This window comes from Neomonachus schauinslandi, chromosome 11 (genome assembly GCF_002201575.2).
Source record: "Neomonachus schauinslandi chromosome 11, ASM220157v2, whole genome shotgun sequence".
NCBI classification, from domain to species: Eukaryota; Metazoa; Chordata; class Mammalia; order Carnivora; family Phocidae; genus Neomonachus; species Neomonachus schauinslandi.
This window is the reverse complement of record NC_058413.1, coordinates 10933085-11005173: the sequence shown is the minus strand read 5'-3', so window position 1 is coordinate 11005173 and position 72089 is coordinate 10933085. Positions and strand designations below refer to the sequence as shown.

Here is a 72089-nt window from a genome sequence, read left to right as displayed (position 1 = left end):
AACAAGTAAATGTCACAGCCTTTAATGGATTCCTCAGCTTAATATCAGTTTTTTACAGCCTAGAAAACCTTACCAGCTGAAGTCCCTGGGGGAGAAGCCAAAACCCCTGGTGGGAGGGGTGCCGGTTTTTTCCTTGGTTGTACTGGGGAAGAAAACCTTGACTGTTTCTCTCCAGCTCCTCTTCCCATGTCTTTCCTCAAGAACAGCTTGGTTTCCTCTCCTCATTTTCTATCCTTCATTTCTAGGGTCTGGAATAAAGGATTTAGATAATTTATCCACCTGAACTAAAATCTGAATTGGAGAGACGGTGGTTTTTGTGACAGTAAACAAATCATTTTTGTGTTTCTAAAAGCAAAGCAGAGGGACTACACTAGTTATCATATAAAAAAAGCTTCATACACACCCTATAAGGCAGAATATTTAATTAAACTATTCTAGATCCAATGGAATACGGGTATCTCCCATGTTTCAAAAGTTTGCATTACGACACTTTGCTTTTATGAAAGACCTCCATTAGTACCTGTTTTCACTAACTAAAAGAAATTCAAAGAGGGATTTTGCCTTTGCGGAGGGCTCTGTGGCTCTTAGCCTTGTGAGGTTTTTGTTTTAGTGGCTACAGGAGGACCTCTCAGCCCGTTTCCCTGGTGCCACACACAAATGAGTGAAGGAAGCAAAAAATGATAGTCTGTATTCCTGACTGATCACACCCTAGACATTCGGATTTTATACCAAGGGTTCTTATTTTTAAACATTTGTTTTGGCCTGAAGTTTCAAAACAAGACTACTGAGAATCATTCGGATTGGACCATGCTGGGTCCCATGCCCATGCTGAACCGACCACTGTGGTGGGAGGGACCAAAGGCGCTGACTGACAGCCCGGAACCAGAGCACTCTGGAGAGAGCGGTGGTCAGTGCCTCCAAACCGCAGGGGTCTCCAAGCACAATCATCGGCTCTTGGGAAGCCCAAAGTGGAAAATGGATCTGAGGAGACAGTATGCAGCCCCGTTTTCATCCTGCCGCATTTTCTGATCTCACCAGCTCTCACCCAGAGATGCTTCCCTCAGAGTCTGTATGGAGTTGGAGATCTTTTAGCAGCATTCCAACTTTCCTCAGCTCCACATTCACAAAACTGAGAAAACAAGCGCGAAGCCAGCCTTTTGAACAGCTATCCCATGAAGAGAACCCCATAGTTAACCTAGAGCTATGACGCTGTTTCCCAGCACCAAAGTAATAGCTCGGAAGGAAGGAGGGTGGACGGACGAAAAGAAACCTCGACTTTCACCCTCAAGGATGCCAATCAATTCCAGTTTTTCAGAAATGATGATGGCTGAATTTAAAATAACTTAAAATCGACTTTGGGCACCTTTAAATGCTGTGTGCAGTGGGGTGTGGGGGGGTGCACTGCTTTCTCTTCCAGAGGGTGGACTTTGAGACACTGGTGCCCTATTAGAGTTCTTTAGAGAAACAGACCCAATAGGAGAGGGAAGAAGAGGAGGAGGACGGAAAGGGGGAGGGCAGGGAGAGAAGAGAAGATCTATCACAGCAATTGGCTCACGTGGCTATGGAGGCAAGGAAGTCCCTCAGTCCTGCCTGCAAGCTGGAGAACAGGAAACCTGGTAGTGTAATTCCGTCTGAATCCAAAGGCCTGAGAATATTAATCAAGCAACAAATTTCGTCTCAAAAACCTGAAAATAGTTGAAAGACAAGTCTCATAAAAACATACCAAGTTTCCATTTCCCAGCAGGTACACACAACTGTGCTTTCCTTTCCTTCCTCACCCCACGCTGAGGCACCATTGAATGTTTTTGCAAACTCAGGAGGCCAAGACCCAAGTATCAGACTCAAGCAGTGACTAGGAAGCGACATTCTACCATGACCTCCAGGGTGAGTGCTAATGGCAGAGTCGCAGCTGCCTTGGAAGATTTATTTTTATTTTCAAAGGCAGAAGCAAAGGAAACCCCCTTCCTCATGCCCTGGCAGAAAAGAGAAACTGCCCATCTGCATTTGTTTCTGCGGGAGCCACAGCAGGGAGGCTGCTGGTGGGGCAAGTCCTCTCCTGGAGCTGAGGGCCACTGACCCGGGCACTGCCATGAGTCCCTTTGCTAAGGGTCTGCGTGCAGAGCTCACTCAGGGTCAGGATGGCCTCAGAGAGGACACAGCACACATACCTAACCCTCCAGATCAGATGCCTGAGAACCTTCCCTCTAGAAGCCTCTCCACTTACTTCCTCAAAAAATATGATCTTGAGTGAGTTCCTTCACTCCTCAGTGTCCTCCTCTCTCTGTGCAATAGGAAGACTGAAACACAGGATACTAGGCCTCTGTACTCTCAGGGTGAGAAATAATGAGCCAATACTTAGAACAGTGCCTGACATCATCCCTTCCTCAGTACTCATGGGTTTCCTTCTCCTCCTCTTCCTTTCTTTCCCTGCTTTGCCTTGCTAGACAATAAAGCTAGTCCACCCGTCCACAGCCTGACTCCTTCACTTTCTCCAGAGAGCCCAACCTCCTCCTTCCCCACTTCCCACCACACGCTTATCCAGAGGCCCACCCAAGTGACTTTCTGATACAATTCCTGTTAGCCCAAACAAAAAAGAAAAGCAATGTGTGGTGGAAAATTTGCACTGAATTCTTTATATATTAGATAGGGCTAAATGTTCCATCTGCTTTCTGAAGTTGCATGTACATACATGCACACATGCACATTCCACCACATATGAGTGTGCAGGTGGAACACAAATCTAAGAGGCTCTTCACTTTTGCAACCATCATGGATTTATGTACTTTTTACAGCAGCTTCCGAGTGAATAAGGAAAGGGCTAAGGTATAGACAGGGAGAGATAGGAGGCCCCTGGCTGGACTCTAACACTATTTCTGGCAGGCAGAGGCACTAAGACAGAGTGAACAAAAGATAAGGAAACAGACCACCTGGCCCCGGATGTTAGGGAGTACTTTTCTTTGGTGGCTACAGTGTAATCATAGAAAGTGACCAAACCTCAAAGAATTAAGTCATTAGGGTGTTATCAATAGTCCTTGCTCAAACCAAGATGGCCCAAGAATCTCAAGGCCACAAGCTTCCCAGTCAGTTCTCAGTAAAAGACCACCACCAAAAGCCCTCAGTGGCAACCCATTCGGGACCCCTTCACTCAAGAGAGCTTTTTCTGTATCCTTGCTTAATAAAACTCTATCACTTTGATCACTCTCCTTTGCCCCCAAGATTCATTCTTCCATTCCGTGAGACAAGAACCCTATGATCCTGTAACCACCAGCACATGGCAGCAAAGTGTCCCGAGGAAGGGCAGAAGGCACTGCAAAGGCTAGAAACTAAGCTGTCCATCTGGATGTTAACAGGACTCACACAGCCGGAGATTGCGCTCTGTCTTATCTGAGGCCCAAAGACAATAGATAACACAGTGTCGTGCAAAGGGCAGGGCAATGGGAGAGATCTGCCCCAGGAAGAGGCCACTTTTATATTAGAATTTTTATCAATGGAAGATTTTTTCTCAGAGAGTATTTTATTATCAATATTGTTTAGAATGCTTGCATGTGGATGACAGAAGGCAGTTGGCAATTTTGTAATTATTTTAAAATTTTCTACAGACAATTCTTCCCCCTATTGCCTGCCCTTGGAGGGACTACGCCCCGCACCACCCCCACCCCAATGGAGTTGATAATTGCCCCCAATCTACAGAATGAAATGCCATTCACCCAAGCAGAAATTGCAAAAGAAATAGCCAAAAATAGTTTCTCAACCAGCCTATAAAAGAAATTTAAATACTGAGTTGGAACTCAGAGAATTTCATTAGCCACAGAATATCACTTGAAAACTTTACTGAGAATTTCATTGGAAGAAACTTGTTAAGGTTCTGTGGGGTTTTCCCCCCTCTTCCCACTGTAGGAGAAGGAAGGAGGACTTCTCCCTCATCTCTAGGCTCAGAAACAGATGCTGCAATGGGACCACATGGGGAACTTAATGTGGAAACTCACAATTTGGGGAAGATGGTAGACTTGAGTCTAACACACTCCGAGGAACCAAAAGAGACTAAGGTTTGGGCTTTTGACTCTGATGGCTGGTGTATTATCTATCACTGCATACCAAATGACCACAACCTTACAGGTTTAGTACAACACACCTTTATTATCTCACAGTTTCTACAGGTCAGGGCTGGGCATGGCTTAACTGGGCTCTTCACTTCAGGGTCTCACAAGGCTACAGTCAAGGTGTTGGCAGGGCTTTGGTCTCAGATGAAGCTTATCTGGGGAAGGATCCACTTTCAAGCTTCCATAGTGATGACAGAATCCAATTCCTTGCAGCTGTAGGACAAAAGGCTCTACTTTTTTTTTTTTGGCTGGGTGTTGCCTGGAAGTCTTTGTAGGTTGTTGGTTAGAGTCTACTCTAAGTTCCTAATGGCTGCCCACAGTCTCTGGCCACGTGGAACTCCACAACATGGCTGCCTGCTTTCTCAAAGCTAGCAAGAAAGACAATGAGACACCGGTAAGACATTCTACAATCTCCTGCCATGTGATCATGCAATCACGTGCACATAGTCACGTACCTTCTGTCACCTTGCTATATTCTATTTATTCAAAGCAAGTCATAGGTCTCACCTCTACTCAAGGAGAAGTAATCACAAAGGGCATGAACACCAGGAGGCAGGAAGTATTAGAGCACCCTAGAGTCTGTCTGTCACAGTGAAGCAGGAGAGGGTTGTATTGGGATGGCCTGTCCTTCCACAAGTCAGCCATGTGAAAGAAACCCAACCTGTGGTCTTAGACCTTGCTCCAAAAGGATACCAGGAGAAGCAAGGAGACCTTGAAGAGAATGAGGCTGGAGATTTTCGATGGACACCCAGGGGTGGGACGCAGGAGGAATCATGAGCCACTGGCTGAGTAAGTGCATTAGAGTACTGAGAGGGCCAAGCCAAGGAATCCCAGTGATGGAGCCCTGGTGCACTCAGCCCCTAGCAGGCTGACATCAAGGTGGGAAAGTACCAATTGATGTTCTCTGCCTCTCAGCACTCCTCATTCCTGCCCCTGACTGCAAGGAACAGAAATCCCTGTCAGCAAGCCGGGGAGGACTGTCAGAGAGAAAAAAAGAGTACTCTTTCCTCTTTCCCACAATAGACATCCTGTCTAGAGCAGACTGAAACTGAGAGAGAAGCTTTCACAATAAATGACAGAAATTTGATTCTTATGTAAAACAGTACATTTTAAATATTTAAGTGGCTAGAATTCTCTACTCCCTGAAAGGAACTTACTTGAGATTTTAAATAAGAAGCTGGGGACATCTAATCCTACTGAGGATGTCTGTCTGGATAGGATAGTTGTGAGGAAAGAATGAGGTTGTTTTCTTTGAATTCTATGAGTCCTGCTTATTCAAGTACAAGTAACAAAGATTTTGAAAACCCAAAAAGAGAAAGTGCTATATTATTATTATTATTTTTAAAGATTTTCTTTAGTTATGAGAGAGAGAGAGAGAGAGAGAGAGAGTGCGTGAGAGAGGACAAGCAGAGGGAGCTGCAGAGGGAGAGGGAGAAGCTCAGCTCCCGCTGAGCAGGGAGCTGGTTGTGGGGCTCAATCCCACAGCCCGGGATCATGACCTGAGCCAAAGGCAGACGCTTAATCAACTGAGTCACCCAGGTTCCCCAGTGCTATATTATTTTTGTGCTCTCCATGTTGCATACACTCATGCTTGAGAAGTTGAACCATTAAATTCCTTAACACCATGGGATGCTTAGAGAAGAATTGGGATTTTTTTTTTTTTTTTATTCTTATGTTAATCCCCATACATTACATCATTAGTTTTAGATGAAGTGTTCCATGATTCATTGTTTGTGCATAACACCCAGTGCTCCATGCAGAACGTGCCCTCCTCAGTACCCACCACCAGGCTAACCCATTCTCCCACCCCCCTCCCCTCTAGAACCCTGTTTGTTTTTCAGAGTCCATCGTCTCTCATGGTTCGTCTACCCCTCCGATTTCCCCCGCTTCAGAATTGGGATTTTTTTAAGTGCCCATCTTAGAAAAGTGTTCTATCCCCAAATTCTAATTAAAGAACCATGACTGTAAACTAGTTTTTATTTAGCTATTTTAACTAACTCCCTTTTTCTACTTAAATAAATGCATTAAAAAAAATGTCATCACTGTACATTTTTGTGCAGAATTATTTGTTACAATAAAAATAACCACAAGTAAATGTAATTTTACATGAAAGTCATTGCATATTAAATAAATAAGAAATATCTGTAGCAATAAATCTAGTTGACTATTTAATGGCAAGAATTAGTATGATTATAACTGGTTAAGTGGTGAAGGGATTTTGTCCGAGTACCACTTACTTAAAATGAAGGCAACATTTCATATCAATAAGGTAGCTTTTTCAAAATTTAACCAATATTAAGAATCTCAAGTCACAAAAGGTTCATAAGATTTTATCTGATAATATTTGACATGTGTCAGAGTAAAAAAAAAAAATCATCAGAGCTACCAAACATAGGAAAGAAAGGAAGGAAGGAAGGAAGGAGGGAAGGAAGGAAGGAAGGAAGGAAGGAAGGAAGGAAGAAGGAGGGAGGGAGGGAAGGGAGGAAGAGAGGGAGGGAGGGAGGAAAGCTGAGTTTATCTGTTTATACATGTGCCTCGTAAGGAAGCACCCGAAAGAGGAAATTCATTAAGAAATCACTGAGTAGGGAAAGTAAGGATTTTTCCACCTATAATAAGGACATTTCATGGTGGTTATGTAAACTGAAGACTGAAACCTAGCACTCTGGATGGGGAAAACGAGTTGCTTAGAATAAGTCCCACTGTTTAAAGTTTATAATCATTTATCAGCTTCAGTTGGTTGAATCAGTTGTTATGAGACACAATATTCAGTTTAATTTCCTTCCTAGAAATATTTGCCTTTCACACTTAAAATTATTTGCTAGCCAAAATTATAGGAAAAAACTGATGAAGAAATTTTGGTCTTCAAAATGCCATTAAAATTTGATATAATGGAGAGGTGTGCGTGTGTTAAGAGTTTAAAAATGAAATATAAAATTCTTCCAAATGCATTTTAATAATATCTGCAAATCAATGGTAAAATGGTTTCATATCCTTATGCTGCTACTATCTGGTTTAAGAAAATAGGAAGAAATCTTCTCAAGCCTTAAATGTGTCATTTCATAATTTTTCAAATATTTTCAGCTATATCTTCAAATGAGTTCATAACCAGCTTATGTGAACTATGCAAAGAATCCAGCTCACCAAGATGAATACACACACCTCAACAGAAATTATCTTGCAAATTCAACACTAATTGTAGCAAGATAATTTGCTTCTTCATTATAGGGTCTCCCTATCTTTCTTACAAAATCATGATGACTTTATTCAGGAATGGTGTAGTGCACAACTGAAAAAAATGATATTTTCTAGCTTTTCTTATGGATGGAAATGGCAATGTGACATGGTTCTGGCCAATGAGACTTAAGAAGAATTTTGCTGGAGATTCTTGGGAATGTGTCAATTTCTACCTTCCTCTTTGTTATCTTTCTTCTGCCTCCTGATGGTGGAGCCCCAACTTGCTACTACCATACAGCTCCCGTGAGGATGAAAGCCTAGGTAGTTATGGATAGCTGAGCAGAAAGATGGAAAGGAGGAGCTCAAATGTCAAAGAGGACAATGAACCATGCTCTGGGGAACCTCTCCTGGGTAGTCTGCATCCCCTGTTTCTGGAGAAAAGAAATCTCAGTCATCTCTGTTCCAGATCATAGATCTGAGATGCACTTCCACGTTTACTAACTTCAGGGTCAGCCTGGGCTGGGGAGGGTGAGAAACTGGGAAATTCCTGGACTTCACCCTTGAAGCAAGCTTAGTACCAAAAGTCATTTGCCGTCTAGAGCACTAGGACTCTGAAAAGGGCTGAGGATATTCCAGTCAATACACAGGAGCATGGATTTAGAATACATGTAGAAAAACTACACATAGAGCCCAGAGATCAATCTAGACATGAAATATATTTTTCTATAAAGAGGGTGGGAGAAGATGTTGGGCAAAGAACACAGATTTTTATGAATTCTAATATATGTGAGACTTTATGCTGGGCACATTATATAGACTTATATACATGACTTAATATATGACTAAATCCTCACAGAAATTCTGAAAACCTCTTTATTATCATTTTATATATGAGAAACTGGTTATTTTAACTGATTTTCCCACAAATTCCTTCTCAGACTCAGAAGAGGTATGAGAGAAGTCCAATGGCCAACATCCTTCTTTGACTATTTGTTCAAAGCAGGTCACAGACCCAGAGGAAGGGCTGGACCACGAGGGTTTTCCTCAGTGATGATGACGTTGGCCGTGGGGATGGAGATGATGACAAAGTGACAGGCAGTGGCCCTGATGCACACCTGACCCAGATGCCAAGAGACTTGGATTCTAGTCCTACTTCTTCTGCTGACATGACGAGTGATCTGTGGTAGGCTCCTTCAGTAGTATCACCTCATTTGGAGAATAAAAGGATTGGACTAAAATTCTCTCCAAGTATTTTATGAGTTTCTTAAATACCCCTGGCTTAGATTTGCTCCTCTCTCAGGGGACAGCCTTGCGACCTTCAGGAAACTGAGAAAGCATGGAGCACATCATGCAGCCAGCTGTTGCTGCAGGCCACACTTCCCAGAGCCATCTTAATCCCTGCCCTTCTGAGCAGAGGCTGTTCTCTAAGCAGTCTTAAAAGGAATGCTAAAGGGGCAACAATGTCCCCTCAATACCCAGCACTTCCCAGCATGTGAGCTTGTATGCAGCCTTGATGGCTCTGCTTCTGCTTGTATTCTTCCCAAGGTGTGCCTGGACTTGCCTGAGCATGAAGTTATTTAGGAAGATATGAAGCCAGAGGCAGAGAAGAAAGAGGCACCCAAAGAAGTGACAGTTGGGCAGCAAGTCCCCATAGGTTGCTTTCAGTTTGCCAAGAGCCTGGGAAATGGGAAAATAAATAAATTCTCCCAAATCCAAAATGTACATCACTGTTATCACTAGTTACTGAGTACCTACTTTTTGTAAGCTCTTTGCATCCCTTCTCTTTAGTCCTCCCAACAGCTAATGGTGGAATCATTTTTATCCATCCCTACTTAGTAGACAGAAAACTCAGGCTAAGATAAACTAGTTGACTTAACTACAGGAATGGGGGAAATGAATTCTAACCGGGATCATGCAAGTCACTAGTCTTCACAAGCTATTTATTCTTATGTGTTACTTGTGTTTTGTGTCAGTTTCCAATCCTTGAAATTTAGAAAAAGGAAGCAGAGGTACTTTTTATGGCATTGGCTGTAAGTACAGCAAAGCTCATATCTTGTGTAATCATAACTACTGCTCTGAGAAAGGGGCAGGAAGTCTCAGGGGCAGCAAGTCTCAGAGGCTGGAGAGCAGAGGAGGAAGGGCCAGTAGGAGGTTCTGCCTGAGGGCTCCCCAGCAGAGAGCTGGCCCACCAGCCACCACTTACAGGACTGGGCTACAAGAACAGGTGGGCACCTTGGTTTGAATCCTGAATTTGGGGGGTAGGGGGAGATGGCTGTCCTTGGAATAGCCAGCCAGGAATCAGATTTTTATTCTTTCTTCTGAGTAACTGCATGACTGGTGAGTTAATTCCCTGTTCTGATCATTAGTTTACCCACTTTCCAAACAAAAGAGTTGGGTGAAACAATCCTTAGGTTTCCTTCAAGATTTGAGGTGATGATTTTCTACAATTCTCTGCATTTCTTCATATGTCACTCAGTCTTAAACAGAATATGCTCTCAGAAAATACCGTGTAATTAGACTGAATCCTGCATTAGGACCCTAAGGTTCCATTCTATTTCTGTCATAGAGAAAATTGCTTCATGCAGAGCAGTTGTCTTCTAAGCTATGATTTGTCTCCAAAGTGCGGGTTTTAGAACTGTCTGGAAAAGTTGTGGGGTACCCCAAGTTTGCCTCCACTTGATGAATGTGGAGGGACCAAGCAGTCCCTCTCACCTGACTGTGGAGTCTGGGGATGATGGCATCAGTCTGGAGACTTCCTGAGAACCCTAAAGAATGCTGGCTCTATAGAATTCCCCCTAAAAAGTAGCCAATACATGTATCATAGCCTTAAACTTCATAAATCCACTTCTAAATGTGACTCTAAGGAAATAATTGAATAGGTGAGGCACCACAGAAGTGCAAAGATGTTCACTATAGCATTGTTCATAATGGTAAAGAGAGAGAGAGAGAGAAACAACCTAAATAACCTTCACTGGTTAAGTGAACCTTGAAACATCTATTCATTTGGATACACTGGTTTTTTTATTGTGGTAATATATATATATTTATAACACAAGATTTAGCATTTTAACCATTTTTAAGTGTATCGTTCAGTGGTATTTAGTACATCCTTATTCTTGTGCACCATCCCCACAACTGAACTCCAGAACCTTTTCATCTTCCCAGACTGAAACTCCATGCCCATTAAGCACTAACTCCACATTTCCCTCTCCAACCACCCATGGTATCCATCATTCTACTTTCTGTCTTGATGAACTTGAGTACTCTGGCTGCCTCCCAGAAGTGCCATCGTACAATATCTGTCCTTCTGTGACTGGCTTATTTCACTCAGCATATTGTCTTCAAGTTTCATCCACATGGTATCATGTGTCAGAATGTACCATTTGGCTTTTAAATTTAGGATTTTTATTGCTTACATTCATTAGTGTCAGAGATGTTCACAGAATAATGTTGAGTGCAAAAAGATTTCTAACCGGCGTGGATAGAATGATTCAGTTTATGTAGAACGATGAATGCATGTAAACACATATAAAGAAAGAGGAGGGAGAAAATGCGAGAATGAAAAGGATATGTATGAAACACCAGTTATTGTGTAGAAGTTGAGATTTAAGGAACTTCATTTTCTTCTTCAAAATGTATTTCCTGTTTCATTGTATTTGGTATGTTATACACTCTTTTAAACAAAACAATAAAAAAATAATAAAAGAAAATAAATGTACATGGTATCCAGAGTATGGTAAGTGTACCAACAAGGCTTCCAGGTCCTAGCCTCAGGACTAGAATCAAGTATATCTTGTAGTCCTTAGGTATGAGGACTGAAAAATATAGGAAGGAGTCCTATAGAAATCCTATAGGAAAGGATCCAGATCTAGAGACTTTTGTTTTTAAATCCTTAAGTTGGGATTTTATTTTTTTAGTTTTTTATTGTGGTAAGAACACTTAACATGAGATCTACTCTCTAACAGACTTTTAAATGTACAATACCGTAGGTCTACCTATAAACCCAGCGCTGTGGAGCAGATCTCTAGAACTTATCTTGCACAACTGAAATTTTATACACATTGTACAGCAACTCCCCATTTCTTCCTCCCCGAGAGCCTAGCAACCACCATTCTAGTCTTTGCCTCAGTGAGTCTATTTTAGATAGCTTATGTAAGTTCAGTCACTCAGTATCTGTCCTTCTGTGACCAGCTTGTTCACTTAGCACAGTGTCCTCATGGTCAGCCTTACAAAGGAAGAAATCCTGCAATTTGTGACAATGTGAATGAACCCCAAGAGACTGGGGATTAAGACTAGAAAGAGGAAGGGGTCTACTTAGCACATTTGGGCTAGTAAACCACAGGAATGCAGCAGAAACCAATTTACCAGAATATGGGAACAAATGTCCAAGGTCAGAAATGCAAAGCAGGAGGCATCACAATTCCGGACTTCAAGTTATATTACAAAGCTATAATGATCAAGACAGTATGATACTGGGCACAAAAAGAGACACACAGATCAATAGAACAGAATAGAAAACCCAGAAATGAACCCACAACTATATGGTTGACTAATCTTTGACAAAGCAGGGAAGAATATCCAATGGAAAAAAGACAGCTTCAACAAATGGTGTTGGGAAAACTGGACAGCCACATGCAGAAGAATGAAACTGGACCCCTTTCTTACATCATACACAAAAATAAATTCAAAATGGATGACAGACCTAAATATGAGATAGGAAACCATTAAAATCCTAGAGGAGAACACAGGCAGTAACCTCTTTGACATTGGCCGCAACAACTTCTTACTAGATACGTCACCTGAGGCAAGGGAAACAAAAGCAAAAATAAACTATTGGGACTTCATCAAAATAAAAGGCTTCTGCACAGTAAAGGAAACCATCAACTAAACTAAAAGGAAACCTATGGAATGGGAGAAGATATTTGCAAATGACATATCAGATAAAGGGTTGGTATCCAAAATATGTAAAGAACTTATAAAACGCAACACCCAAAAAACAAACAATCCAGTTAAAAATGGGCAGAAGACATGAACAGATATTTTTCCAAAAAATACATACAGATGGCCAACAGACACATGAAAAAATGCTCAACATCACTCATGATCAGGGAAATACAAATCAAAACTATGATGAGATATCGCCTCGCTCCAATCAGAATGGCTGGAGAGTGGTAGCCAATGGACTTTGGCTATGAGAGAGGGAGGATAGAGGGGCTGAGGATTATGTGGGGCAAGATGTGCAGGCCCATACCTACTGGGGATATAGAAGAGCCTAGGCATTACATTGCCTGTGTTCAAATCTTGCTCCATTATATAGATATACAATCTTATGAAAACCATTTACCCTCTCTGAGCCTCATTTTCTTTTCTCTTTTTTTTAATTTAAATTCTTTTTTTTTTTTAAGATTTTATTTATTTGACAGAGAGAGACACATCGAGAGAGGGAACACAAGCAGGGGGAGTGGGAGAGGGAGAAGCAGGCTTCCCGTGGAGCAGGGAGCCCGATACAGGGCTCGATTCCAGGACCCTGGGACCATGATCTGAGCCGAAGGCAGATGCTTAAAGACTGAGCCACCCAGGCGCCCCTAATTTAAATTCTTCTTAATTAACATACTGTGTAATATTAGTTTCAGGGTATAATTTAGTGATTCAGCACTTCCATACAACACTGGGAGCTCATCACAAATGCCCCCCTTAATCCCCATCACCTATTAAACCCACCTCCCCCACCTCCCTTCTGGTAACCATCAATTTGTTCTCTATAGTTAGGAGTCTGTTTCTTGATTTTGCTCTCTTTTCCCCCGCCCATGTTCGTTTGTTTTGTTTCTTCAATTCCACAGATGAGTGAAATCATATGGTATTTGTCTTTTTCTTACTGATTTATTTCGCTTAGCATAATACTCTCTAGCTCCATCCACATTGTTGCAAATGGCAAGATTTCATTCTTTTTGATGGCTGAGTAATATTCCATTGCATGCATGTATTTGTGTGTGTATGTGTATACACATCTTCTTTATCCATTTATCACTTGATGGACATTTGGGCTCTTTCCATAATTTGGCTATTGTAGATAATACTGCCATAAACATTGGGGTGCATGTATCCCTTTGAATTAGTATTTTTGTATCCTTTGGTTATATACTTAATGGTGCAATTGCTGCGTCATAGGGTAGCTCTATTTTTTTAACTTTTTGAGGAACCTCCACACTGTTTTCCAGAGCAGCTGTGCCAGTTTGCATTCCCACTAACAGTGTAAGAGGGTTCTTTCTCTGCATCCTCACCAACATCTGTTGTTTCCTGTTGTTAATTTAGCCATGCTTTTCTTTTTCAAGATTGCTTTGGCTATTTAGGGTCTTTTGTGGTTCCATATAAATTTTAAGATTGTTTGTTCTAGCTCTGTGAAAAATGCTGTTGGTATTTAGATAGGGATTGCATTCAATGTGTAAATTGCTTTGGGTAATATAGACATTTTAACATTTGTTCATCCAATCCATGAGCATGGGATGTGTTTCCATTTTTTTGTGTCATCTTCAATTTCTTTCATCAGTGTTTTATAGTTTTCAGAGTACAGATCTTTTACCTCTTTGGTTAGGTTTATTCCTATGTATCTTACAGTTTTTGGTGCAATTAAAAATGGGATCGATTCTTTGATTTCTCTTTCTGCTGCCTCATTATTGGTATATAGAAATGCAACAAATTTCTGTACATTGATTTTTTATCCTCAACTTTACTGAATTCATGTATCAATCCTAGCAATTTTTTGATGGAGTCTCTCAGGTTTTCTATATAGAGTATCAGTCATATGCAAATAGTGAAAGTTAGATTTCTTCCTTGCTGATTTGGATACCTTTTATTTCTTTTTGTTGTCTGACTGCTGTGGCAGGGACTTCTGGTATTACGTTAAATAATAGTGGTGAGAGTGGACATCCCTGTCTTGTTCCTGACCACAGAGGAAAATATAAGCCTCTTTTTCTTATCTGTAGAATTCAAGTAACAATAGCACCTATCTCTGAGAGTTGTTGTGTAGACTAAATGAGACTTTACACAAAGCTCTTATCAGAGTGCTAGACTCACAGTGGGTGCCGAGTAAATGTTAGCAATTATTATCATTTTATCAGGAACTACTGTTTGATTTTGAAACCCAGAATCTTTCCAAACCTGATACCTTTTCTACCACTCTGGTTTTAAAGATGTGTTAGAATGCTCACCCATGGCCTCTTTGCCCCAGTTCTACTGCAAAGGATTCAGTGTCAACCCTATTCCCCTCCTTATTCATGTTACCTCGACCATACTTCTGTTCAGATTCCAAAATCCCCAAAAAAGAAAATTAACTCCTTAAACAAGGAGAACTGTATTTTTAGTAACTTTTCAAAGGTATCTGATGCCCAGAGAGCGTAAGAAATGACCAGGGCATGGCTCTATGAGTGGAAATGGGGTGGAGTTACCAATCTTTTATTGAGTAATATGGAGCACTTGATAAAGAAAAATCACAGGGACACAACAAAGGGCACTCATCTAAATCACCTCATTCAAATCCTCACAAGAGTGCTTCATGATAGCATTATTATTCCTATTTTATACATAATGAAACAGGATAAATGAGGGGAAATAACCTGCCTGTGGCCAACTAATAAATATCTGAGCTGGAATTCCAATGAGTTTAGATATAACTAATATGTATTGAGAGTATATCATGTGCCCCTGGCCCCTGTTCTATGTTGAACCCATTACATGCATCATCTCCTCTCCCTCACGATGAACCTATGAAGTGGCTAAAACAACGTGCTTATGGTGAGTTTAGTAATAACTGTTGTGTATAGAATATAAGCATAGGACTGGACTCTAAGACATATGCTCAAATGTGCAAACTGACGCTAAGGCATTGTACTTCCAGCTCAATGTCCTTTCCCATCTCCCTCACTAGTAATGAGATTGTAGATGCCAGTTCCAGTCTTTATATGTTATGCATTCCCTCCAAGAGAACCTGGACATTGAGAAGGACTGGGGAACAGAACTGTGGCACCATCAGATTATCACAAGACTTTATCCAAACTACGGCCTTCAAGGGGGAGAATGTTGTGCTGAGAACAGATCTAGGGAGCATCCCAGTGGCTGGACTCTGCTGCTCATACCACAGAGGCTCAGCAACACTGCTGATTTGGGCTCTTGAGTCTACATTGGAACTGTTAATGTTAGGAAAGAAGGAAAGATGAGGAGAATTAGTGTGGTATTGAGAAAACTATCACAAGCTTCTGAGCCAGATCGATTTGGTTCAGACCGTGACGCAAATACAGGATAATAATAATTATATTGGCTACCATGTATTAAATACTCTCAATGTGCCAGGCTAAGTACTTTGTGTATTTCATATAATGAAAATCACTTGAACTTATCAGTCCTGAATTTCTAATGCATAAAGTGGAGTTAATAACACCTATGTTGTTACAGAGTTTAGAGCTACTATGGCCTAGTGCCTAGAATTTAGCAGGAGTTAAATAAATGTTCATATTAACAATCATTGAGCTAATATAGACACGGGGCTCATTCCATGTGGGACAGGACCTACACAAGAAAGAGATGTGGACTAGGATTAATCAACATCTGAGGGAAAGAAAACCAGACTATGATGGAAGAATGAGCAGTATAGATGCAGCATAAAAGTACAATATCGGGACATGTGGCGTGGGAATGTGGGTGAAGCAGAGGTACACGGGTATGAGAGGGAGGCTGGAAGCAGGGCTTGTTGGAAGGACAGTAAGGTGGATAACCTCAAGGCTGCAAGCCAAGTTCTATCTGAATTGTTCACCTCTCAAATGTGGGACTCCTCGAAATGTTTAATTTTCTCCCAGTGATATGCCTTCTGTCCATAATGGATGGACTGTACCAAGCATGCTGGTCTTCCAATGCTTCTACTGCTCCCCACATTCAGTTTTGTTCCTAAAGGACAGGTCACCCCTTGGACAATGGAGAAAAATCTTAAATGGTTTCACATCTTCAGGTTGAACCTGAGGTCCTAACTGAGTTCACTGCCTCTTCCAGCATCATCAGCATCATGCCTATCACAGCCCAAGACCAAGGGAGCCTTTGACTCCTTTACTCCAAATGGCATTATCATCCTCAAAAGAGAAAAACCTAAACACAGCTACCAAAAAGAAGATAACCCACAGAACAGTCTGCAGGAAGAAGCTACAGTCCTTGGAGTAAGTTGATGTCATTGTAAGGGGAACACTGGAAAATGTGGTGAATGTCTTCAGACTACAGATCTACAGTGGATCTGGGAGAGTCTTTCATTTTTTTTCTGTCTGACTCCGGGCTAATTGGGATATGAAATGGGGCTTTATGGGAAGACTCTATCCAACTCAGGCCTCTCTGTAAACTAAAACCACTAGGTGTCTACTTGAAAGCTGTACAAGAAAGTCTCTTGCAATTTGTCTTTAACATAGTAGATTTGGGATTTAACCACATGATTTTACTCAATAGGATTAAATTAGTCTGTTTTGAGCTCATTTCTTAACCATTTTGAGATGAGACAGTCTGGACTAACCTCACTGTACATTTTTTCCCTGTTTGCCTAACTATAACCATGTGTCCCCGGTCATCAACCTTCATATCCAGGACTTTAATTCCCACCTGACTCTGAATATCCTCTTTTAAGACCTGACTCCTATTCATTTCCAACTTTGGAAACCTGCCTAGTTGGGGTCTCTGGAATTCAGGATCAGTTAACTGCATAATCCTCTTCATTCCCCAGTTTGTTTCTCAAAGGCCTCCTCATCTATTGTACAAACAGAAACCTAGCTCCCAAGGGCACTGTTTCCACTGCAACCCTCACTTCTGGGCCTGGAAGTGAAGGCAGTCTCTTTGCTTCTCAAGGACACTTCAAGATCAATCTTCTCCTCTCAATCTCTAAAAGCTCCTACTTCAGAATCTCATGTCATCCAAATAACTAATTCACTCCCACTTTTTAAAAAAAGATTTTATTTATTTATTTGACAGAGAGAGAGAGAGAGCGTGAACAGGGAGGAGGAGGACAGGGAGAAGCAGGCTCCCCCCTGAGCAGGCAGCCCCAATGTGGGGTTCAATCCCAGGACTCTGGAATCATGACCTGAACCGAAGGCAGACACGTAACCGACTGAATCACCCAGGCGCCCCTCACTCCCACTTTAAAAAAGAAAACAAACCATAATAACCCTTTTTATGTATTATTTTTAAAAATCCTAATTAAGTCTTCCACCCCTAAAAAAGGTATTTTTAAAAAGTTATCTATATTTTGAGCAAGGGAAAGAATAATTATCCCCAGCAATTTAAACAGTCATGAACTTCAAAACTTTCTATTAGGTAATTCTAGTATTAGGAATAATGGAGAATTGATAGGCGAATTAAAATTTCAGAAGACTGAGTTTAGTTTAAAAACGTAAAAATAATCAGTGTTTTAGAAAATAACATTAAATGATGTACTGGCAAATTTGAAAAGTGATCATCCTTAGAAAAATCGTTTGATGAACATGTTGCTTGAAAATAAAACCAATTAATGCTTGTCTTCCTGCTATCATTTACGAGTACTCACTCCTCAATTTACTTCTTCCAAACAACAGTTTCCTTGCAGGCTTACCCTGTTCCCTACAATCTAGCCTACATGTGGCCTAGAATCACAAACACGTTTTACTGTGTTTATTCATTCATACATTCAGCTGCCATTTTTGAACACTTTCAATGCCCCCTCCACTATTTTACACACTTAGGATAATAGATGAAATATACAGTTAAAAGAAAAAAGAAACAGAGCCCCATTCTCAAAGTCCTCTTGCTATACAGGAGGACTCCAGGTCATTGCCACTTTTTTTACTCTCCTGGGTAATTTGCCTTTTCTTTTCAAGATACTGTCCTCAATCACTGTCACTCCTTCCAGGAGAGGTCCTATCATAAGCCTTGACTGTTTCAATCTTCATGTTTATGATCCCTCCAGTATCACGTCCTCTCTGTTCCTTGACCTCTTCTCCACAGTTATCTTGCCCATCCTTCCTTAGACAAACATTCCGCGAGTCATACCCTGGGCCTTATCAATACTGAAAGCAATAAAGCCACCATTACTTACATTTCAAGCATCCCATACTCCACCAACTCTGATCTTTCCAGGTCACTCCCTCTGACTCTATGTTGACTCTCTTTAACCTCACTGAGACTTATTGATAATATTCCTATTTCACAGAGCCTTTCTCACCTAGCCAAGATCCATAGTTCACTCTCTCTTGTTAACACCCTCAACAGCCTTGTGCTCCTCAACTTAAGGCATAATCTTCAGGAAAAACTGCAACATTGGTTTAATTCTAGCTCTGCCCATTTGCTTATTCTACACCTGAACCCATGCAACTAACCTTGGCTGAAAACACACACATGGACTCCACTTTTGATTATGACCATAACCTCAAAAGGACTGTAAAAGCTGTCTAAAAAGAACATGATCTTTCCTTCATCCATTCACTTTCCTACTACCCCAGAAAACTATTTCATACATTCTATCCCCTGAAACCTCTGAGGTTTCTTCCTTCTCCACTGATTACCTTGCTTCCTAAAATACTACAAAAATTGAGGCAATCTGGAGAGAATGTCCACAAGCTGCTACACATCTGAAATTATTCATATCTGTGCCATATATTCTCTCTCCTCTCCCCATTACCAATAGGACGTCCATCTTCTAACTGATGATAACCTTCCCTTTGTGCAGTAGATCCCAACCCTTATCACTTGTTCCAGTAATTCTTCCTATTCTCTCTGCAAATCTTTTTATCATTTCCATGAGCACAGAATCTTACTGTAATTTCTCCCATCTTGAGAACAAAAAAGCAGAAACAAATAGTTATAACTTCACACCCCCTTCAGCTACTGCCCGCTGGTCACTTGCCTTCCCAGCAACACTCCTCTAAGGGGTAGAAAGTCAGTGTTTCCAGTTCCTCTGGAATGATATTCTCTCTTGAATCACACCCAATGTCATTTGTCCCCATTGCTCCACATTAGTAACCTAATTTCTAAGTCTTAGTTATTAATGTTCTTGAACTAGTAGAAGTGTTTAATGCAGCTGACTACTCTTGCCTACTTGAAACATTTTAATCACTTGGCTTCTTGGACACCACATTCTTCTGGTTTTCCTCTTTCCCTCTTTGCTGCTCCTTTTATACTCCTTTACTGTTTCTATTTATTTCTCGGATCCTACATTTGGAGTATTTGATAGCTCAGTCCTTGATTCCATTTTGTTTCTGTATCTGTTGCAATGGTGATCCCATCCAGTAATATAGTTTTAAATATTATCTTCACTTATGACTTGGGGGAAAAAGACTATATCCCTTACCTGGTTCTCTCCTCTAAACTTAAGACTCATGTATCTAACAACCTATATACATTTCCACTTGGATATCTACTAGACATCTCTCCCCTAACCTGTTCCAGACTGAAATCCTCATCTTTGTCCCCAAACCCACCCCTCATACAACATTCCCCAGCTCGGATCAATGTCAATTCCATCATTTCAGATGCTCAAGCCAAAACCCTTGGAGGCAACCTTCATTCCTATGTTTTATAATCCACAAGCTCTCAGCAAATCCTACAGGTTTCATCTTCATTTTGCATCTAGAATCCAACTACATCTTACTATCTCCACCGTCAACATCTTCTTTCAAGTCAACATCATCTCACATGTGAATTACTGCAATGCCCTCTTTATTGATCTCCCTGCTCTGTTTCCTTATAATCTGTTCTCAACACAGCAGGTAGAATGATCCTTTAAAAATATAAATTGGATCATGTAATCTCTTCATTCAAAATTATCCACTTCACTTCCCTTTTTACTCAGAATGAAAGGCAGTGAAAGGTAAAATAGCCAACAAAGCCCTACATGGTTTGCACCCTGCCCCCAGTACTTCTCGGACCTCATTTCCTACTACTTTGCTCTTAACCCATTCTATACTTTCCAAGGAACATATCTGTAAAGCACATTATACATGGTCAGTGGCAGTGATTTTCATTTGTTTCATTTCCCTGGTGCTGGCCCACAATAGATATTTCATACGTATTAATTATATGAATGGTTGAATTCTCTTGACTTCAGGTTATTTCTCCTATGTTTGTATCATCTTTCAATTGCATGTGCATTAAACAGTGGGTTAGAGTGTGGGTTCTAGATCAAAGTAATGGGTAAATCCTAGTTCTTTTACTCGGCCATTTGTGTGGGCTTATACAAACTATTTTTATCCTGGTGCCTCATTTTTCTCATCCATAAAAAAGATGAGATGAATAATCAGAGTATAGAAGTGTTCAACAAATATAGATTATTATTATTATCACTGGTGTCATGAAAATAGTAATTATTATTAAAATCCAATGATGAATAAGATGGATTATGCACTAGAGACTTTCTGCTCTATTTTATTTCAAACGAAATTGAGTCCTTTATTCACTCTTCTTTGATAAGTTTTCTTTCTACACCCATCTAACCGAACTAGTGTCCAGAAAAATTTTCTCCATTTGCTTTTCCTAGAACAACAACAACAAATTATCAACTATCTTTTTCAAAATAAAGTTAAAATGTACATAGGATCACTTCCTGACTTGCTAGTTTAATAATCCTATCAGAAGAGAAGAGGTTAGTTATACATGACTTTCTTTGTCTTAGAGAATGCCTACTGGCTCCTTGTAACACCTTTTTTTCCTTTTTATTAAATTGTGTGTGTGTGAGAGAGAGATTGAGCACACATGAGCGGAGCAGGGGGAACAGAAAGAAAGGGAGAGAGAGAATCTTAAGCAGGCTTAACTGACTGAGCCACCCAGGTGCCCCTTTTTCTCCTTTTTAACATGGCCAATTATAGCATATTTTATACTCTTTATAAACACAACTTACATTCAAACAATCACTTTCATCTGTTCAAAGTGTGTTCCTAGAATTTTCCTTCTTGTCTCTTGTAGATTATCCAGATCCTGTGTTGCCTGTTGATTTCAAGTTTGGGCGCCATTTTGGTTTCTGCTCCCCACTCTTCCCACTTCAAGCCAACAATATCCACCATTTTGATGTCTGGGTACCCATTTGTAGGAGCTCTATGTGTGAGTAGAGTGGGGTCTCCAAGAGAGGATATGCTTTCTAAATGCTAAGTAGGTGCTAAGTCACTCCATGACTCCCAAGAGGTAGGGATAGAGGAGAAGGCAGCCAAGCCCTCTGACTTTCCCTCTGTCATTGTCCCATGTCACGTTTCTCTAATTCAGGAAGAGCAGCAGAGGGGCTTAATCCCTCCTCCTGTGTCAGCATCCCAGGGAGTGGCTGGTTGGGGCAGGAGGCAAGAGGCTAATACAGTGGGCATACCAGTACATTATTTCTTACCTGGCCTCACAGCCTATCTCTGGAAAAATGTAAAATTTTTCACATTCTTCTTTGGGCCTTTGATGAGGTCATTGGATTTCCTCCAGTTTAAGAATCACCCACCTGCCAGGTAGAGAGTGAAAAGATCATTTTTAAAACAGAATGAGCACCGCTGGTAGATGCCACGGGTTGCAGAGAATTAAACTGGTAATAAAATTCATGGGAGGCAAGGACACTTGTTATGTGTTCAGAAGTAATCCTGAGAATTTGGAAAACGTTTTTGCTGGCTTCCATCTAATTACTCATGGAGAAAGGCCTAGTCAATCCTTTTCTTTGGAGATAGCCAGGGCCTAGTCATGCCTCCCACAAAGGGCCACTTATGTTCCACGTAGTATCTTGTACAAAGGGAAAAAAAAAAAAGCACACATTCTGGGCATATGAATTCTATGAAGGCACCACCACTGTATGGATATAGCCTTTGTGTAAACACAAACTATGCAGCCCTTCTCTTGCCCCCAGAGCATAATTTGCCCGTATATCTCTATCTGATCAGTAGTTGTGGCTCCCACATTCCCTTATGAAAGGTATAAATAGGTCATGCTGGACCCTCTTTGTCTGTGACTACCAATTCCTAAAAGCCACAAGCTTAACCAATGTTTCAGCTTTTCAGAATATTCCCCTCCACCAGCTGGATCCTTACCACCACTGGGCTCAAATACTGACTTCTGGGGCTTCAGTCTGAAAGACTCTTCACATCTATCCTTGTGCTTCCCACCTTCCTCAGCTCCCAGTCTAACTCAGGCCCCCCACACCAATACTTGAAGCCCACATGCTTCTGTACCTTGTGCCATCAGAGCCCCTTTCCTAAGTGTTTCTGTTGGCTGCTCCCACCTTCCTATACCTTCAGGTCATTGGTCTTTCTCAACCTCTTCTCTTCCCACCTTGTAATTCAGCACTACTCTCCTCCCTCTGTGTACACCTTCTCTCCAGGCCACCTCAGCTCACAGTGATTTTTGCTAACATAAACCCAGATCCTATGTGCATCTGCCTATTTTTCAAAGTCAATGTAAGCATCCTAAGAGTGGAAATCAGGACTTTATCAATATGGACCCACACCATTCCTACAGTGTTATCTCCCTAAAAGTTTTACATTACTTATTGATTAATAGTAACATGGTGGCCTCATTTCCACAAGACAACTAAACTGATTATTTCTCTCTTTTCTGAGCAGTTTGCCATTACTGGATCCCTCTCAATTATTTCTGGGAAAAAGTCAACTAAGCCCTTTGTAAGTATGAGAACTATCAAATCTCAGCCCATTGGAATAAAGGGAACTTGAGGATTAACTACTCTAGTTTAAAGTTCCCATTCACAACTTACGAAAATAGGACTCTGAGCAGGGAGAGAACCCAAGTTCTCACTGCTGGTCCACTGGTGAACTGGGTGTAAACACCAAATTCCCTGCCTTCTAGACCAGTGCTCTTCCCCTACATAATGTAGGCCTGGATCATATTCCAAGCTTGGAGATTTACCTCAGTTGCTTAAACAGTAGAAATTTTTAAATATACCATGGAGTCTTTGTAGTTTATTATCTTGGCCCTGAATAGGGTAGATGACCATCCCAGCTAGACCCTAGAGATCCTTTTCCTGGAAAAACCGGTCTCATAATGAGTCAATTTCCCTAAATGGCAAGGTCAGAGGCACAGGTGTGTGGGCTTAGATCCTGTGGTTAGCTCCTCCACCCCCTCAGAAACAAGGAATTATCAGACTGTAGCCACTTTCCTGACAAAAGTCAGGAATGTGTGGGTGGGGTCTTTGATGTTCTCCATAGCAACCTTTCCCTTTTTTCCCCTGCCACACACTCACAAAGATAACTTAGGGAAAAGCCACATCCTCACTCAGGAAGATCCAGGGTGTAGTTAGCTATGGATGAAGGCACCTAAGATGGTGTATGAGGCTGGTATATGTTCCTGATACTTAAAGCTAGAATCTAAACCCCAGAACGAGTGGACAGAATTTTGAAATGTTCACCCCACTGGATGGAGTCAGAGTTCTGGACTTGGAACCAGGAAACCTATACTCTCATCCCAGCTCTGTCACTGACCCATCTGTGTGCTCAAAAAAGTTCCTTCCTTCTCTGGGCTTCAGTTTTCTCATTTATAAAATGTGGAAGATGAACATGTGAATCTCACAGGTGGCTTCCCAAGTGTCCTGAACACCCTAAAAGGGAAAACAATACTTGGGATGACCCGGTATGATATGGGCTCCACATATAGGACATAAGACAATATGTGGGCTCCATTGCCTCTGTGGCAGCTCTGGGCAAACACACTGCCCATTCCGTCTGCTCTTCCTTTGGTAACTCAGCACTTGAAGCCACATAGCTACCAGGTTCAGGGAGTAGGGGGCAGAGCAACCATCCTCCCAACCCACAGTATCCTACAATGATGTTCAAATAGAAAAGAGCATATGCTGGGAACCTGGCACAGAATCTAGCACATCAGTGTCTTTGCAGAGGAACCAGATTCTGTGAGAACCCTTTACCCTGAAATGTAGAATATGACCCAGGAGAGAGTGTGGTGCATGTGGTTCTCAGGCTTCATCCACCTATAGGTAGGTATTTCAGCTTCTCCAGTTTTCTCTTTTATGGAAAGAAAAGCCATAGATTGGTCTAGGAGGGACCAAAGGCCATATTCTAGAAGATCTTAAAGCAACAGAATGATTCTAAGGCTGTTGAGGAAGTCAAGGAATATACTGGTAGTGGTTTGAGCAGTGTCACCTCTGTCTGCAGAGAGCCAAGGGGCCAGAACCCCTATCCTGAAGGAGGAATTATTCATGCATTCTTGCATTCAACAAACATTTGCTAACTATATCAGGTGATAAACAGATAGTGAAGAGGGATACACAGAACACAGTCTGTGCCTCCAGGAGTACGCAGCTTAGAGGGGAAACAGATTCAGGGAAGCATCACTGTAGTGCAGTGGATGGAGAGATAACTGTATCACATGCTGCTTCTGCCGTGAGATCCCAGTGCAGAATTTCTTTTTCAGGCCATGAGCAGGCTGACCTCAAGTGCAATGAGTTCTCTCATTGCTGGAGCAGGCCTCTTCCTCCTTGCTGACGGCCTGACATCCCTGGAGACTGCCTCTTGATGGTGTGACTCAGAAAGGGAATATCTATCCACACTGCCTTATTCGATGTACTATTATTCGATATATGAATTCAAGGACTGTCTCCTGGCTAGTGTCAGTCTAACAGTAAGTAGCCTCAGACTCAATATCCTATCATGTGAAATCTCAGCTTCTCTCCTTTGCATAATTTCTGCTTTTTCAGCAGTCTGTATCTTGTTGATCTGAACGCCTGGAAGTAGACAGAAAAAAAATGTGGTTGAAAGAGTCCTGTCAGCAGACTGCAAAATATAAGGGGTGCACTGTGCCAAGTCAAAATAGGAAATCAAGAAGGGCTGTGGGTTCAAGATATGTCTCTTCTGGCAAGAGAAATAAGCAAAAATAAACTACTAAGACTACACCCAAAATAAAAAAGCTTCTGCACAGCAAAGGAAAACATTAACAAAAAGAAAAGGCAACCTACTAAATGGGAGAAGATATTTGCAAATGACATATCCTATAAGGGGTTAATATCCAAAATATATAAAAACTTACACAACTCAACACTGGAAAAACAAATAATCCAATTTAAAAAATGGGCAGAAGACATGAATAGATATTTTCCCAAAGAAGAAATACAGATGGCCGACAGACACATGAAAAGATGTTCAACATCACTAATCACCAGGGAAATGCAATTCAAAACCACAATGAGATACCAACTCACACGTGTCAGAATGGCTAGTATCAAAAAGACGAGAAACAAGTGTTGGTCAGGATGTGGAGAAAAGGGAACAACATGCACTGTTGGTGGAAATGTGGATTGGTGCAGCCACTCTGAAAAACAGTATGAAGGTTCCTCAAAAAATTAAAAATAGAAATACCATACAATCCAGTAATTCCACTACTGGGTATTGACTCAAAGAAAACAAAAACGCTAGTTTGAAAAGATATATGGACCCTTGTGTTTACTGCAGCATTATTTACAATAGCCAAGATATGGAAGCAACCTAAGAGTCCATCCATAGACGAATGGATAAAGAAGAGGTGGTCAGCAGTCTTTCCTACATAAAAAAAATATTCCATTCTCAAAGGTTTAGCTCTCAGGGTGCCCCCTTTGTTGAGCAGGCATTTTTTTCCCCTTGACGCAGGCAGAAATATCCCTCTTTATTTGAATTTTATTTGATTTGGGATTAATGTAGCCACATTAAATTAGCTATAGAACTTGGACTTTAAGCCCAAAGACATAATTATTATACTTTGGCCCAGCAGGGCTGGCACAGGGAGAAGGGGATGGGAGATGGCCCACCAATGGATTCCACTCCTTGTAGAAATGCCAACATCTCTGGGCAGCATTTTCTTGCCAAAATTCTTCCCAAGCTGGATGGTCATCACCTGTTGATGGTAAAAATCCTGGCTTAGTCAATCCTCTATATACAGGCTCATAGTTTTAAAACCATAAACTTTGGCCTTTTAAGGAGAAAAATTTCTTCCTTTGTGACTCCTCTAGCAGGAGTCAGGGAGATGAATGTAATATCTCTTATTCCCTTGGATCTGTCTCACGAATCCCAGAAAATGTGTGCAAGTTTCTGCCCATGGGACCCAGAGGTTGTCAAAAGTAACCCCTTTGATCCTGGAGCTTGAGGAAGTGGAAAGGCACATAAATGCATCTGGTTAGAAATCAGTACAAGGAAGTCCAGGAGAGAGCATAACCCTGGTGCAGGGCAGACATCAGGCAAAGCCATGAGGGTGAGGGAGACATCCTCCCTGACCAGACTTTGAGGGTTTAACTCAATGAAAACTACTCTCAATACATGAAACTGTCTCCTACTCTCAGACAACCAGAGAACTTCCTGCAAAATCAGAGAAGTTGCACCACGACTGACCCCAAACACCCACTCTTTATTAACACAAACATAACCTGAGCAAAGTAATGCATCAAAACATTTGAAATATATATCTGAGGTTGGAAGAAGAAAGGGAGGGTGGAAAGAAGGAAAAAAATCAAGGAAGAAAGGTATCTTATATCCAGGAGCTAAGAAGGATCCTGCAGCCAGCTAACCAAACAAGAGCTGGGACCAGAAAACAGGTCTGGATGGGAACACAGGTGTTATAAGCTGGGATAATGGTATTTTAATGCCCATGACAAATCTGAAGTTCTTCAGGCCCACACTGAGTGACCTGCCAAAACGTTAGAAGCAGAGACTGAATATTTACCCTATTTAGAAAATAGGACAAGGAAAACTCCGCCCAACATCCCACGAAGCTTTAAAAACTCTGCCATAAAGTTTTCTAAGATGAATTCATCTCACCAAGCCATGGGCAGGAATGGACGGTATCCAAATCCAAGATTACATATAAAATAAAGGAACCTCAAATACAGGATTAACTTAAAAACTTTCTGGGTCGTGGAACTCCTGAGGTTCCAGCAGAATCAAACCTATAACTTCCACTAGGGAGGCATCCATAAACCCAACCGATGGGTCTCCTATATATTAAAAAATTCCCCCATTCACCTATATACTGACATCATCTAAGAGTAAAATGTTCTTAAAAACATAAGAAAAAACGGGGAACGCCCGAAATGTAACAAATATGAAAGTTAGTTGCTCAAGAATTAGAGGTTATATACTAATTTGGAAGACTATAATGAAAATATATTTTAAATGATTAAAGGCATAAAAAAGGAATTAAAACCAAAATGAAACAGTAAGAAAAAAGAACAAGTAGATTTGAAAACAAACTAAACAGTATGATTAGAAATGCAAATTATACTCTGAAATTAAAAATTTAGCATATCAGTTAAACAGTAGATTCAACACATCCAAAGAAATAAATAGTGAGGGGAGGGGGAAAAGATGGAGGAGGAGTAGGGGACCCTATTCCAACTGGTCCCCAGAATTGAGCTGGATATCTACCAGACCGCTCTGAACACCCCTAAAATCAGCCTGAGATGTAAGAAGATAGATCTGGATCTCTACAAATCGAATATCGCAGGCTATTGGTTTTGAGGTTCAAAGCGGGGAGACGAGATTCCATGGGCAGATATCCGAGGATAAACGACAGTGGGAGGGAGCCTGGCCATGGGGATCCTGCACCGCCAGTGAGCGATAGCCTCCCGCGCTGGGGACCGGGCACAGACTTGCAGACTGGTAGCAGCGGGGAAAGGACATTACGGCAGCCCCCCTGATGGAAACTGGAGCAGCAGGGCCCTGCATGTGAACTGGGGACAACTGGTGGTTTTAGAAGCACAAAGGGCAGAGACATGCCCCGACCTGGAGGTGAGGACTGGGAACCCTCCTGAGGGGCGCACAACCCAGGACGCTGCAGTTTATAGAAGAACAGACAGAAATGGAGAAAGTGTGGCCTGGAGAGCTCACTGAAGAACAGACTGCGGTCTCTCTGCTCTGAGACAGAAGGTTGGAAACAATCTCTTCTGCTCTGACTCTCAGAAGAGACGCGGAAAGCCACCAGGGAAAGCCACCGGAGAACAAAAGCCCCCCAAAACCAGTTTTCACTGAGCCCATCCCCTGCCACAGGGGGCAGGGCAACTCTGACCAAACAGGGTTGCCTGAGTAACAGCACAGCAGGCCTCTCCCCCCAGAAGACAGGCTGGGAAAACAAGAGGCCAGCAACCTTAAGGTCCTTAGAAAACAGGTGTCTTGCTTTGGTTGTGGAAAATAATTTGGACTCTATACATTCCCTCAACCACCCCTCAACAGACTGACTGGGAGGAGGAACCCCCAAAATAGGAAAGACTCAGAGATTATGACTTATGACACAGATTTACAAATGGATTCAGATATAACCAAGATGTCGGAGATGGAATTCAGGCTAGCAATTGTGAAGACAATAGCTAGAATGGGGAAATCAATTAATGTTAAAATAGAGTCTCTAAGGGCAGAAATGAAAGCTGAATTGGCAGAACTTAAAAATGCTATCAATGAGATCCAATCCAATCTAGATAATCTAACAGCTAGGGTAAGCGAGGCAGAAGAATGAATTGGTGACTTGGAAAACCATTTAATAGATAAAAAGGGAAAAGAGGAGGCCAGGGAAAAACAACTCAGAATCCATGAAAATAGAATCAGAGAAATAAGTGACACCATGAAACGTTCCAATGTCAGAATTACTGGATCCCTGAGGGGGTGGAGAGAGAGAGAGGACTAGAAGATATATTTGAGCAAATCGTAGCTGAGAACTTCCCTAATCTGGGGAATGAAACAAACATTCATGTCCTAGAGCAGAGAGGACCCCTTCCAAGATCAAGGAAAACAGGCCAACACCCTGGCATGTAATAGTAAAACTCGCAAATCTTAGAACCAAGGAAACCATCCTAAGGGCAGGTAGGGGGAAGAGATTCCTTAGTATAGAGGGAGGAACATCAGAATAACATCAGACCTATCCACAGAGACCTGGTAAGCCAGAAAGTCCTGGCAAGACATATTCAGGGTACTAAATGAGAAGAACATGCAGCCAAGAATACTTTACCCGGCAAGGCTGTCATTTAGAATGGATGGAGATGTGCAGGGCTTCCAAGACCAGCAGAAACTGAAAGAATATGTGACCACTAAGCCGGCCCTGCAAGAAATATTAAGGGGGGTTCTATAAAAGGAGAAAGACTGCAAGAGTAATATAGAAAAGAAATTTACAGGGACAATCTATAAAAACAAGGTCTTCACAGGCAACATGATGACAATAAATTCATATCTTTCAATAATCACTCTCAGTGTGAATGGCCTAAATGCTCCCATAAAATGGCACAGGGTTGCAGACTGGATAAAAAGACAGGACCCATCCATATGCTGTCTACAAGAGACTCATTTTGAACCTAAAGATATATCCAGGCTAAAACTGAAGGAATGGAGATCCATATTCCATGCCAGTGGACCTCAAAAGAAAGCTGGGGTAGCAATTCTTATATCAGACAAATCAGATTTTAAATTAAAGACTTTGGTTAGAGACACAGAAGAACACTATATCATTCTTAGAGGGTCTATCCAACAAGAAGATCTAACAATTGTAAATATCTATGCCCCCAACATGGGAGCAGCCCTCTACATAAGCCAACTGTTAACCAAAATAAAGAGTCATATTGATAACAATACGTTAATTGTAGGAGACCTCAATACTCCACTTGCAGCAATAGACAGATCATCTAAGCAGAAAATCAACAAAGAAACAAGAGCTTTGAATGACACACTGAACCAGATGGACCTCATAGATATATACAGAACATTCCACCCTAAAACAACAGAATACTCATTCTTCTCGAGCACACATGGAACTTTCTCCAGAATAGACCACATACTGGGTCACAAATCAGGTCTCAACTGATACCAAAAGATTGAGATTATTCCCTGCACATTCTCAGAACATAATGCTTTAAAACTGGAACTCAATCACAAGAAAAAATTTGGCAGAAATTCAAACACTTGGAAGCTAAAGACCACTCTGCTCAAGAATGTTTGGGTCAACCAGGAAATCAAAGAAGAACTTAAACAATTCATGGAAACCAATGGGAATGAAAACACATCGGTCCAAAACCTATGGGATACTGCAAAGGCGGTCCTAAGGGGGAAATACATAGCCATCCAAGTCTCCCTCAAAGAAATAGAAAAATCCCGAATTCACCAACTAACTCTACACCTTAAAGAACTAGAGAAAAAGCAACAAATGATGCCTAAGCCACACATTAGAAGTGAAATAATTAGGATTAGAGCAGAGATCAATGAATTAGAAACCAGAAACACAGTAGATCAGAACAACGAAACTAGAAGCTGGTTCTTTGAAAAAATTAATAAGATCGATAAACCACTGGCCAGATGTATCCAAAAGAGAGAAAGGACCCAAATTAGTAAAATTATGAATGAAAGGGGAGAGATCACGACTAACACCAAGGAAATAGAAACAATTATTAGAAATTATTATCAACAACTATAGGCCAATAAACTGAGCACTCTAGATGAAATGGATGCCTTCCTGGAAACCTATAAACACCCAAGACTGAAACAGGAAGAAATTAACAACCTGAATAGACCAATAACCAGTAACAAAATTGAAGCAGTGATCAAAAACCTCCCAAAAAAAAGAGTCCAGGGCCTGATGGATTCCCTGGGGAATTCTACCAAACATTCAAAGAAGAAATAATACCTATTCTCCTGAAGCTGTTTCAAAAAATAGAAACAGAAGGAAAGCTTCCAGACTCATTCTATTAGGCCATAATCCTCAAAAAAATCCTAACTAATAGGATCCAACAATACATTAAAAGGATCATCCACCACGACCAAGTGGGATTTATCCCTGGGATGCAAGCATGGTTCAACATTTGCAAATCAATCAATGTGATAGAACACATTAATAAGAGGGGAGAGAAGAACCATATGGTCCTCTCAATTGATGCAGAAAAAGCATTTGACAAAATACAGCATCCTTTCCTGATGAAAACTCTCCAGAGTATAGGGAGAGAGGGAACATTCCTCAAGTTCATAAAATCCATCTAGGAAAAACCCACAGCGAATATCATCCTCAATGGGGAAAAGCTGAGAGCCTTTCCCTTAAGATCAGGAACACGTCAAGGATGCCCACTCTTGCCACTATTGTTCAACATAGTACTAGAAGTCCTAACAACAGCAATCAGACAACAAAAAGAAATAAAAGGTATTCAAATTGGCAAAGAAGAAGTCAAACTCTCTCTTTTCGCAGATGACATGATACTTTATGTGGAAAACCCAAAAGAATTCACCCCCAAATTACTAGAATTCATACAGCAATTCAGTAATGTGGCAGAATACAAAATCAATGCACAGAAATCAGTTGCTTTCTTATACACTAACAATGCAACTGTAGAAAGAGAAATTAGAGAAAATTCCATTTACAATACAAACCCATAAGATACCTCAGAATAAACCTAACCAAAGAGCTAAAGGATCTATACTCTAGGAACTACATAACACTCATGAAAGAAATTGAAAAAGACACAAAAAGATGGAATAATATTCCATGCTCATGGATCGGAAGAATAAACATTGTTAAAATGTCTATGCTACCCAGAGCAATCTATACCTTCAATGCCATCATGATCAAAATTCCAATGACATTTTTCAAAGTGCTGGAATAAACAATCCTAAAATTTGTATGGAATCAGAAAAGACCCCGAATCACCAAGGAAATGTTGAAAAAGAAAAACAAAGCTGGGGGCATCACGTTGCCTGATTTCAAGCTATATTACAAAGCAGTGATCACCAAGACAGCATGGTACTGGCACAAAAACAGACATACAGACCAGTGGAACAGAATAGAGAGTCCAGATATGGACCCTCAACTCTATGGTCAAATAATCTTCGACAAAGCAGGAAAAAACATGCAGTGGAAAAAAGACAGTCTCTTCAATAAATGGTGCTGGGAAAATTGGACAGCCACATGCAGAAGAATGAAACTCGACCATTCTCTAACACCATTCACAAAGATAAACTCAAAATGAATGAAAGACCTCAATGTGAGACAGGAATCCATCAAAATCCTAGAGGAGAACATAGGCAGTAACCTCTTTGACATCAGCCATAGCAACTTCTTTCAAGATACATCTCCAAAGGCTAGTGAAACAAAAGCAAAAATGAACTTTCGGGACTTCATCAAGATAAAAAGCTTCTGCACAGCAAAAGAAACAGTCAACAAAACAAAGAGGCAACCCACAGAATGGGAGAAGATATTTGCAAATGACACTACAGATAAAGGTCTGGTATCCAAGATCCATAAAGAACTTCTCAAACTCAACACCCAAAAAACAAATAATCAAGTCAAAAAGTGGGCAGAAGAGATGAACAGACACTTCTCTGAAGAAGACATACAAATGGCTAACAGACACATGAAAAAATGTTCATCATCATTAGCCATCAGGGAAATTCAAATCAAAACCACATTGAGATACCACCTTATACCAGATAGAATGGCAAAAATTGACAAGGCAAGACACAACAAATGTTGGAGAGGTTGTGGAGAAAGGGGAACCCTCTTACATTGTTGGTGGGAATGCAAGTTGGTACAGCCACTTTGGAAAACAGTGTGGAGGTGCCTCAAAAAATTAAAAATAGAGCTACCCTATGACCCAACAATTGCACTCCTGGGTATTTACCTCAAAGACACAGATGTAGTGAAAAGAAGGGCCATATGCACCCCAATGTTCATAGCAGCAATGTCCACAATAGCCAAACTGTGGAAAGAGCCGAGACGCCCTTCAACAGATGAATGGATAAAGAAGATGTGGTCCATATATACAATGGAATATTATTCAGCCATCAGAAAGGATGAATACCCAGCTTTTACATCAACATGGATGGGACTGGAGGAGATTATGCTAAGTGAAATAAGTCAAGCAGAGAATGTCAATTATCATATGGTTTCACTTATTTGTGGAACATAAGGAATAGCATGGAGGACATTAGGAGAAGGAAGGGAAAAATGAAGGAGGGGAAATCAGAGGGAGAGATGAACCATGAGAGACTATGGATTCTGAGAAACAATCTGAGGGTTTTAGAGGGGAGGGGTTGGGGGGATGGGTTAGTCTGGTGACGGGTATTAAGGAGGGCACGTACTGCATGGAGCACTGGTGTTATATGAAAACAATGAATCATGGAACACTACATCAAAAACTAATGATCTACTGTATGGTGACTAACAATAAAATAAAATTTTAAAAAAAGAAATAAATAGTTAGATGAAATTTAGGTCTGATTAAATAACACAGAGCACAACACATTATAGTAGAAATCTGAAAAATATGAGTGACAGGTTAACCGACAGGGAGGACAGAGTGAAGCAAAAAGAGTCAATACACATCTAACCTGAGCTCCAGGAGGATGGCCAGGGAGAGAGGAAATACGCAGAGAGAAATAACCAGCAAATTTTCATAATTAAAGACATGAGATTTCAGATGGAAGGTATGAACAGAGACTGTTCCTGGATAAATAAAAACAAATCCACACTAGAAACATCGTAACAATAAAAACAACAGGGTTTACCTCCTTTATCTGTTGCTGCCTATTTCCCTGCTTCTGTCCACTGCTAGAGCTCTCACCCCCCAGTCTCCTCTCTCTAGTCAGGCACCAACCATCATAGAGTTCTATGAATGGGTTCCTTCATGATGACACTGGGATCTGAGATTATTAATGGGTGCCTTCTGGCCAGCAAGCCAGTTAGAGAACTGCTTAATATGAAGTTGGAATGGCTTTAGAAATTGCCTGCCCTAGATGGGTGGGTGGCTCAGTTGGTTAAGCATTTGCCTTTGGTTCAGGTCATGATCTCGGGGTCCTGGGATCAACCCCAGCATCGGGTTTCCTGCTCAGCAGGAAGTCTGCTTCTCCCGCTCCCTCTGCCCCTCCTGTGCCCGCCCCCACTTGTGCTCTCTTTCTCTCTCTCAAATGAATAAATAAAATCTTAAAAAAATGAAGTCACCTGCCCCAATCTCTTATGAAAGAAAGAACTGAGGCTTGGATAAAATCACATGGAGAATGAGTGACACAGACTAACAGGCTGAGAATGAAAGCTTGCATCTCCTCCCTCTTTTCATGGACACAGCCACCTGCCTCCCTAGAGTCTCCATGGCCCCATTCCCTTGCTAATGTGATGAGATCTTACTAGGGCATCTCTGTTCTGTTTATGCTTTTCTGTGTTCTTTCTTAAACCCTCTTAGGGCATGACATTACAATTTAAAAATCCTTGCCTTTCCTCTAAAAGCCATAATTTTTTTTTTAATTATTTAAAGGGACAGACTAATGATTCAATTATGGTCTTATTAGTAAATGGTAACATGATTAGCAGATCAAAGAATGAAATTTGTTTGAAACTAATATTGATGCAATAATATATTTTGGTAAAGTTGGAAAGGCTACTACTGTACAACATGTGGGGAATGCATTCTAAATATGGATCAAAGAAAGCCTCCAAAATCAGACTTCAATATCTACTAACACACTTTCTCTTTTCTAGAGTGAATTTCCTTGCCAAGGTCATATCCAACATGTCAAAAAGCTCTTCAAGGTCATGGATAGAAGTAACGCCTCAGAAGAAAAAGGAGAAATGCAGTGCTCCTGGCAAAGTGTGATTAGACGTTCCTGAAATTTCAGGAAAGTGATTAGACTTTCCTGAAATTTCAGCTACTTTACACATTGAAAGAAACTTTCAGAAAACAGCCTTTGTTTTGCACTTGCTCAATGTTAGTAATTTCATTACTCTTGAAAATAATCTCTCAAAAGCCCAGGTGGGTAAACTGAACAGAAAGCAATTCATCTACCCATGAATAAGAAAAGAAAATGTGCACTCTTGTGCTAGTGTGAAGTGGCTAAGTCTCGTGGCTATGCAGGTCCCGCTCCTGTAGTATTTTCACAGTTATATTGTTTAAACATTGGATATTAGGGATTGCAAAAACTTTTAAATTAAAAGTACTTTAAACATACATGGCTCCATTTCTGCCAATTGAATGAAGTGAATTTCTGTCAACTGAATGTGGCTCAATATTCTGTCTCATTTAATGACTTTATTCTTAAATATCTGGCTTCAAAGATTATATTTATCATAATGCTCTTCCCCACCTAAGTTCTAGACCAAATAAGAAATTAGCCATATAGAAAGAATATCTACTTTATTACTGTATTGGAATAAACAACATGACCTACCCAATAAAAAGGGTCCCAATATTGTCCCCTGGGTCTAGGCCTTGAGTCCTTATCCCAAGGGAAGGATGCAGCAGAAATGCATACTTGTGTTTTCCCAATGACATGTGCAAAAATTATGGGCCTCTCTCCCAGTCACTTGCTTATTTTTTCCCCAAAGCATTTACTACCATCAGACATACTATGTATTTTCTTTGTTTGTTAATTGTATGTCTACCCCCACTAGTCTGTAAGCTAGGACACTCACTACTCTCCACTGAGGTTTTCAGCTCCTGTTTATGTGTTTTCAAACCTTTGTGTGTGTGTGTGTGTGTCTGTGTATATTAGTATCTTACACTGGGGGTGGAGGACCTTGGAGATTCCTCCTCATTCTGTAAGCCAAGCAATGCAATAAAATATTTAATCCAGGACCTATTTCTTATTTGTTTCTCTGTTAATAGGAAGGCTCTTCAGAATATCTGAAGAATTATATTTAGAATTATCTGGAATAATACTTCAAGTAATACTGTCTGGAATATATTCAGAATTATCTGGGATAATATTCCAAACTGATACTAGGTACAGTAAGGACAATGCATATTTCATTTGCAACATCCCTACACTCCCCCAGCCTGGTTGTCTTTCATAAATGGTATGTCCATCCACTCAATTTCTAAAGTCAGAAATTTGGGAGTCATTTTTGACTCCGCCTTTTGCCTCACTACCATATTCCCTTTGGGAACCCAATTAGGCAACAACCACTAGCAAGAAAGGTGAATAAATTCATGGGAAGAAAAGGAGTGAACAGTTTCACCCAAGTCCAAGCAGACACTGCAGATATTGAACATACATACCAGAATTCTGTGTTCCCTCAATGTTTTAGAAAAAAATTGCAGGTTCCCCAAAAGGCAACTCAAAATTAGTGGCTGAGCCGCACATACTCAAATCCTTATCACAAACTCTCCGTCCTTCCTCCCATCTTAACGAACAGGGGGTGAAAGATTCTCCCTGTTGGCCTGATATAAGCAGAAAGCAAGAAACAGGGCATTCAACTGGCAAAACCCAGGGCCCTGAGTCATACAAGGAAATGAATTCTGTCAATAACCTGACTGTGCTTGGAAGTGGGTTTTCCCCACTTGAGCCTCTAAATGAAAATACAGGCTATCTGACATTTTCTTTGTTTGTTAATTGTATGTCTACCCCCATCCCTGTGAGACCCTGAACAGAGGGACCCAAATAGGCCATGCTTCAACTCCTGATTGATGAAAATCATAAGATAATAAATATATGTTGTTTTGAGCCACTAAATTTGTGGTAATTAATAGCAAACAAACAAACAAAAACTAATACACACTAGATTGTTGCATGGAAAATGAAAGGGGGTAGGCCACGCTCAGTTTTGGCTTCAACCCTTACCAGCAGTAACGTTGGACCTCGGTTTCCTCTTCTTTAAAATGGATGTGACAATATATGCAGAAGGAGGAGTTTAGTGAGGGAGTAAATACCTCATTTTATTTAAAGCAGCATTGGCACATGCTAAGTGTTACCTGTCAAATGCTAAGTGTGGTCTTCTGCAGGTGGAAAGCAAGAGGTAATGCCATTTCCACCCAAAGTATATCACCCAGCTTGTAGCTGTCCCACAGAGATCCTGTCATTTCACCTCTCCATGGAATAGCCTAGTTCCTGCCTTCTGGTCTGAGTCTGTGGACTGATATTAGAGGACCCATCTTTTTTTTTTTTTTTAAAGATTTATTTATTTATATGAAAGAGAGAATGAGACAGAGAGCATGAGAGGGAGGAGGGTCAGAGGGAGAAGCAGACTCCCTGCCGAGCAGGGAGCCCCATGCGGGACTCGATCCCGGAACTCCAGGATCATGACCTGAGCCCGAAGGCAGTCGCTTAACCAACTGAGCCACCCAGGCGCCCCTAGAGGACCCATCTTTAAGAAGCTTGGAAGTCAGAAGCAGGGGCAAAGGGCTGAGGCTGACAACTATAACCTAGTTGAAATAATAAAATGAGATGCATTTTTGAAATAACCAAGACAGATGAAATTTTAAGTGTCTCCTGCTTAATATCACTTATTCTTTCCTAAAAATCAGGTATTCTGCATGAAGACAGTTCTTTCTCACCATTTTATTTTTATTTTTATTTTTTTAACTCAATCATGAAGTAAATTTATTTACAAGAATCTACCACCATGAGAAAACATTTATGAAAATCTTAAACAGTACAAAGCTCTGAAGCTCCACTTAGGTGTAACAAACATGGCTATGAGGCTAAGCACTCTAGTCTTTTCCATAAAGTGAGTAAGATGTAACTCTGACAGAATATATTGATCCTTGAAGCAGCAATCCTCAGATTTTAGTATGGCCCTGTATATTTTTAAGGCTAGAATGAGCAATAGAGTTTTTAAGAATATATTGAGTGACAGAGGGCAATTTCATCAAGTGATTGGAACAAATGTGCACAGGTAACAAAACACTTCACATAGGTAGAATATTTATGCCATTACCAACCCATCTGGTTCCCTGTTTCATCAAGACCACTCGATTCTCTGGAGGAAGATAAGGTGGCTTTCTCAGCTTGTTAGTGGTTTAGGTTCTACTAAAGCTTGTGGTAGAACTACCTACCCTCAGGTAAATGCTTCTGTCTAGAAGAGGATTCCAGTTCTGTCAGCAGAGGGAACTTGACATTAAAAATCTAGGTCAAGAATCTACAGGATGAGTCTCATTAGAAAACTGAATTGTACAGAGACTTAGGTAAAAATGATTTCAAAGAATTCGTGAGCTTTAAGGTCAATAACATCTTTTCAGGGATGTAGTATGTGAAAAGAACCACCAACACTACATAGATAGTGAATAAAGAGCAGAAAAAAGTCTTTTGACTAAAGTGGGGAGGACAGTAGAAAAATATTTACAATAAAGAAAGGGTTCAGAATAAAATACTATTTACAGGATGTTAAAAATTAATCTTCAGCCATAATGAGGCCTCTTCAAGCTCCTAAAACCTTTGCTTTCTTCTCCTTTCGTCTTTGCTCATGTTGTTTCGTTGTTCCTCCCTAGTCTGGAGAGGAGGTTGTTTGTAAGTTTTCTTGTGGAAGCTAACTCTGTTTACATGCTCCTTCAGAGAATTATTTTCTTTAGGTTTCAGCTTGCCTTTGTGTGGCTCATAGTTGAGGGGATGAGACAGACTTGCTTTGAGATCAAACACTGGCTTCTTATTGGAGACTGAAGTCTGTGTTGCCTGAGTTGTCAGTTTTAATGGGGTAACAACAGAAGCAGAATTTCCATCTGTGGTCTTTAACTTGTATGTCCTGAGCACAGCCTGGCCTTTTGGGGTACTCCCAGGTATGGTCACATGTGGAGACTTTCTGGCTGGAGTCTTGATCAGTGAACACTTACGCTCATTATCTTTGGTAGCAGCTGAAAACCTGACGTTCATTTTAGTTGCCCAGAGAACGGATGGCTTGGCGGAGCCCTTCCCACACAAGGTGCTCCGGCCTGCAGCGGCCAGGGGCCGGCCCTGCGAGTGGCGCTGGCTGGTGGGAGTACAAGCCATGGGGAGCCTTCCCCAGAGAGGAACTGGAGTCACCACCGCTCCCTTGGTGACCGGCTGCTTTTTCAGTTCATTAAATGAATTGTGTTCTTCAAAATGTTTCTTTTTTCTCTCAATATATTGATCAATGGACTCCATTTCCTTAAAACGAGCCTCATGAAGCTTCTTAAAGTTTGGAGTAGTGCTTTTATTTCTTTTGCTTTTTCCAGATTTGGAAAACCCATTTGTGTAGAGAGGCTTCTTTCTTTCTGAAGGTATCTTTGAATCTTCATTACCATTTATTCTTCTTTTTCCTGAGGAAATGGCATTCTCCTCTCCTTGGCTTTCATCTGGTGGTGAAGGAACTTCAGCAACTGTTCTGAGATCCTGGTTTTCCTGCTTCTCTTGATTCTGCAATTCAGTGTGATCACTTGTTTTTATCTCTGAATCATGCTGCTGGGAGTCAGGGTTCCTGTGGACCGTCCTGCACCTTCTCCTGGTTTTGGTGCCATGGCCAATCGGCTCCCTCTCAGCTTGTTCCTGGCTGCCGCTCTGCATCTCAGCCTGGTCACAAGACGATGCAGAAGTTTGACTTCCATCCCGATTATCATTTTCTTTTTTTACCTCGTGTTTAAGGTGGGCTTTCAAGGCTTTTAACAACTTGTCTGCCCTCAGGTTAGCCCGGAGGCCCAGATTCTTGGCCAAGTTCTGCAGGTCGCTGTACTTGAAGGAGTCCAGCTCCTCAAGGGAGGGTACGGCCATGGCGAGCTGCATCCAGGCGACCACGCAGAGGACGCGTACTCCAGCCTCCACAGCGCAGTTCAAAACTCTGGCGCCTCTTTCCCACCATTTTAAAGGAAAAAACCGTATGCTATTAGTCAACCCAAACTCCTATCCAATGTCCCAAAATGTAAGTAAAAGGCAGTAAAATATCTAGTAATAATAAATATTAAATAGTAATATTTAATAGTAAATTAACATGTCAGGTTATAAAAATGCTCAAAGTACTATAATTCCTTGATCGCCAAATAATCACAATGGTTGGTAACAAATTGATGCTGTTTTTTGCAGTGCATGGCTGCAGTCTGGGTCAGTACCATGCTGGGAGCACCACCCCTTTACTGACACAGCATGCTTTTCAAAACTTCTCCACATGATTCTGATGATCTATCAATTCTGCTTACAATTTAAATACAGACTTGTCCCACACTTTGTTTTGTTTAAAATGCTGCCTTGCACTTTGGGTACATAAATTAAAATTCACTTGAATAAATGTTGGTAGAAAAATGTTGTATCGAGAAATATGTACCCTCTCTGAAGTCTGGATGTGAAAACAAAGAGTCATTCTATCAGAAAAAAAAAATTAACGAGAACACAGTCTGCAATTATTTCTCTACATCAATGGTTCTCAACCTGAAATGATTTTGCTCCCCACCCCCAAGGGACATTTGGCAATGTGTGGAGACAATGAACAAAACAACTCCTTACAGCAAAGAATTAGCAGACCCCAAATGCCAGCAGGGCTGAGGCTGGAAATACTCAAGATAACAATTGTACATATAATTTTTTTGGATTTGTGAAACCATTTACCTTTGTGGTTTGATAGTTAAAATTATAACAAATACAGGATTATAAAGGATTATAAAGGATAAATGTGGGAAGCAAAATTCCAAGAGGCACTTTCTGTTCTTTTCATTGTACTTGCGTAATTTAAATCAGGAAGGCTTTGAGCAGCATTAGCTTTACCTGTCTTTCTGAAAGCTAAAATATTCTCTATTAAAGTGGCAACTACATCTGGTCCTATACCTCCTTAAATATGGATTTTGACACTACAAGGGAATAGGATTAAACAGCAAGTGAGACAATTCATCAACAAGTGGGAAACTCCTTTCGAAAGAGGGTGGAAGAAACACAAATTTTAGACACAGGTGGAGTTTGCTTCCTTTCCCAATCCCTTAGTATGTTACCGTGGGCAACACAGTCTTTCTGTACCTCTACGGTACCTAGAACATAATGGATATTCCATAAGTTTCAGTTCCTTTATATCTCATGAACATAGGTACTGGGATTTGTTTTCATGTACATCATCTATTTATTTTGTCTTTACCACCTGCTTCTAATCAAATTGACAAGAAAGGAGGTCTTATGGAAAACCAGATTGATCCTTTACCAGGATCCAGGGCCTGGATATGCTCTAGAATTCTAAGACTCTATGACTCAATGACTGTGATTCTGTGGTTCCAGGAGTGAGGAGAGCTATCACTAAGGCTCATCGGTAAGGACTCCATGTGAAACTGATGGAAGACCATGATTTTAGCGGCAATGTTCAATCACTCACTCTTCTAACAGAGTTCTACCATTGAATCATGGAGTCATCATCCGAGGTCAAAAGGTCGACCCAAGTCATCACTATACAACCAAATGATACAGTACTGACTGCATTTCCGTATGAACCTCATACCTCTCTGTTGGATTTCCTGAAGGGAGAACCAAAAGTCTTAGGGGTAAGTCCTCTCCCATCCATGGGTTTTCCTGGAAGGGAGAAAAGAAGATATTTTTCCAGGTGTGTCTGCATGGGTGTTTTTTCTGGAAGGGATTTGATTCCCCTTCTTTTCTCTTACCTTTTGTCTATAGTGTTTCCTTCTTGATTAATCATAAAAACCTCTAAGTCACTTGCTTGTACAAATAATTTGATCTTCAGTAGAAGAGCCAATATGTAGCCAATAATACCATTTCCCTAGATTTTGATTAACAAGAGAAATGAAAGTTCTGCTTAGAAATGCACACAGTGTGCCTTAGAAATGTCTTATTTATAAGCATGTCTTAGAAATGCTTCTGGGGGCTTATTTAACTCTGAGAAATAAAGTGTTTGTTTGTTTATGTATTTATTTAGAAAGCATCTTTCTTTTTTTATTTAAATTCAATTAGCCAACATACAGTACATCATTAGTTTCAGATGTAGAGTTCAGTTAATCATCAGTTGCACATAACACACAGTGCTCATCACATCACCTGCCCTTCTTAATGCCCACCACCCAGTTACCCCACCCCCCCACCCACCTCCCCTCCATCAACCCTCAGTTTATTTCCTATTGTTAAGAGTCTCTCCTGGTTTGTCTCCCTCTCTGATTTCTTCCCATTCAGTTTTCCCTCCCTTCCCCTATGATCCTCTGTGCTGTTTCTTAAATTCCACATATGAGTGAAACCATATGATAACTGTCTTTCTCTGGTTGACGTATTTCACTTAGCATAATCCCCTCCAGTTCCATCCACGTCAATGTAAATGGTAAGATTTCATCCTTTTTGATGGCTGAGTAATATTCTATTATAGATATAGACCACATCTTCTTTACCCATTCATTTGTTGATGGACATCTAGGCTCTTTCCACAGTTTGGCTATAACTTCCTAACACTGAGGAAATCCTGGGGCTATTTCATGAGGAGTTTGTACTGCTCTCTGAATCCTAGCAGAGAGGATGCCTGAAACTTGGTGTAATTTTTCCAAATATTTTATTGAGGAGGTGACTTCAGGGTGTGGTGGCACCTCCCTTGGAGCTAAAAGCCATTCATGGAGAGGTTAAACTTCCCTATTGTGCTGTTATAGGCATTGGGACTTCTTTGAAAATTATATTCAAAGCTCCATAGTGAGCCACAAGGTAGACAAAATATTTTTCAATCATAAATGTACCTAAAGGAGGGCTGTACACACAGTTTTCATCCCTGGTACAAGAGGAAAATCATCACTTGTGGTGCAATGCTGTAGAGTTGTGGCCTGGGGAAAAACCCAGAATGCTTGAGGAGAAGCTCTGTCCTGAGAAGAGCTGCTAACCCCAAGACCACCATGGTGCAGACTCCTAACAGGCTGATAAACCCACCGGATTACTCTCACCTCTAGGCAGGCCCTTGCCTGAAGAGCAGAGACATAGAACTCACCCCAGCTTCTCCACTCTAGATCAGCAAACTTCAAACTTTTAGAGAAATGGGCTGAGCCGTAACTCCAAAAGCATATATTGGATGTGGAAAATGTGTGTGCTGGGGGTGGGGATAAAAGTAGGATGCTGGAGCTAGAAAAGGAAAAGAAGGTAAGGGTGAATAGTTTGCAGTCTCTGTCCTCAAGAATCTTGCAAGTTTACAGTTAAATCTGTCTGGTGCAAGGTAAATTGGTAATACAGGGGATATAATAGGTAGTGCAGGATGAGAGTGAGGAATGTGAACTTGCAGGACCCCATGTAAGTGTGATGAGGAAAGAGACAGTGGACTTTCTGCAAATCTAAAGGCAGTTGGCACACAGAAGAGGAAGGCATTCACGTGGAGGGAGGTGTGACATAAGCATAGCGGGATGCCCCAGGGATCTGGAAGAGTCCAAAGAGGCTGGGGCACCTGTGATCTCATGGACCCATTTCTTTCCTCACAGGCTATCCAGATCCTGCTGGCACTGATCATTGTGGGCGTCGGAACTATATTTGCATTTAATTACATCAATTTCTCCCAGAAATTTCCCCTCGTTTTCCTCACAGGATATCCGTTCTGGGGAGCACTTATTGTGAGTACTGTCAGTTAGGAGCTTTTGACAAATTACAGTCAACTGGTTTGAACTGCCTCAGGTTCTGGAATAATGAATCCCATGAATATGGTCCCCAAGGAGACCAGATAACCAGTCCCTTCTGTGGCAAGAGGAGTGACTCCATTTGGTCATTGTATTACCATCATTGCAGTAATAATGCTCTTAGGTGTACAGTGTTTAAAAGTTTCCAAAGCCCTGTGTGTAGAATAAGTCATTTGCTCCTTACTACCAGTGGGATATCAGATGGGCAAATATCCTACCTTCTCCTTTGCAAATACAGAAATGGAGTTTGAGAGTAGATAATTTTTGAGTATAGTTGACACACAATGTTACATTAGTTTCAGGTGTACAATATAGTGATTTGACAAGTTTATACATTATGCTAGTTCACCACAATTGTAGCTACCATCTGTCACCATACATCTCTACTACAGTATCACTGACTGTATGCCTTATGCTATGCCATTTATTCCCATGACTTACTTATTCCATAACTGGAAGGCTGTTTGTCCCTCTCCCCTTCACCCATTTTCTCCATCCCCTACCCCCTCCCCTCTGGCAACTGTTAGTTTGTTCTCTGTATTTATAGGTCTGAATCTGCTTTTTGTTTGGTCATTCATTCTTTTTAGATTCCACACATGAGTGAAATCACGTGGTATCTGTCTTTTTCAGTTTGACTTATTTCACTTAGCATAATACCTTCTAGTTCCATCCATGTTGTCTCAAATGGCACAATCTCATCCTTTTTATACCTGTGTGATATTCCACTGTATATACCACATCTTCCTTATCTATTTGTCTATCAATGGACACTTAGGTTGCTTCCATATCTTGGTTATTGTAAATAATACTGCAATAAAAATAGGGGTGCATGTATCTTTTTGAATTAGTGGGTTTTTTTTGTTTTCTTTGGATAAATAATCAGTAGTGGAATTACTAGTTCATATGGCATTTCTATTTTTAACTTTTTGAAGAACCTCCATACTATTTTCCACAGTGGTTATACTAATTTACATTCCCATCAACATTGCGTGAGAGTTCCTTTTTCTCCACATCATCATCAACACTTACTATTTCTTGTCTTTTTGATTTTAGTCATTTTAACAGGTGTAAGGTGATATCTCAATTATGGTTTTGATTTGCATTGATTAATAACATTGAGCATCTTTTCATGTGTCTATTGGCCATGTGTATGTCTTCTTTGGGAAAAATGTCTATTCAGGTCCTCTGCCCAGTTTTTAATCAGATTGTTTGCTTTTTTTGGTGTTGAGTTGTGTAAGTTCTTTATATATTTTGGATAGTAACCCCTTATTGGATATATCATTTGCAAAAATCTTCTCCTATCCAGTAGGTTATCTTTTAAAATTTTGAATGTTTCCTTCACTGTACAAAAGCTTTTATTTTGAGTTAGTCCCAATAATTTTATTTTTGCTTTTGTGACACCCCTGCCTTAGGAGACATGTCCAGAAAAATGCTTCTATGGCCAATGTCAGAGGAATTACTGCCTATGTTCCCTTCTAGGATTTTTATAGTTTCAGGTTTAGGTGTTTAATCCATTTTGAGTTTATTTTTGTGTATGGTGTTAGAGAAAGTGGTCCAGTTTCATGTAGCTGTCTAGTTTTCCCAACATCATTCACTGAAGAAACTGTCTTTTCCCCATTGTTTATTCTTACCTCCTTTGTCACAGATTAATTGAACATACAATCATGGGTTTCTTTCTGGGCTCTCTATTCTGTTCTATTAATCTATGTAACTCTTTTTGTGCCAGTACCATACTGTTTTGATTACTGCAAGTTTGTAGTATATCTTGAAATCTAGAACTGTGATACCTCCAGTTTGTTTTTCTTTCTCAAGATTGCTTTGGCTTTTCAGGGTCTTTTGTGGTTCCATACAAATTTAGTACTTTGGTATTATTTGTTCTAGTTCTGTGAAAAATGCTGTTGGTATTTTGATGGGGATTACATTGAGCCAAGACATGGGAGCAACTTAAGGGTCCACAGATAGGTAGGCAGACTCTTTACGTTCCAGATAAAGAAGTGGCTGAGATAACTATAATAGATTCAAGCTCCCACATCAACCTTTAGAGAGTTTTGCCATGAGAAAGTCTCCTTCCACTAGCTAGAGCAGACACAGCTCACCCATCCCTTCCCTCCACCAGGCCCAGAGCCCAGAATTATCTTTCTATTTAGAGCCCAGCAAAACATCTGGGTGGTATGTTTGGGACATTAAGGAGGGGCCTGCCTCTTCCAGCTGACCCTGGCAAAAGGGGTGTTGTTCAGTGCTAAGTATGCCCAACACAATATTTCATCTTACATCAGTGCCTACTCTTCCTCCTTGATGCTCAGATGGAAAGACTATATGGTCAAGGAGATTCACAGGCATATCTACTACAATATAATCTCCAAAGGAAATTATAATATATAATATTGCAATATAATTTACTTTGGAGATTATATTACAAGGGAGTCAAACACATCTCCTGTTAACTTTTATTTCTTTTCTTCTTAACAGTATGTTATTACAGGATACCTCACAGGAATCAATGACAAGGAAAAATGTCTGGTAAGTTACTTTTGTGACTTCTATGTAATTTATAACTTTCTACTTGTTTTACATCATCTTTGTATGTAAAGCCTTTAGTAATAAAGGATCTCCCAAGAAAATCTTTAGACATCAAATTTGCAGTTCAGGGCATTCCTATTTGCCAATGTCACCCTTCTACTAGTTCCCATTTCCCTGGTCAAGTAATCTGAGAGTTACTTGTTGGAATCCATTCTACATTCCTCTAACTCAGTGGTTCTTAACTGGGAATAATTTTGCCTCCTCCCCCAAAAATATCTGACAGTATCTGAAGACATTTTTAGTTGTCACAACTGGGTTTGCAGGGTACTATTGTTACCTACAGGTAGAAGTCAGGAATGTGTCTAAACATCCTAAAATGCACAGAAAAGTCTACCATAACAACAACAACAAAAAATGATCTAGCCCAAAATGTCTGTAGTGCAAAGTTTGAGAAACCCTACTCTAACCAAAACCAATCCCAGGATCATTGTAATCTCCCTGCCCCTCACCCCTGTCAACAGAAACTTTTCTTTGGGACCTGCTCAAAGTCTGAAGGAAAGAGTCTGATATTGATGCCAGATCATTCTGGGATGGAATCAAGGCTATCACTCATTGCTGTGTCAACTTGAAGGGAAAAGTACTTACTTCAAAGGGTTATTCTGAGAATTTAGTAAGATATTATGTATAGGGGCACCTGGGTGGCTCAGTTGGTTGGCTCAGGTCATGATCCCAGGGTCCTGGAATCGAGCCCCACATCGGGCTCCTTGCTCAGCCGGAAGCCTGCTTCGCCCTCTCCCACTCCCCCTAGCTTGTGTTCCCTCTCTCGCTGTCTCTCTCTCTCTGTCAAATAAATAAAATCTTTAAAAAAAAAAAAGACAAAGGCTGGGCATATTCTTTGTAAATCATGAAGCCCAATATGTATGGGGGATTGCTTACTTAGAAATCTTAGTCCATTAAAGAATCTTAGCCCAGAAAGAGCAAAGGACTGAGGATAGAGATAGAATATCTGTACGTGCCTGTGCATTTTCTACCAAAATGCCTGTCTGTAGTAAAGACCTGTGCTTGGGGTAAGCATTTGTCATAGGTATACTTCCAAGTCCTGCCACACTAAGCCACAGCTGCTCCCGGATTGGACAGGCTGCTCCCGGATTGGACAGGATGCACCACTGCTTTACGCATCACAACAGACATACACAAGCAAGATACAGTAGCATCTACTGAATTGAGATATGAGGCTTTTCTTTGTTTTTCATCTAAAAAAGCAATAGCAGGGCGCCTGGGTGGCTCAGTTGGTTAAGCGACTGCCTTCGGCTCAGGTCATGATCCTGGAGTCCCGGGATCGAGTCCCGCATCGGGCTCCCTGCTCAGCGGGGGGTCTGCTTCTCCCTCTGACCCTCCCCCCTCTCATGTGCTCTCTCTCTCTCATTCTCTCTGTCTCAAATAAATAAATAAAATCTTTAAAAAAAAATAAAATAAATAAAATAAAAAAGCAATAGCAGTGCTGGGAGTAGGTATGAATAAGACAGTTCCCCCTTCCTGGCGTTTTCCTTTCCTTTAAAGAGTGACTGAAGGGAATTTGGTGGGGCAATCTGGACTTTTTATAACTTCCATGTTGAGACACTGAAGTCAAGAATGGAAACCATTAAACCCCAGTCTAAATTTGTTGCCATCAGTAAATATTCTAGTGATTTGGTTGGTTACTGTTTGAATCCCTGGGGCAATGAATGTAAGCCACACAAAGGCAGGACCTCATCTACCGTGTCGATTTTTGTGTCTCATGGGCCTAATGCAGTATTTGGACACAGAGTTGGGGCACACTAAACACTTGTTAAAATAAATGAATAATTGGATACTGCCCTAAAATGATGTTATTCTCATTTTTGGAGGTAAAAACTGAGATTTCCAAGAGATTGGAAATCTCTTGTACAAGCCCCTTGTACAAGGTCCTACTTCAACAGGACTCAAAATCAGGTCTAATTACAAGGCGAAGATATCTCCTAACACACCATTTTGCTTGTAGATTACGAAAGACCATGCATTAGGAGAAAATGAAAGTTTTCTTTAGCATTAACCATAGAGCACTCCTTCTTCTCTACCTGTTCTCTTTCTTGGCTTCCTGGCTCATTCTAAATCTTAGTTTGTCTCTTGACTTCAGTGAATCGGTATTTAACTTACCATGCCTTTCAGACATACCGACCTGATGGAGCACTTCATCCCTGCGGGCTATCTGGAAAGACAAAGGCACTAAGAATGTCTTCCAAGGTATTTTTGGTTTGGTTCGGTTTTTATTTATTTTAATATTATTTTAAAAACTATTTTTCAGGGACAAGGTGTCACGGCCATGAACGTTATCAGTTCCTTGGTGGCGGTGGCTGGGATTACTCTAACCATTATCAGCTACAGACACCAGCACAAGTACTGCCAGATGCCTTCCCTCGAAGGAATATGTGTTATAGGTAGAACTCTTTTCAATGTAAGTGGTCCTACCCTGCATGGTGAGTCTGTACAGTCTTACCTGAACTATGTTAATGATGCATCAGTTCACCAATTTTGATTCCAATAATGGAAGTTGAGTTAGCATTTGAGCTGACTGTTGAGAAGTATATTGTGATTCAGGACCTGAATCCTGGTTTTGTAAGTTCTCTGAGCCCCAGTTTTCTGTGTGTGGAAAATGAAGATGATAAGAATACAACCTGCACTGGGTTGTCATGAGGATTACTCAGATTCGAACACTGCCTGGCACAGTGTAAACAGTCAATAGGTTTTGGCTATTACTATTAGTACTGACATGGATTGGATTAAATTTTACCTTTAAAGAATTAGTGAGGAACAAAATGACCTAAATTGGGGCACCTGGGTGGCTCAGTCGGTTAAACAGCTGCCTTTGGCTCAGGTCATGACCTCAGTGTACTGGGATGGAGCCTGGCATTGCATCAGTCTCTCTGATCAGTGGGGAGTCGGCTTCTCCCTCTCCCTCTGCCCCTCCCCCAGCCTGTGAGGTTTCTCTTGCCATCTCTCTCTCAAATAAATAAATGAATAAAATCTTTAAAAAAATAAAGTTTACCCAATTAATACTAAAAAAAATATAGTGGGAGCAGATGTTTGAGCCACTTAATAAAGTATTTTAACTATTTTAGAACATAAGTCATTTATACACAAATGTAGCAATTTTATTCATTACAGCAGATGAGATATATCGTTGCCAGGAAATACAACTGTAGGTGTAATTTTCAGTATTTATCTAATAAGCATTCAATGACATCATTTTTTTGCATGTCAATGACTACAAAAAGCCTTGCCCTTTACTTCCCCAAGTAAATCCTGGGCTTTCATTTTATTTCTGTCAGCCACATCTTGAAGGCTTGGTCCTAGAACGTTAATGAGATTTGACCTGTTTGGATGGAAGTGAAAAAGAATCATGGGAAGTTGTCTCCCCCAATAAAGAAGTAAAGAGAAAGGAGCTATCAGTTCCTGGATATGAGATTTTATTTAATCCTCACAATCACCCATAAAAGCGAGCCTAAGAACACTCTCCTAATGTTCTGAGATAAACTCCAGAATTAGACTCAAAAAAAGTTATTAAGAAAAGCCAGAAAACTGTATGAGGAATACAACCCTGTCCTAACTGGGCCGAGACATACAACATTGTAATCCATTACTCTTTTTTCTAGTGGATTGGAGACCACTACTGTACATTATGTTAGTATGTATCAGGAAGAAACTGCATGCTGAAAGATTTTTGACTGTGCATGGATGGCAACTGCAGGATTAGTTTCTATATACAGAATCAGGGAGAATCCGTTCCAAGATCTCACGTGTCTGACTCCACAATTCCTTGGTGTAATTTAAATGTCACAAATAAGCTTTAAAAAAAAAAAGCCACAGTCATTAAGCGTCTGCCTTCAGCTCAGGTCATGATCCCAGAGTCCTGGGATCAAGCCCCACATCGGGCTCCCTGCTCGGCGGGAAGCCTGCTTCTCCCTCTCCCACTCCCCCTGCTTGTGTTCCCTGTCTCGCTGTGTCTCTCTCTGTCAAATAAATAAATAAGATCTTTAAAAAAAAAAAAAAAAAGCCAGAACAGTGGGCTCTAGACATCTCATGAATGGACCTCCGTCTCAAAGATAATCCACAGTCTGCACTATGGCCAGAGCCATCATTTAAAAATGCAAATCTGAGCACATTATGCAATGGCTTCTTGTGGAACACAGAATTAAGACCCAAATCTTAAAAGGCTTACAAGCCTCTATAACACCTACTTTGCCTACCATTTCCAACATTGTTCCAGGTCTTTATCATTCTTACTCCACACATCCGGGACTTCCTCAAATTCCTTAATGTGTTAAATACCTGCTGCCCCAGGACCGTAAGACCAGCTTTCTCTTGCTTCCAATGTTTCCCAGCCTGGTGCCTACCCTTTTCCACCTCCCCAATTAAAACTCCTCCTCGTTCTTGAACCTCAGTTTAAACTTCACTTCATTGAGGAGTCCTTCCTGATTGCACCTCTACCTTTCTCAGTGCTGGCCTGTTTGGATCTCCCATTACAGTAGTACATAGCTCCCAATACTTTTTCATGGCACTTGTTCTAACTTAGTTAAGTAAATAATTGTCTAATTATGTCTAGTGCCACTGTTTGCCTCCCTTATTACGATATAAGTTCCACAATGACCAGGAGCAGGTCTATCTTGTCCAACAGCAAATTTACGGTAGACACTTCATACATTTCAGTTTTACCAACAAATAGGGGAATACCCAAGCTTCTGAATGTGTTGCAGGGAAACCAAGGTTCAGACAGACTGTTACTTGGCCAGGTTAAGTGTGGCCTGACCACAACCAGCTCTTCCAGTCTCCCCAGCCCAAGCTTTCTGGACACCATGCTATTTCTTACCCTGCTTTTTTGATCTATTACCTTAAAGCAGTGTGCAAAACAGCAATCTGTGGGCTATATCCAGCCTGCAGATATGTTCTATTTGGTTCACACAAGTGAATGAATAGCTGGAAAATTTCACAAAAATATGCATATCCAGGAGCGCCTGGGTGGCTCAGTCATTAAGCAACTGCCTTTGGCTCAGGTCATGATCCTGGGAGTCCTGGGAGAGAGCCCTGCATCAGGCTCCCTGCTCAGTGGGAAGCCTGCTTCTCCCTCTCCCACTTCCCCTGCTTGTGTTCCCTCTCTTGCTGTCTCTCTCTCTGTCAAATAAATAAATAAAATCTTTTTAAACAATATGCATATCCAGCTTCCTTAAGGAAAAAAAAAAAAAACATCATGGGACCCATGTTCCCACGTGGCAACTATTGTTCAGAACTGATTAATGGACACATTCTAGGAATACCCTTATTCTCTACTGTCTCCCTCCTAACTGTTCCACTCATTTGGGATGGTTGCCTAGCTCCTATAAGCATTGGAGTTTTTTCTCTGCTTATCAGAAAGGCGTAAGATGAAAATTGTTCAATCACTGATGGCTATGGAAGCATCTAAAATATGGATTTTCCCCTAGGTGGTCATACAGTGTAAGTAGTTCTTGGCTTATATCTTTAATATGATACAGCTTTCATTCCAAATGCCATATATTTATCCTCATTATCTGCAGGGAATTTTGTCAGTCTTACTGATCATCAGCATAGTAGAGCTCTGCATCGCTGTGACTATCGCCTCCTTCAGAAGCAAGTGCTGGACAAATTCTGATGAGGTGCGTTCAGTGTTATTTTAAGAACGGGTTCCCACTGGCACACTGCAGGATGACCTCTGGTCTCTTAGTTGCCTGAGCAGTATTCTCAGATGCTGAACTAAAACTTCTAAGGTGAAGAGGGTCAAGGAGAGATAAGCTTAACATTGATGGTTGACTCCACACTTTGCCCTCTACGGTATCCAGTAGACTCTGTTCAGACATAGCTCCTTATCTCCCTGACAAAATATATGAAGAGAAGCGAGAAGCAGACTTAATGGGAACCCATATTACTATGTCATGGGGAGCTTATACCTGGGCCATAAGGGTGTGTGAGACAATCCCCTCACCAGAGGGGAAGCAGAGAAGAAAAATATTTAACAGCGATACTCATCCAAACTATCAAGACTCCCTTATTTTACCTATGAAAGAACTAAAGCACAAAGAGTACCCTCTCCAGTGTCGTAGAACATCATGGTTCTGACTAAAATAATGAGGCTCCAGAACCCTCTCTCTAAATCCCAAAAAACAGTTCCACGCCCTGTGTTATGTGGAGTTTTTTCTTTTTTACATCAATTTTATAGAAGTATAATTTACTAACAGCAAAATGCACCCATTTTAAGTGTACCTAATTCAAGGAGTTTAGACAAATTGTAAACCCCTGTTTAGCTACCATCATAATCAAGATATAGTGAATTCCTGGGGCGCCTGGACGGCTCAGTTGGTTAAGTGTCTGCCTTCGGCTCCGGTCATGATCCCGGGGTCCTGGGATCTAGCCTGGCATCGGGCTCTCTGCTCAGCAGGGAGCCTGCTTCTCCCTCTCCCTCTGCTGTTCCCCTTTCTTGTGCTCTCTCTCTCTCTCCTCAAATAAATAAATAAAATCTTAAAAATATATATATAGTTAATTCCTATCATCCCAAAAGATTCTCTGGAACCTCTTCACAGTCACTATCTCTGTCTTGATAGTTTTTACTTGTTCAAACTTCCTATACATGGATCATAAATAGTACTTTTGTGTCTAGGCTTCTTCCACCAAGCAACATATTCATGAGCTTCATCCATGATGTTGCATGTATCAATACTATGTTCTTTTTATGTGAGGGTTTATGTGAGGGTACGTCACAATTTGACTATCCATGTACTTCCTGATGGGCATTTGGTTGCCATGAACATTTGAGTTCATGTCTTTGTGTAGACATATGGTTTCATTTCTCTTGGAGCATCATATCTAGGATTTGGTTGCTAGGTCAGATGGCAAGTGGATGTTTAACTTTGTAAGAAAATGTCAAACAGTTCTCCAAAGTGGTATATCATTTTGCATTCTTATCAGCAATATGTGAGAGGTATATAACATTGATGGTTCACTCCACCCTTTGAGATAACTATGCTTCTTTTTCCTGTCCTTTCTGCTATCCAGTCATCTCTGTTCAGACATAGCTCCTTATCTCCCTGCCAGGTTGCCCTATATAATCACCAACACTTGGAATTGCCAGTTGTATTAATAATTTTGCTCTTCTAGGAGGCACATAGAATTTCATTGTAGTTTTAATTTACATTTCCCTGATGACAAATGATGATGAGTTTTTTTTGTGTTTATTGTCCATTTGTATATCTTTTTTTTTTTTGGAGATGTGTCTGTTCAAATTGTTAGCCAACTTTTATTGCATTATCTTATTGAGTTATAAAAACTTAAATGATTCTTAATACAAGTCCCTTTCTGAGATATGTGTATTGCTAATATTTTTCCCAGCTTTGGCTTGCCTTTTCATTTTCTTAATATTTTCTTTCAAATAACAAACTTGTTGAAGTCCAACTTATGATATATTTTCTTTTATAGTTAGTCCTTTTCGTGTTCTAACAAAGCTTTGCCTATACTAAGATTGTAAAGATTTTCTTCTCTATTTTCTTGTAGAAGTCTTATAGTTTTAGCTTTTGTGTTTACGTCTGTAACAGATTTCAAGTTAACTTTTACATATTATACAGCTGTGAGGTAAGAAGTTCATACACCCCCCCCCACACGGAGATACTCAGCTATGCCGATGCTATTTGTTGAAGATGCACTGTTTTCCCCCATTACCTTGGCACCTTGGTTGAAAATCAATTGACCTCTTATTTATAGGTCTCTTTTGGACACTATTTTGTCCCATTGATCTGTATGTCTATCCTTCCACATATTCCACACTGTCTTAATTTCTGCAGCTTCAGTATAGTAACCTTTATTTATTGTGGTAAAATGTACATAACATACGATTTATCATTTTAGCCATTTGTTAAGTATACAATCCAGTGGCATTAAATATATTCAGAATGATGTGTAACCATCACCATTATCTATGCCCAAAACTTTTTTTATCACCCCAATACAAACTCTGTACCATAAACATAACTCCCCTTTCCTTCTCCTTCCAGTCCCTGGTAACTTCTAGTCTATTTTATGTCTCTATGCCTACTTTCCATTATCTACTGATTATTCTAGATAATTCATAAAAGTGAAATCATATAATACTTGTCCTTCTGTATCTGCTTTACTTGACTAAACATAATGTTTTCCAGGTTCATTCATATTCATCTATAAAAATTTCCTTCCTTTTATAGATGAACAGTAGTCCATTTTTGTGTATATTCCACATTTTGTCTAGCCATTCATCTGTTGATGGACACAGCTTTTTTGCACCATTTGGCTATTGTGAATAATGCTGCTAGGCACACTGGTATACAAATATCTGTTCTAGTCAATTCTTTTTGGATATATATATGTATCTAAGAGTGTGATTCCTTGGGTCATATGGTAATTCTGTATTTAAACTTTTGAGAAACTGTAAAAATGTTTTGACAATGGCTGCATCACTTTACATTCCCATCAGCAGTGCACAAGGGTTCCAATTTCTCCACATCCTCGCCAACATTTGTTATTTCCTTTCTTTTCATTATAATAACCATCCTAATGGGTATGCAGTTTTAGATATCTCATCGTGATTTTGATTTGAATTTCCCAGAATTAGTGATGTTGAGTAGCTGTTCATGCACCTATTGATTGTATATCTTCTTTGGAGAAATAGCTATATAGTCCTTTGCCCATTTTTAATTGGGTTGTTTTTGTTGTGGTGGTTGTTGTTGAACTGTAGGAGTTCTTTATACATTCTAGATATTACCCCTTAGTATATATATGATTTGCAAATATTTTCTGTCATTTTGTAGGTGGTCTTTTCCTGTTCTGGCAGTATTTTTCTATGCATGACAGTTCTTAATTTTGATGAGGTTCAGTTACTACTTGTTTCTTTTGTCTGTGCTTTTAGTGTCATATCCAGGAAATCACTGCCAAATCCAACGTCATGAAGAATTCCCTCAATATTTTCTATGAGTTTTATAGCTTTGGCTACTTTTAGCATAAGATCTTCGATCCATTTTGAGTTCAATTTCATATATGGTGTAAGGCAAGGCTCCAAATTGATTTTTTTGCATGTGGATATCCAGTTTTCCAGCACTATTTGTTGGAACTATCATTTCCCCCACTGAATGGTCTTGGCACTCTTGTCAAAAATCAGTCTATGATGGGGCATCTGGGTGGCTCAGTCGGTTGAGCAGCTGCCTTCAGCTTGGGCCATGATCCCAGGGTCCTGGGATCGAGCCCCATGTTGGGCTCCCTGTTCCTCGGAGAGTGTGCTTCTCCCTCTCCCTCTGCCTGCTGCTCTGCCTACTTGTGCTCTCTATCTCTCTGTCAAATAAATAAATAAAATCTTTAAAAAAAATCAATCTATGAGGATGCTTAGGTGGCACAGCTGGTTGAGCATCTGACTGGTTTCAGTCAGGTCATGATCTTGGGGTCGGGGGACTGAGCTCTGCATCAGGCTCCATGCTCAGGGCAGAGTCTGCTTGGGATTTTCTCTCCCTCTCCCTCTGCCCCTTCCCATGCACTCTCTCTCTCAAATAAACAAATCTTTAAAAAAATCCATCTACCATACACGTGAGGGTTTATTTCTTGACTCTGTATGCGACTCCATTAGTCTGTAGGTCTGCCTTTATACCAGTACCATACTGTCTTAATTACTGTGGTTTTGTATTAAGTTTCAAAGTTGGGAAGTGTGATTTTTTTCAACATTATTCTTTTTCAAGATGTTTTTTGACCATTTGGGTCCCCTGGAATTCCATATGAATTTGAGAAATGATTTTGCCCTTTTTGAGAAAAAGGTTGTTGGAGTTTTTTTTTTTTTTTTTAAAGATTTTATTTATTTATTTGAGACAGAGAGAATGAGATACAGAGAGCATGAGAGGGAGGAGGGTCAGAGGGAGAAGCAGACTCCCTGCCGAGCAGGGAGCCCGATGCGGGACTCGATCCCGGGACTCCAGGATCATGACCCGAGCCGAAGGCAGTCGCTTAACCAACTGAGCCACCCAGGTGCCCCAAGGCTGTTGGAGTTTTGATAGGAATTGCATTTAAACTGCAGATGGCTTTGGGTGGTATTGGCATCTTAACGATGTCAACTGTTCCTATGATGAACACGGGATGCCTTTCCATTTATTTAGACCTACTTTAATTAATTTCAGCAATATTTTGCAGCTTTTAGCACAGAACTCTTCCATCTCCTTGATTATATTTATTCCTCAGTACTTAATTATTTTAGGTGGTACTGTAAATAGAATTGCTTTCTGAATCTTCTTTTCAGAATGCGTATGGCTGGTATACAGGAACAGAACTGACTGTCGTGTGTTGGTCTTGTATGTTGTACTTTGCTGAATTTGTTTTAGTTCTAACAACTTTCTTCGGTTTCCTTGTCATGTTCCCTATATAGGATTAGGGCATCTGTGAAAAGAAATAGCTTCACTATTCATTTCCAATTTGGATGACTTCTACTTTTTTTTCTTGTTTAACAGTCCTGTCTAGAGCTTCCACTACAATGTTGCGTAGCAGTGGTGAAAGCCGGCATTCTTATCTGGTTCTTGATCTCAGGGGGAAACATTTCATGCATGGTGGGTTTCTACATTCTCCCATAAATACCATTGTTTTTAAATATCAAGAAAACAAAATAAACCAAAAAACCCAAAAAACAAAAATAGCTGGAAGTTGAATAATTTTCTCTAGAAGTGGTTGCAGCCAGTATGGATTGAAATAATGGCATCTAGCCTCTGTGCCTACACATCAGTGATCAGAAACAGCAATCTGCAATAAGAATACAGAAACCTGATATGTGAGGGGCGCCTGGGTGGCTCAGTCGTTAAGCGTCTGCCTTCGGCTCAGGTCATGATCCCGGGGTACTGGGATCGAGCCCCGCATCGGGCTCCCTGTTCTGCAGGAAGCCTGCTTCTCCTCTCCCACTCTCCCTGCTTGTGTTCTCTCTCTCGCTGTGTCTCTCTGTGTCAAATAAATAAATAAATGATCTTAAAAAAAAAGAAAGAAAGAAAGAAAGAAACCTGATACTTGGAAGACATGATTCTAATTGCCCACCCTGGCTCCAGCAACATGGGCTGCCATCTCCCATGTCAGGGGCTCGGAGTGGGAGATAAGTAGTCAGTACCATGCTGATGGCTTAAATTGACTGACATAACCTATGAATTTACCAGCCAACCTTTCCTCTGGAAGCTGTAAGTGTTCACATAGACTCCAGAGTTGCAAAGTAGTTATTTCAGAGTATTTCTGCCAGTACAATTGTTGTCTAGCTGAACAGACAGATTCCAGGAGCTTCCTATTCTGCTTTCTTCTCTGATGTTCCCCTAGAATAATTCTTAAAATCAGATAGTGTAAATCTTCTAACTTTTTTGTTTTCAAAATCATTTCTGGCTGTCCTACATCCTATACATTTCCATATAAGTTTTAGAATTAGTTTATTAATTCCTAAAAAATGTTACTGGGATTTTGATTGGAGTTTCACTAACCTTATAAATGATTTAGGAAAAATTTACTTATTAGTAATATTTAGTCTGCTTGCCCATATCATAGAATACGTCTACATTTTCTTACATCTCCTTTCATTTGTCTCAGCAATATTTTGTAGTTTTCAGTGTATAAGTCTTTTGCATATTTTGTTAAATTTATCCCTAAGTATTTCATGTTTTTTCTTGCTATCATACATATATTTTAAAACTTTATTTTCCTAACATCTATTCCTACATATAGAAATGTAATTTATTTTTATATATCGGTATACTAAGACTTTAATAAACTTATTAATTCTAGTAGCTTTTGTATAGATTTCCTAGAATTTTCTAAGTAGACAATGGTTATACCAGTAAATGAAAACATTTTTATCTGCAAATTTTATTCTTTATTTTTCTTGACTTATTGTACTGTGTAGAGCCTCCAGGAATTTTTTTTTTTTTTAATGCTGAGTATACCCAATCTTTTCTTGTTCCAAGCCACAGATTGAAAAGTTTTACATTTTACCCTTAAATATGATGTTACCTATAGGTTTTCATAGACTAAACTTATCCTCATTTGTAGAGAACATTTTATCATGAATGAGTATCAACTTTTATAATTTTTCATCTCAAGCTTGCATTTTTTATTATATTATCTGAGCCCAGGTATTTGATGTATTGTTCTTTTCTTGATACAACCACAGAAGAGTATGAAACTTTTTAGGAGCAATATTAAAACAAATTACTCACACTGAATAACTATTCAATTTAATTCCACAAAAAGGGCTTTTTAATGGCATAGCAATGTGCAGAGTACAACAGAGAATGCAAAGGTACTATGCAATATGCACCGTGATCTCAAGAAGAAGAAAGGGAAAGGGAACTCTTAATATTTACAGATCAACTTCTCTGTGCCAATCACCAATGCCCAAAGCATTATTTTATATAGTCTTCAGTCACAGCCACCCTGGAGTAAGGTGTAACCACTAATAAGTGGTTATTATAAAGAAGCATGTATTAGAAATTAGAATAGATTAGATGGAGAGAAAAGCACAGGACCTAGAATTCAACTGCAGTATATACTCCTAGCTTCACAAGTTAGTAGTCTGTAACACTGGTTGGAACCTCAGTTCTCTCAAATAACCTCATAGGAATACAATAACTATTACTTGAGATGACTTTGGAACCTTGTCTAGCACCTGGTAATCACTGATGAATACACTTAAAATCCTGAATAAAGTTAAAGAAATTATAATTCATGGCTCCAAATCTTTTAACAAACAAATGAAAAAATTACTATTCAAATGAAACAAAAGTTTGAGGGTGAGTAAAAATGCAGAAATGTCCCCTAAAGGGGCGCCTGGGTGGCTCAGTCGTTAAGCGTCTGCCTTCGGCTCGGGTCATGATCCCAGAGTCCTGGGATCGAGCCCCGCATCGGGCTCCCTGCTCCGCGGGAAGCCTGCTTCTCCCTCTCCCACTCCCGCTGCTTGTGTTCCCTCTCTCGCTGTATCTCTCTCTGTCAAATAAATAAAATCTTTAAAAAAAAAAAAAAAAGAAATGTCCCCTAAAGTGCTATTAATCCTCACATAAATAGCCTTCCAACGGCGATAAAATATAGATGTGAAAACCAAGTAGGTGGGGAATGACAATGTGTAGTATAAGAGAACATGAAGACTCATTTTAGGCCAGCCATCAATCAAATAGGTAAACATAATTAGGTCATTTAATCACTCAGAGTTCCAATCACTTCATCAAATAGAACAAATAGTCTATTCTGACTCTGTGGATGACCTTAGAAAGGACACAGGCTGACAAGACTCAGTAGAGTGGTCTGTAATGACAAACCCTCTCCCCCCCAAAAAAAGGAAGAAAGAAAGAAAAATTGTGAAGAATGGGAAGCACTGGCTAAAGGTGGTATCAGCTGCTGTCATTTAGTTGTTTAAAAAACTTTTTAAGCTCAAGCTCAAATTTCCTGGCCTAGTGTCTTGGTACATTCATGCTGCTTAACAAAAATACCATGGACTGGGTAGCTTGAATAACAAAAATTTCTCAGAGTTCTGGAGGCTGGAAGTCCAAGGGCAGAGGGCTAGTCGACTCAGAGCCTGGTGGGTGCCCACTTCTTGGTTCATAGATGCTATCTTCTCATTGTGCCTTCACAAGGAGGGAAGGGAAAAGGCGTTGTCTGGGTTTCTTTTTTATAAAAGTACTAATTCCATTCATAAGGGCTTCACCCTCATGATCTAATCACCTCCCAAAGGCCCCACCCCCAAATACCATCACGGTGGGGACTGAGTTCAACTCATGAATTTAGGGGGAACACATTCAATCTGTAGTATTCCATCCCTTCCCGCTCTCCAAATTCATGTCCTTTTCATATGAAAAATATATTATTTCCATCCCAATAGCTCCAAAAGTTTTATCTTGTTTCAGCATTAATTTTAAGTCAAGTCCAAAGTCTTATCTAAATATCATCTAAATCAGATAGGGTAAGACTCAACATATGATCCATCCTGAGGCAAATTCCCCTCTGCTTGTGAACCTATGAAACCAAACATGTTATGATACCAAAATTCCAAAATACAATGGTGCATTCTTCCAAAAAGGAGAAATAGGGAAAAAAAAATAATAAAGTTCAAGTCCCAATTAAGTCTAAAACCTAACAGGGCAAAACAAACCTTAAGGCTCACGAAATAATCCTCTTTGGCTCAGTGCTCTGACTTCCAAGCTCACTGTGGGGGTGACATCACCCCTATGGCTCAGCAGGAAGGCCTCACGGTAGCTCATCACCTGAGTTCTGCCCCTGCAGCAGCTCTCTTCCTGGGTCCTCTGGCTCTCCTGGGCTGGAGTCCCATGTCTATGGCTCTTCTGGGTTGGGGTCCCAAGCCCATGTCTCTGTCAGGCAGCACTATCTTTTGAAATCTCAGTGGAGGTGGTCATTATCCCACGGCTCAGCTGGTCACAGCCATGCAGCAGCTCTCTGCAGTGGCCTACCTCTGAGACACTGAGAGGGGGCATTCTGGCTCAGCTTGAAACCAGAGAGGTGGTCCTATCCTTTGAAACCATTCTTCTCCCAGGGCCTTTTACTCTGGGCCCATGATAGGAGTGGCATCCCTGATGCTCTCTGAATCACCTCTGGTGTCATTCTTCCATTGTTTTGGAGAATAGGTTCTGGCTATTGTTGAGATGGCTGACCTATACCAATTTCTTCATCAAACAAGTCACTTGGTCATGCTCCTAGTGTTCTCATTTTTTGCCAATATGGTTAGACTGGGAATCTTCCAAGGCATTAAGTCCTGCTTCATTTTTGCTTAACAATTCCATTTTTAAATAATTTCTCTCTTCTCACATTTTACTAGTAGCTGTCTGAAGGAGCCAAGGCTCACTTTCAACACTTTTTAGAAATAGCTTCAGCTAAATTTTATTATTTATTTCATAAAATACTTATTATTAATTATTAATGGCCAGGTTCTTTGCCACTTTATAGCCACGATCACTTTTCTTCTAGTTTCCAATAACATATTTCTCATTTCTGTCTGAGACCTCATCAGAATGACCTTTATCTTTCATATTTCCACCAACATTTCATTCAGGATTACTTAGGTATTCTCTAAGAAGACTGAGGCTTTATCTATGGCTCTCCTTTTTTCTTCCTGGGCCCTCGCCACAACTGCCCTCAACAGTCCATTCATAGCAATATAAGCTTTATCTAGTATTCACCTCCAGTCTTCTCCAGTCTCCAAACATTACCCAGTTCCAAATCTGCTTCTACATTTTTAGATATTTGTTACAGCAGCACTCCCACTTCTTGGTATCTATTTATGTCTTAGTCCATTTGGGCTGCTATACCAAAGACAGAGTGGCTTAAACAACAAATATTTATTACTCATAGTTCTGAAAGCTGGGAAGTCCAAGATCAAGGTCCTGGCATATTCAGAGTCCTGGTTCATAGCTGGTAATTTCACTGTGTCCTTGAATGGAGTAAGGGGCAAGGGAGCTCTTTGGGGTCCTTTTATAAGGGCACTAATTCCTTTTACAAGGGCCCCACAGCCCCATAATCTAATCTCCCTCCCAAAGAGTCTACCTCTAAATACCATCACATTGGAGATTAGGTTTCAACATATAAATCTAGAGGGACACAAAGATTCAATTTATAGCACCTAGCATAATATCTAACAATATCTAACTGCTTACCATCTGCCATCACACAATGCTGCATCATAACCTCGTGTTTTGGTACCCACTGTTTCTTTCTACCTGGATTTCAACTCTTATCTTACTTTATCTGATCTTTTTGCCTAAGGAATTCCTACTCATCCATCAAGACATGGATCAAATAGCACTCCTCAATGAAGCATTTCCTGGCTCTCAAAATTAGGTCATCTTTTACATTCCCATAAAGCACTTAGTATCTATTTCTATAATAGCATTTGCTAAATTGTATTGCTATCTATTTATATCTTGGTATACTTACCATTGTGAACACCTTATAGATGAGACCTACATCAAATTATTTTTTATCTCCAGTATCTAGTTCATCTAGTAGGTGAACAGTAAACCATTATGAAACTGAATATATGGGGACACCTGGGTGGCATGTTCAGTTAGGTGTTGGACTCTTGGTTTCAGCTCAGGCCTGATCTCAGGGTCATGAGACTGGGGAGCCCCACATTGGGCTCCACACGGAATCTGCTTGAGTTTCTCTCTCCCTCTTCCTCTGCCCCTCCCTACTGCTCTTTCTCTCACTGAAATAAATAAATCTTTTTTAAAAAGCCAAAAAAACTGAATATATGAATACCAAGTGGATCATTTTAAATTTCTGAGATGCCTTACAATATTAAGTATGGAAAGAATATTTCAGACAATCTTAATCAAATGCCCCTTTTCAAAATTTGAGATAATAGTGGGTAATGATTTGTCCAAAATAAAACCAATGAGTTGATGGCAAAGGCAGTGCTAGTAATATTTATTTCTGTTTGTGTCTGTTTTCTGACCCCTTGTGTAAGGCAGAGATGAAAAATCATTTGGGAATACAAGAAGAAAAGAACATCAAAAGTTGGCTGTTACATTAATGTTTTCCCTACCCCTTGGTTTTATAGATTGTATTTTTCTTGCCTTCGGATGTTACTCAAGATAGTGAACTATCTGCCCCTGAAGAAAATGCTGCAATACAATTTGAGCTTCAAGAACAGTCTTCCACTGATGATTCAACAACAAACAAGCAACCTGTTTTCATTGGAGGCTATACTTTCTTCAAGTTAAGAATCTCAAGAAATCCTGTAGCCTTTCAACATTCAAGGAGGAGAGGCAGCAATATTTACTATACATCTTCTGCATCTGTGCTAGATGAACATAAAAATATCCCTCCACCTTCACAACATCATGAAAAACAAACTAAGCTGAAATCTTTGTCTCCCACATCAGAGAAAAAGCCCACAGAAAATACTCCATACACTGAACAACTGAAAGACGAAGACCTAAAATCTGCTATGGCACAACCCCCAAGAAAGCAAACCCAAATGGTGCAGTCCCTAGCTCCACCACTCCAAGTTTTTCCATCCTATTCCATAAAAAAACTCCAAATGTTACCACCCAAAGACTTGCTGTCCCAAGCTCTGCCAGTACAAGCCCCAACACCCTATGTCACACAGCCTCGTGGCCAGACATCGGAAGACATGCCATACCAAGACATATCATCCCAAGACACACAATCCCTAGACATTCCATCTCAAAATGTACCATACCAAGACATGTCATACCAGAATACACCATACCAAGACATGCCATCTAAAAACATGGCATCCCAAGACATGATATCCCCATATCCACCATCCCAAGGCAGAACTAACCAAGATCTGCTTTCCCAAGTACCAGCTCTGCCAGCACAAGTCATGCTATTTGAAGCTCCAACATTCCATGCTGCACAGTCCTCTAATATAAAACGCCTAGATCAGCAGTCCCTTCAACATCAAAACCAGCAATTTATGCAAGTAGCATATCAAGACATGCAATCAGAAGTCAAGTTATTGACCCAAGAATGGAAATCTAAGGAGGAATTCCACAGCAGGAAATCCTCAAAGTGGCAATTCCTAGACTGGCAAAACAAAAATCGTCCATCTCTAAAGTCACATAATTTAGAGCAGCAAAACAAAGCCTTGCAATATCCAAAACAGAAATCCCCAGACCTGCAAATTCAAGGCCAGCCATCTCCAAAAAGGAAATCCCTAGACGAGCACATCAAGGACTGGCTATCCCCAAAGAGGCACTCCATAGATAAGCAAATCCAAGTTAAGCAAGACAGACAGCAATACCCAGATCATCAAGCTGAAGGCCAGCTGGCTCAATGGGAACAACCCAAAAGGGAACAAATCCCATATGTACAAGGTGAAGATCAACAGGACAAAGAGAAGCAATCCCCAAAGAAACAACACAAAGATAGACAAGATAGAGCTCTACAGGTTTATAAGGGGCAATCCCTCATGAAACACACCCAGCAAGCTGAAGACCTGCAGGTCCAAGAGCAGCTACATCAAGATGGGCAATTCCAAATCCAGGAATATCAAGGCTGGCAATTTTCAGGCCAACAATCCCAAGATTGGAGAGTTCAAAGCTGGAGAAGCAAAGATTGGAAAGTGCAGGAAATGCAAGTAGATATGCCACATTCCCTAAAGTGGGACTCTCAAATCCTGCAAACCCAAGATCTATTAGAGAAAGAATCCCTAAAGCAGACAGCTCTACAACAAGAAGCCCAAACTGTGCATGCCATAACTCGACATCAACAATTACAAAGCATTCCATTTCAAGACAGTCAGTATCAAGATAAGAACCAACAAGACCTTAAATCCACAGATATCCAAAAAGAAGATATGCAAATAGACACCATGCAAACAAGAGACAACAAACCAAAAAACATGAAACTTGAGAGCCAAGACCTATACAACCTGCAGTCAGAAGACAAAAAGCCAGATTTTAATTGTTCCTCCCGCCAAAGCTCAATACAAGACACACATTTCACTTCTATGTCTGATATAAATTCAGAACAAGATGTGCAGAAAAACATTTCAATTTGCTCAACTTCATACCAAGAAGATACTACTTTAACTTCTACCTCATGTTACCCAAAAGACCAACAGCAATCTGAAGACTCTGACTAACGCAAAATCTACCCAAATGCCACACTGCTCCTAATTATGGAACCAAAATAAGGAAAAACAATATAGTCTCCTCCAACCTATGTTCTCAAGTATAGTTGCTACCTTATTCACTCAGCAGAAAACAAAGGTCATGCATAACACTCAAAGGATTTGTCCTTAATTAAAATAAAATGGCAACAAATATTAATGCTATATCAGAACTTTCTGGGTTTGAAGGAGTAATTCACATTGAAACTCTGTTACCAGTGTGAGTGTTTCAATCTATGATCACTAATTCATTTTACAGCTGAATACATTTTTTATTGAAGTATAGTTGACATACAATATTAGTTGCAGGTATACAATGTAGCCTTCTGACAATTATATACGTTATGAAATGCTCACCACAGTTAAGTGTAGTTACCATCTGTCACCATACAAAGTTATTACAATATTATTGACTATATTCCCAATGCTGTACTTTTTGTCCCCATGATTTATTTTAAAACTAGAAGTTTGTACCTCTTAATCCCCTTCACCTATTTCACCCACCCCCCCAAACCACCAGTTTGTTCTCTATTTATGAGTCAATTTCTGTTTTACAGTTTAATATTTAATGGACCTACTTTTCTATGGTGCTGAAATTCCTTGCGTCCTCCTCTATGTATTATAGGGGCTCAGTAAGTCAACCAGGAAGAAGTCTATGTAGGCTCTCAAAGGGCTCAAGAACCAAGAGTCAGTGAGAAATAAAAATCAATCCCACTGCTTTGCTGTTTCCAATCACCCAATTTACTCCTCCCTCCACAAATCTATGTTGAGGATATATACTCCAAGTTTGTTCTGTTATTAATGAGATATAATGTGGCAATGGGCAGACTGTAGTGTATAGGGAGAGAATAAAACATACCTAGGGACAGGAAAGTAGGAGGCAGAGAATGGCAGAGATGCAGATGTAACAAAGTATGACAAACTGTGATATACTGAAGTTCTACTCACTTCCGTAAGCCTGGACTCACTTCTAATTTATCAAACCTTATGACCTCAATGGTCAAAGGAAATTGACCTTTGGTAGTCAGTTTTGTGGTCAGAAGCCATCAGTCACCCTGCATCCTCCAAGGCTAATAACATTTTTTCAATCCTCTTTCTCCTCAATTTCTTAAATACATTTGGAGTTGTTAACCATCCCTTCTCTCTGCAATCTTCATCACTCTTGTTGGATTCTGCCATTTTTCTTCCCATTTCAAAAAGTCTAAAATAAGTGTTTGCAGGGATCTCTCTCCATCTTCCTCCTTTTTTGAAATCACATACACGCTTATAGTTCTCTCATGTCCTCATGAATAACCCCAGATGGTGTCATACCTGTTTCTTCAGCAGAATTCCACACAAAGGCTTGCTTTAAGTGGGCATTCAGTCATTTTTAAAGACATAAATTCTCCACCTAGAGGTGAGTGAACTTATGTGTGGTAGAATAATGAGGCATGGAGCTGGAGAGACTGGCAATTTGCTCCTTCTTGCCTTTGCCTCTGTGTAGTAAGGATGAGCCGCCTGAACTTCCCAAGGTGATTCAACCTTGGGAGGGTCCTTACCTGACCTGGCCTCCAGTTCCTACATGGTTGCCACTTTGTATTCAACTCACTCTGAATAATACTAATAATTTCCCCTTTTGCTTCAGCTAGATTAGCACATATTTATGTGGTGCTTATATGATACGTTTAACTTTCAGTCCACAAATGCAGTTGTTCAGGAAATAGATATTTGCAACTCTTAATCATATTCTTTGAGAACCCAACCCATGCAGTCAGTTCTGCCCATTTTTCTCCATAACCATCCAACAAACCAACACACACACACACACACACACACACACACACACACACACACCTGTGCACAGGGTCTTGTCTTAAAACAGTATAAGTCATTGGAGAGGGGATTCCTGTCATTAGTGGCTAGTCCACACCACTTACCCCTGAGAAACTCATTATCTCAGTTCCTATTAGACCCTAAGTGTCCTGTGAATTTGATGCTTCTGCACCACACTTGACATACAGGATTTTTTTCCAAAATTGCAAAAATACAGTGCTTAGGAGCTGGACTTACAATGTGACAATGTAAGAAAGTTAAAAATCATCCTCTCTGAGGTTTTTCCATTCTACTGAGAATGCTAAGGAGCAAGTCAGAAGCCCCTAATGCCCCCTGGACCCACAGGCAACTTTCCAATCTGCAAGAATTCTACTTTTCTCTGCTTTTCAAAGGCAGTCCCCCTCCCCTTACCTCCTCTTTTTGAGATACCTTGTTCTGTCCCATCAATATAATTTGGGTCTAGAGCTGACAAAATCAAATGTGTTTAGGAGCCAATAAAGGAATGTAAATGTGTGAAGTAGCCGTTTATAAAACAAAGTGGAAATGGCTATAGGGAGCCGGAGAATTTATGATTTACTTAAAGACAACCTATTTTTTTTCTTAAACTATCTTACTCTTAACTTAGGTTAAGTTTGTTTTGGTAAAACTGGGAAGAGTTGATTTTTCAAGATGCTACCTTATACCTACAGTCTCCAAGATTCTGTGGGAAAAAACGAGCTGACTGCTCACAAGTACACCTTCATTTGCTAGATTAAATCCCCCACTTAAGGATTATAGTAGATGACAGGGATCAGAGTAGGTGAGAAGGTGACTACCAATGGAATGTTGGTGAGGTGATGCTTACCACACTTCCAGGCTTGGCCCCTTAAATCCCCTGCATTTTTCTCATAATCTCTGTTCCCTCTATACTGGCCAGGACCCAGAAGATGCTGAGATGTGTGGAGAATTGTACCTGACCCATTAATAACTGCATAGATTAAATCCATTGCTGAACATTCAGTTGGATTGTGACCTAAGAGAGAAAACTTTTATGGTACCAGGCCAAAGAAAGCATGGAATTTTTTGTCACAGAAGTTACCCTACTCTGAGTAATAGAGCCACTAAGGCAAAAAACCTTGTTCAAAATGGTAAGAACCTTACCTTTATCCCCTTGTATTAGCTACTGTTGTGTAACAAATTACCACAAATGTAGCTTCTTAAAACAGCACCAATTTATTCTCAGTTTCTGTATATCAGAAGTCCTAAATAGCTTGGTTAGATTATTTGCTCAGAGACTCACTTAGCTAAAATCAGAGTACTGGCCAGGTCAGTGCTTCTGTGGCTTGGGATCCTCTTCCAAGATCATTCATTGTTGGAAGAACCCAGTTCCTTGCAGTTGAAGATAGAGGAACCTGTTTCCTTGCTGGGGCTGCTCTCTGCTCCCAGAGCCACCTCCATTTCTTCTCATGTGGCCACCTCCATCTCCCAACCCAACGATGATTTGTCTTTCTCAAACTTCTCCTGCTTCTAGTTCTAAGGGGTCCCATGATTACACTGGGCCCACTCAAATAATCCAGGACGATCTCCCTACTTAGAAGTAAACTTAGTAAAGCTCAAGGTAACCTGTTCATGGGTGTGATATCTTATCATATTCATGGTCCTGGGAATTAGGGCATGAAATTTTCTTGGGTGCCATAATTCCTCCTATCTCATCCCTGATGTGTAATAAAGGAAGAAGAAAAAGGATTCAATATATTTTTATGTATTATTTTTCCTTTTGATATATTAACTTGCTTTGTCACACATGCAACCAAAGTAGTCATTTTCTGGGGTTCCAATAATCACAGTTACATATTCACATGGTTTTAAAAATAAACTAGTCATACAAAATTATCTTGAGTAACAAGTAGCTCCATTTGGAACTCTAAATACCTCTAACTCAGACAGGCACCAGACAAATACCATTTTCTATGAATACCTTCATGTGATGTAAGTTGAGAAGCAGGGATCTTCTTATTGTGGAAGATCAAAATTTAACTCTTCCCTCTCTCCAACCATGATGACACACATAAATGTTCCCCATCCCCACCCTCTCTATAAAGCCCATATTTGGGCAGAGACTTGTGTTATTTACCTCTTTATGACCATATATGCCATCAGAACTGAGCCACTTAAATTATTCTTTCTCCTGCACAGTGTTTTCTCCCCCCTCTGGAATGGTGTTCTTTTCTTTCTTGGTTGCCTGCTTTCTTGCTTTTTCTCTTTCTTTTTTACTTCCTTTTCAACCCCAAACCTCTCCCAGTTTTCTAAATCTCCTAACACACTGATTCATGTTACAAATAATATCAATTTTATCATTTTGAAGGAGTTTCTACTGGAGAAGCCCAGCCTACTCACCCTCCATTGCTGGTACATAGCTGTCATCCCCAAATCTCTTTCCCATCATCCCTCCCTGGTATTTTTTCCCACAGCTTCTCCTTTACTTCAGATCTCCTTTATTTCTCTCTTGCTATCCTCCCTTGTTATGAAAAACAAAGCAAAGCAAAACAAAAAAATACTTCTACAGATTTTTCCCCTTTTGCCATACAGGGGTATAACACATTTATTGATTTTTAAAAATTTTTTGAATATAGTTGATACACAATGTTACATTAGTTTCAGGCAAACAACATAGTGATTCAACTTCTCTATACATTATGCTATGCTCACCACAAGGGTAGTTACCATCAGCTATCATACAACACTATTAAAATATCATTGACTATATTCCCTATGCTGTGGCTTATATTCCCATGACTTATTCATTCCATAATGTAAGCCTATATCTATCACTCTCCTTCACCCATTTCCCAACCCTCCACCCCCTTTCTTCTGGCAACCATCACTTTGTTCTCTGTATTTATAGGTCTGATTCTGCTTTGTGTTTATTCATTTGTTTTGTTTTTTAGATTCTATATATGAGTGAAATCATATGGTATTTTTCTTTCTCACTCTTATTTCACTTAGCATAATACCCTCTAGGTCCATCCATGTTGTTGCAAATGGCAAGATTGCATCTCATTTTTTACAGCTTTATAATACTCCTGTGTGTGTGTGTGTGTATACACATACATACCATATTTTCTTTATCTATCCATCTATCTATGGACCTTTAGGTTGCTCCCATATCTTGGCTCAATGCAATCTCCATCAAAATACCAAAAACATTTTTCACAGAAATAGAACAAATAACCCTAAAATGTGTATGGAACCACAAAAGACCCTGAATAGCCAAAGCAATCCTGAGAAAGAAGAACGAAGCTGGAGGTATCACAGTTCCAGATTTCAAGATATACTACAAAGCTGCAGTAATCAAGACAGTATGGTACCGACACAAAAACAGACACATAGATCAACAGAACAGAATAGAGAGCCCAGAAGGAAATCCACACTTATATGGTCAATTATTCTATGACAAAGGATGTAAGAATATACAAATGGGGAAAATACAGTCACTTCAATAAATGATGCTGGGAAAACTGGATAGCTACATGTAAAAAAATGAAACTAGACCACTTTCTCTAACACCATACAGAAAAATAAACTCAAAATGGATTAAACACCTAAATGTTTGAGACCTGAAGCCATAAAAATTCTAGAAGAGAACACAGGCAGTAATTTCTTTGACATTGGCCATAGAAACATTTTTCTAGATATGTCTCCTAAGGCACGGGAAACAAAAACAAAAATAGACTATTGGGACTACCTCTAAATAGAAAGCTTTTGCAAAGCAAAGGAAACCTTCAACAAGGCAAAAAGGCAACTGGCTGGATGGGAGAAGATATTTGCAAATGATATATCCTATAAGGTGTTAATATCTGAAATATATAAAGAATTTATACAAGTCAACACCAAAAAAGCCCCAAACAATCTGATTAAAAAATGGGCCAAGTGGGGTGCCTGGGTGGCTCAGTCATTAAGCGTCTGCCTTTGGCTCAGGTCATGATCCCAGGGTCCTGGGATCAAGCCCCGCATCAGGCTCCCCGCTCTGCAAGAAGCCTGCTTCTCCCTCTCCTGCTCCCCCTGCTTGTGTTCCCTCTCTGGCTGTCTCTCTCTCTCTAATAAATAAAAGTAAAATCTTAAAAAAAAAAAAAATGGGCCAAGGACCTCAAATAGACATTTCCCCAAGAAGACATACATATGGCCAACAGACACATGAGAAGATGCTCAACATCACTAATCACCAGGAAAATGAAAATCAAAACCACAATTAGATATCACCTTACACCTGTCAGAATGGGTAAAATAAAAAAGATGAGAAACAACAAGTTTTGGCAAGGATGTGGAGAAAAAGGAACCCTTTGCACTATTGGTGGGAATGTAAATTGGTGCAGTCCCTGTGGAAAACACTATGGATGTCCCTCAAAACAAATAAAAATAGAACTACCATATGGTCCAATAATTCGCTGGTTATTTACCCAAAGAAAAGAAAAACACTAATTTGAAAAGACAGATGCACCCCTATGTTTACTGAAGCATTATTCACAATAGCCAAAATATGGAAGCACACTTACTGATTTTAATGTTCCTAACAACTGTTTTCTGGATAATTTTCTAACATAAAAATAAAAAATGAATACACATATATACTTTATTTTGTTTCATACTTCAGTGTTTTTACTTTTCAAGCTCTATAAGGTTTTTTTTTTTAACTTTACATTTTGAGGTATTTTTAGACTTACTCAAAATTTTTTGAAGCTGCAAAGATAAGTGTCTGATTTATCCTTCACCTAACATCCCCCAATGGCTACATCTTATATAGTTGTAACACAATATCAAAACGAGGAAACTGACACTGATACATTTACAGTTAATTGAACTACAAACCTTATTTGGTTTTTGACATTTTTTGTCCTACATTTGTGTGTGTATGTGCTTGTGTGTTTAGTTGTGTTCAGTTCTATTCAATTTTATCCTGGGTATATTTCTGTAACTATCACAACAATCAAGATACAGAACTGTTTCACATCCACAAACAACTCCTTCTTGATACCTCCTTGTATTAACACCTCACCACCAAACCTATCTCTGTCTCCTGACAACCACTATTCTCCCTTTCCATTGCTTTGTAATTTCAAGAATGTTCCATAAGTAAAATCATACTATACTTACGCTCTTGAGATTTTTTTTTCACTAAGCATAATTCTACTGAGGCCCATTCATGTTGTTGTGTATATCAACTGTCCACTTTTTTTTAAATTGCTGAGTAGTATTCCATTGTTGGTTGTACCAGATTTTGTTTAAGCATTCATCTACTGAAGGACATTAGATGGTTGCTTCATGTATTTTTCCATTATGAATAAAGCTGTTAGAAACATTCACATACAGGTTTTTGTGTAAATGTAAAATTTCATTCCTCTGGGATAAATGTCTAAGAGTGCAACTGCTAAGTTATAAAAGCCTGCCAGCCTATTTTCCAAAGGGACTTTACCATTTTTACATTCCCATCAGCAATGTATGAGAGATCCAATTTCTCCACATCCACACTAGCATTTGGTATTATCACTTTTTTATTTCAACTGCTTTAATA

General features: G+C 40.2%; 3 protein-coding genes across 4 annotated transcripts; 2 read left to right on the top strand and 1 right to left on the bottom strand.

Annotated features, from left to right (window-relative positions):
- Positions 1-15962: 15962 nt before the first annotated feature.
- Positions 15963-34406, top strand: LOC110576167 (membrane-spanning 4-domains subfamily A member 7). Its single transcript, XM_044919563.1, is given in 6 exon segments — positions 15963-15987; positions 16314-16474; positions 21231-21365; positions 22850-22906; positions 24669-24875; positions 34365-34406. Coding segments are annotated over 6 exon segments (627 nt in total).
- Positions 34407-38374: 3968 nt separating this feature from the next.
- On the bottom strand, positions 38375-39670 carry LOC110575865 (nucleolar and spindle-associated protein 1-like). 2 transcript variants are annotated; one of them, XM_021684886.2, is made up of 3 exons: positions 39570-39670; positions 38648-39500; positions 38375-38539 (listed from the first exon to the last, which is right to left on the bottom strand). In XM_021684886.2, the coding sequence occupies exons 1-3, from the start codon at positions 39668-39670 to the stop codon at positions 38375-38377; spliced, it is 1119 nt and encodes a 372-aa protein (XP_021540561.2). The 2 variants fall into 2 exon arrangements, with proteins under 2 accessions (XP_021540561.2, XP_021540560.2); XM_021684885.2 differs by having other exon boundaries at positions 38375-39670.
- Positions 39671-41274: 1604 nt separating this feature from the next.
- Positions 41275-64702, top strand: MS4A14 (membrane spanning 4-domains A14). The gene is made up of 6 exons (XM_021685241.1): positions 41275-41412; positions 43324-43452; positions 45985-46035; positions 48359-48508; positions 51624-51722; positions 62648-64702. Exons 1-6 carry the CDS (start codon positions 41275-41277, stop codon positions 64700-64702), a joined length of 2622 nt encoding a protein of 873 aa, XP_021540916.1.
- Positions 64703-72089: the final 7387 nt, after the last annotated feature.

What these genes read in the sequence shown, in the direction of transcription:
- LOC110575865 (XM_021684885.2), bottom strand. Translation starts at nt 39,670, where the DNA reads ATGGCCGTACCCTCCCTTGAGGAGCTGGACTCCTTCAAGTACAGCGAC.
- MS4A14 (XM_021685241.1), top strand. Translation starts at nt 41,275, where the DNA reads ATGGAGTCATCATCCGAGGTCAAAAGGTCGACCCAAGTCATCACTATA. An exon ending in CGTTCTGGGGAGCACTTATT is followed by an intron (nt 43,453 to 45,984) that starts GTGAGTACTGTC and finishes TCTTCTTAACAG; the next exon opens with TATGTTATTACAGGATACCT. An exon ending in ATGACAAGGAAAAATGTCTG is followed by an intron (nt 46,036 to 48,358) that starts GTAAGTTACTTT and finishes ACTATTTTTCAG; the next exon opens with GGACAAGGTGTCACGGCCAT.